The sequence below is a fragment of the Oryzias latipes genome, chromosome 7 (assembly GCF_053564925.1).
Source record: "Oryzias latipes strain Hd-rR chromosome 7, Olatipes_Hd-rR_3.1".
NCBI lineage: Eukaryota > Metazoa > Chordata > Actinopteri > Beloniformes > Adrianichthyidae > Oryzias > Oryzias latipes.
Window position 1 is genome coordinate 25,375,381 of NC_136243.1, and position 55,922 is coordinate 25,431,302.

The 55,922-nt window shown below is 38.7% G+C and overlaps 3 protein-coding genes across 3 annotated transcripts; 1 reads left to right on the top strand and 2 right to left on the bottom strand.

Annotated features, from left to right (window-relative positions):
- Positions 1-2,691: 2,691 nt before the first annotated feature.
- On the bottom strand, positions 2,692-7,188 carry rbm15 (RNA binding motif protein 15). Its single transcript, XM_023956555.2, has one exon. It carries the CDS (start codon positions 7,022-7,024, stop codon positions 4,487-4,489), a length of 2,538 nt encoding a protein of 845 aa, XP_023812323.1. The 5' UTR covers positions 7,025-7,188; the 3' UTR covers positions 2,692-4,486.
- A 3,357-nt stretch (positions 7,189-10,545) lies between these two features.
- On the bottom strand, positions 10,546-14,696 carry alx3 (ALX homeobox 3). Its single transcript, XM_004070679.4, has 4 exons — positions 14,234-14,696; positions 11,731-12,005; positions 11,502-11,624; positions 10,546-11,349 (listed from the first exon to the last, which is right to left on the bottom strand). The coding sequence occupies exons 1-4, from the start codon at positions 14,601-14,603 to the stop codon at positions 11,008-11,010; spliced, it is 1,110 nt and encodes a 369-aa protein (XP_004070727.1). The 5' UTR covers positions 14,604-14,696; the 3' UTR covers positions 10,546-11,007.
- Positions 14,697-33,926: 19,230 nt separating this feature from the next.
- On the top strand, positions 33,927-54,943 carry slc6a17 (solute carrier family 6 member 17). Its single transcript, XM_004070678.4, has 12 exons — positions 33,927-34,283; positions 37,982-38,368; positions 41,822-41,979; positions 44,432-44,558; positions 45,762-45,943; positions 46,616-46,726; positions 47,674-47,915; positions 48,002-48,194; positions 49,171-49,363; positions 49,441-49,600; positions 49,691-49,853; positions 50,695-54,943. Exons 2-12 carry the CDS (start codon positions 38,074-38,076, stop codon positions 51,055-51,057), a joined length of 2,187 nt encoding a protein of 728 aa, XP_004070726.1. The 5' UTR covers positions 33,927-34,283; positions 37,982-38,073; the 3' UTR covers positions 51,058-54,943.
- Positions 54,944-55,922: the final 979 nt, after the last annotated feature.

The following is a 55,922-nucleotide window of genomic DNA, read 5'->3' on the forward strand; positions in this document are numbered from 1 at the left end:
TTTTAAGTACTTTGAAGTATTTTCTTTTGTTTTTTCAGTTAATTGACTTTAGCTATGATCTACTAAAAGTGTCATTTTGTACAATCGATTGAATACTCTGTGATCGGTTTCATTTTTGTCCAAACTTAATACATAAACTACTAAGATGTGTTTGCTGGTAGAGGCAGGGTTACGTTTATTTCTTTGTTTTCCTCAAACTGCAGAAAATAAATCTTCACTGTGGAACCAGTCGATAGGTTTATGCGGGACTATAAACAGGCATTTCTGTGTCTGCGGTTTTGTCTAAACCAGGAATTCTAGCAAAGTATTACTTCAACCTTTTGTTCATCCACTCCTGTTGACCATTTCGGGGTTTTTTTCAGGTATGTTTTATGCCATTTGGTCAGTCGGCTACTTAAACCTGAACTGAAAAATGCATGAATCAATCATTTAAACAGCTAAGTCAAAGGAATAGAGCATATTCAGAAATGTTGGTGAAATGAGAAAAAAGTCCTTTAAAACTGTTTTGAATATGGAATGATAAGGATTTTAAAAGCAGCAAAAGTTAAACAAGAATCCTCAGGAAAACCCTGAACACTTCTGGGCAAAATGCAAAAAAGAGAAAAGTAGCTGTAATCTTAAAAGAGGACATTCTAATACTTCTCTTTTCTTAAATCTTAGATTGAAAAACGTCTGTGGTGTTTTTTCTGGCTAAAGAAAGCCAAACATAATAAATGCTGCTGTGTCATGGTGGTTCTTGAAGCACCAACTCCTGCAGCTGACCGCCCTTTTAAAGTCTCCGTCAAAGTTTTGAAAGCATTTCTTTTTAAATTCCTTTCAGGAAAAGTTAAAAAAAAAACCAAAAAAAAGGTCACCACTTTTAGATTGAAGCCGTTTCTTCTTTTATCCAAGGGGCTTTCTCAAAATGATGCAAGTCATTTAGAACTGAGAAAATACAAAACATCTTTAACTTTAACTTAGATGATCTGTTTTGAAAGACAAATTAGAGTTTTCCCAGAAAGCTTTTCTTTCCGTAGGACTGTTACCTCTATTGCTAGAGCAAACCGACTTCCAAATTTCCATCCATGTTTTTGGATACAGCTTTTTTTTTAGCATGACCCTTTACGTATATATATGTTTGCTCATGATATCAATAATCAACTTTTGGACGTCTGTCAAAAGTCTGCAGTCTTTCACACAATTGTGTCTTACTGATCCAGACCTAAGTGTTTTTTTAATTATTTTTTTAATTAGTATTTAAATTTTGAGCAATATACACTCAGTTATAACTCAGTCGAACCAAATTTCTGGTACTTACCTCACCATCTTATCCATCAGTGATGGATGTTACATCACTTTTTAAAATGATCAAATGCAAATCAGAACTGTTTTTTCAGCAGAGAGTATATGTTGTCTAAGTCTGACTTCTAAAAACAACACTGTAGGCAAAAGAGTGAAAGATGATGATCCTTTTTTGGCTTGTAAAATACTGTATATTATCAATACCCTCTAATGGAGAAAAGCTAAGGCTAAAAGGAAAAGTATTGAATGTTTTTGATTAGAAAAATATGGCATTGACACTTAATACTCACCAATGCTGCCTGAGCCATGGATACAGTCATGGCAGACAGCGCTGATGCATGGCACTCACCACGACGCCCGTGCTGCAAGCAGGCCTGCAGACACCCCCCCTGTCCAGACTGTCAAGCGGTGGAACTGTGAATCCTCAGCAAGCAAGAGAAGAAGGCCCCCATCGTCCTCAAGGTGGCGATGTTTCTCACGTAGGGGGCAGCCTCCTTGAGCACTGAACACTGACTCTCTTCTCTCACAGATAACAGCTAAAACGGATGGAGGCAGCACACAGAAAACTTTCTTTCCTGTGTGAAGAGGCCTTAAACTTATAACAGGAAACTGGCAAAATAAACAGATCTCCTAGAAGAAGTTGAGTCAAGGGAATGATCCACTGCTTGGGCTCCTTCCAGCGATGGCCGACAATGTAAACAAAAGAGGCCTGTTCACTTTTCATTTCCACGCTGCAGCAGGCCTCCGATGACGGCGGGACGCAGCGTCAGAACAGAAAACAAACTGCTTGGCTCAGCTCCTCAGAGGAGGCTCGGCGAGAGGAGAGCACAAAGACAGCAGTCAACAATATTCCTAGCTGAGATTTGAAGCAATCCTCTCCCCTTGATGCAAACATGACAAGTCAAATCAAATCATAACTGGGCAGAGTGTAATGACAAGCAGCCTCAGTTGGAGATCTCAGTTATGTCACAGACATTCTCCGCAGCAGTGTGTGGCAGTCAGCGATGAACTTTCTTTAGCCTCCTGCTCAGAGGCCGGAACAATGCACGAGAAATCTCTGGGCCACAGCTGGAACCTGGCATGTCGCGTTGTTTGCTCCAGCCCTTCCAAACTGCACGGCTGAACGAAATCGGCCGCCGTTTCGCGCTGGTTGAAGCAAAGGCGGGTGGTATCTCCTCCATCTTGATCGTGTGCCAAATGAAGGAGTTGTGGGAGACGTTCATGTACGCCGAGGAACTTTAGAGTACAGAACCGGCCTGTAAGCAAACAGTTATCCTCACACGAAACACAGGTCTCTCCTCACTGGAGCTAAACAACGTGCAAACTGTCTCCACTCGAGTGAAAACTCCTTTGAAACACAATAAGTTATTGCAGCGTGTTTCCTCAATTCACTTCCACCGAAGAAACAGGTTTCCCTTCAAATGAACAATTTATTGATAATCTGTCACATTTAGGGCCCAAACGCACTTGCAGGTATGTCAATAGCTTGGCATGGGCACAACGGATCATCCTTTTCCACGACACAGCGTACATTGCTCAATTTTCCATTTAAAACAGAAGTCATCACAGGTGCAGATGGGCTACACAACTTAAAAGCTGCCTCGTCAGCGAGGACTCACAAACACTAGGGCGCCGCTTCTTTCTGCAGAGTCTTGCAGCTCGTTTGACGGGAGTCCAACCCTTAAGCGGGTCTGCTGGTCACATGTACTACAAGTCTGCCACACATTGTTTTCAGTACATATGAAACCAAAGTCAGCAAATTATCATTTACACAATAACTACTGCATGACAAACATACTGGAGCTCATAGGGTCAGCAGACTTTGGGGAAATATTGGCAAGCATAAGTAGAAATACTTAAAGAGCTCTAAAATTTTACATTTACTGCTAATGTACATCTAAAACCATAAAACTGCACGGATCTACTTGCTGTAAAAAAAAAAAAAAAATAGCAGGTTTCTCCCGCTATAACAGCATGTTACGGATTTTGATTGTTGTGGGTCTACAGGAAGTAAATGTCTTGGACTGTCACAAATCACCAAACCTTCCAGCTTTTCTGCTCAACTGTACTTTAACTTATTCACTCTGCAAGCATCCATGTGTGGAGGAAAAAAGGGGGCACTAAATTAAAAAAAAAGCTTTAAAACGAATAAAATTCTAAAATTGCAATGTAAGTATTTGCATTCATTCGTTTTGCATATTATGGGCTGTTCCCTGGGCAGGAACACCGCTTAAACGTTAGTGTTCAGCTATCCACACACAGATATTAGCATCCCCAAGTTATGCTACATTTCGGCAAAAAAAAAACAAAAAATTTCAGGAACTTGATTCAATAAAACCTGACCCCTCCCCCAGCAAAAGTTCACAAAACTGCAGCTGAAATACATGGACTCTAACCAAATGGTGACCTTCAATTAACTACTGTGGAACCGAGGTCAAACACAGAGCACAACTCATTTTTTCTTTGAAACTTTTAACGGAAATGGTGTTATTTTAACTAAAGAACACGGCTAAGTTATCGGATGTAGTTCCATTGAAGAGTTGTGTGATGTGTTTTAACCTTATTGGAATATCTGTTCTCCCTTTACAACAAAAATATTTGTTACTGCCATTCTATAACAGTTAATAGAACCATTTATTTCCATTTCCTCAAGTATCTTGAGTTCACAATTTACTCAAAGCAGAAAGAGCTGACAATTCACTGCACTTTAGGTGAAGGTAAGGGGGGGTTTGCTGTTTTTTTCAGAATACCAACAATAACACCATCAGCACAGGCTGAGGTAATGCAACATAGTGGATCAGAAAAAAAATGATCTAAAAGCAAAAATTAAATAAAGTCATTTTTATATGTTGGGCTTCTTTTATCACCGAGTTATTGTGTAAATACTCTGAGGTTTTTCATTCTTGCAGAACATCTGAATTTTAACTAATAAATCCCCAAATCATCAATTTGTAATGAAGCATTTGTGACTGATCAAATTCAAATACTCACTTGATATTTTTAAGATGAACCTTTTAGTTTGGTTGCAGGGCACCATATGTCTTTTTAGTGAATTACATGGCACCTTACAAACACTCAAGAACCATACTAGTGTACCCCACAATGCAGAACACAGCATGCAATAATTACTGACAAACAGCAGACTTGTTTTTTCTTATATTCCACTTGAACATAGTGCATTGTGACTTTTTCTCTTTTTTTTTTTTTAAGATGCTCCACGAACCACAATCATGACCAGATAGTCTTCTTCGCTTTTTGCCAGAGCTTTTGCAGAGGAATCCAGGAATTGCTGAGAGAAATCACAGGGGGGGAAAGCATGAAGAACCCCTGTGTTGTCTTTATCTCTGCTCCCTCCCACAGGCAGACTGATGACCCCAGCTGCTTGTTTTTGGTTGAGGTAGGACACCAGGTTGCGAAGGGGCCGCTGGGTTGAGGCCATAGGATCAGATGAAGAGGAGTCCTCTGTGCTTCCAGGAACTGCCAACAGGATGGCGTAGCCGCCTGGACCGGCGACTTTGATGCGCCGAGACACCTCATCAAGCTTTGGCTGGTCCAGACGGAGACGCTGCGTGATCTTTAGCTCGCTCACCTGCCTTCCGGTTGAGCCGTCGATGAGCAGGTCGCTGGCGACGCCGTAGTCACCTTCTAGGAGATGCATGCTGGCTGGAAAGTTGCTGTTCTTCAGGAGCAGCATTCCGCGCCATGCCACAATGAGTTTGGTGCCATCAGGTTTGGATTGCTGGGCTCCTTTAGAGCTGCTTTCAGAGCGTTCTCTCTTGGCAGGCACTTTGCCACTGTCGCCCGCTTTGCGTTTCCGCTCACCAGCAGATGAGAGTCCTTTCTCAGAAAGACTCTGGCTTTTAACCCTTCGATCCGCCCCACCTCTTTCAAGGCTAATGACATGTTCTCTGGCTGGTGAGGCCGTTTCACTGTGCACAGGATGCTCAGAGTCACTGAAACGTCCTCCGTCTCTGCTGCTGCCCCCAGGACTGCCATCTGGAGAAGAACGTCTACGTCTCACTGTCCTCTCAGTGCTGTCAGGAGAGTGATCTAGGTGACGGCCATCCTCCAATAAGCGTCTCTTACGTCCTGGTTCTCGCCCTTGCAGCTCACGCTCCAAAGACCAAGGCTCTCGAGTTCTCCGGTCGCGTTCCAAATGTTCCAGAGGCTCAAAGGGGGATCCCCGGACCCGCTCACGAATGGCCGGGTTGGGCCACTCCGTTGCTGGAAAGAGTTCTCTGTCCCTGAAGTGAAGTGGAGGTGGAGTCCGATCTCTGACTCTCAGAGGTTCAGGCGTGGCGCGGTGGACAAACGAGTCAGCCACCATGTCAAACGGTGGAATAGGGAGAGGCTGCAAGAACTGCTGCTGGTACCGGTGCTCAGTGTCTGCGAAATCCACCCGAAGTCTTCTCTCTGGGCCTCCCAGCGGAAAGCCTCTCATGTGTGTCCATGCTGCTTGAGCAGCATCTAAACTTTCATACTGGATGTAGGCCCAAGTGTCACCTTTTCTGTAGTCAATGGTCCTTATAGTGCCAAAGCGATCAAATTCTCTGGCCAGGGCAGCTAAAGGAACCCACGGTCCAAGTCCACCGACCCACAAACGGGTCGTGGGTGTTGCTTTTCCGTAACCGATTTTTATAGGGTTGCGACCCACTATTTTTCCAGACATGCTAAGCTTAGCACGATGAGCCATGTCAAGGTTCTCAAACTTAAGAAATCCATATGTGCTGGTCTGTCCTCGTGATGGTCTCTTGATGTCCACCTCTGTTATGACTCCAAACCTGTCGAAAGCCCGCCTGAGGTCTGCTTCTGCAATGTTTATGTCCAAGTTGCCTAAAAACAAAGTCCTGTTTGCTCTTTGGTCGTCTTCCGGAGATATTAAATCCTCTTCACGAAAAGCTGCTCGCTCTGCAAGGAAAGCTGGACGTGCCCTGGCTTCAAACAGGGCGAACTCTCTGTCCCGGTCCAGTTCTCTGGGCAGAGGGGGCGGAGGGGGAGGAGGGAGCCGTCCCAAAGCCAGCTGCTGCAGCCGGTAGTCTCTGTAACCCAGGCCGGTGGGCGACAGGGGTCTCTGCAAGTGTCTGTGACTTTGTGCTGCGCTGTACAAGTCCCTCTCCACGGGGGAGCGGCTTCTCCTCCTGCTCGTGTAAACGGCCTCGATCTTCAGCGGCCGGTCGTAGAGCACGAGCCGGCCTCTGGCGTGTTTAGCAGCCCTGGCGTCCTCCGGCTTCCTGAAGTTAACGAAAGCAATCCGTTCGTCGTTGCTGCGACTAATTTTGACGCTCACGTCGCCAAACTTTTTGAATTCATGAAAAAGCCCATCTTCTATATCCTCCTCGCTCAGCTGATTCCCAAGGTCGCTGATTTTGAGTGTTTTGTACTCACTCTCGGTGCTGGGCGGCGGAACACGCTGCTCCGCGCGCGAAGAGGCTCGCGGGGAGGCTAGGTCTAGCGACAGGCTCAGGTTGTGGTTTTTACCCACGGAGCTGGAAGCAGCAGACTGACAGCTGTGATTATTTCCAGTCCGACTATGGCCCTCAAAATCTCTGTCCCTTTTCTCACCCAACAAGCTCCGTCTCGTTGAGCCGCTGTCGCTTTTGGACGAACTGTTTCCATTATTACTCCCACTGGAAACGGAGAGAGCCCCCATTTTCTTGCTGGTCGGGTGGCATCCTCCCCTCTCTCGAATGTCGTCCAAGGCCCGGGACCGTTTTTTAATCGGCGACCGCTCCTTTCCTTTCATTGCAGCCCACGAAGAGTAAACTCTTTGTGGTAACTGGCTTTTTCCTGCACTCCTTCCACAAAATAATGTAGAAAATATCCAATACGTTCAAAGAATTTATTTACCGACCCTGCGGCAAAACAACAACAGTCGCCATTTTGTTAAGATTTGTGAGAAGACCCGCCTCCATGCGCTGATTGGCCGGTGTTTGGGGGGCGGCGATTGGTTAAAACCTTTTAAAATCCCGTCAATCACGCACACAGCGATGGATTAAAAAATGGGTCATTTCAGAATAAACCTATTTTAAATAATCCACATGCAAAACTAAGTGAAAATAATTACTGAAAATAATTTAAAAAATGCCAAATAAGCTCAATGTACCCCCTAAAATGCATTTTTTCTTGTCCCGTCCCCCATTGTCCAAATTAAATCTTCAATAAAAGCAGTTAAAATTAAATTTTAGATTCAGTTTTTGGTATATCTTGTTTTGATTGGTGTTTTATGTAACCGTGGGATTTTTTTAAATAAAAGAAGTATTTCAAATATTATTTATGATCAATACAATGTGTTTCCCACCGAATCCACACAATTCCTTTTACCATAACAGGTAAGAGGGTTAGAATATAGCAAAGAGTGATATGCTGGACTTGACATCATCAAACAGTATTCAAAAAGAATGGGTAGAGCAAAAGTTACGTGGATCTTTTATTTTTAACACATAGTTATCCTAGATTGAATGTCTCACTCCGCCTCATGCAACCCTGTTTCCCTATAATCAGAGTAAGACAATTATTGTTATTGTTGTTGCTTTTTTATGAGTAAGTAAGCAATCAAATTAGCATGTAAAGTAGCAACTGAGAAAAACAAGATATCACCATTCATTCTGGGGTGGTCAGAAATGCAAAAAGGCATGCCATTGAAATCACATTAATTTTCTTATTGGTACTCAGTGACAGCTAAACAACTAGCGTCTACTCCTGAGAGAAAGTCAATATTAATACATGTTTGCAACCCTGTTACTTGCAAAAATTGATAACAAGGTTGCATCAAGTCTTGTCATCATCAATATAATGTCATAAATATTTCGCAGTTGATCTGTAAGCAAAGTTAATCAAGCCTTTGACAGATATTACCTTTTATTGACGATTATATAGCAGAGAATTAGAAAAGTCAAAGTTTGCTCTTCATGAATTTTGCAGCCCAAATGTCCTCCAGTTCTGGAATGACCCAAATATCAACATATTAACTGAATATTAAAAGATACAAACAAAAACACATGGACATGTTCCATATGATTTATTTTCTAAATCGGAAGCCTCTTTGCAAGTGTCCAGAAAGTAGTGAAACTGGAAGTATGATTTAAAATTTTTATTCATTTTTCATTTTGTTTTACTGTATGTATGTGTGTGTGTTCTGAATTTGAGGTGTAAAGTGTATCAGGCATCATTCGAATTTGCTTTTAACGGAAGACAGGTGTTCTTTAATGTACCACAAGATGGAAGTGGTCAAAAGGTCTGAAGGAAAAATAGGAAGTCAAATTTACCCCAAGCCTTGTTTGATCAAGCACACTTTTTTCAAGACAAGCTGGTAAATGTACTGGTCACCATGTCCGTTAGCCGAGGACTGTTGAGCGTGGAAACCACTATCCAGGATGAAAAATCCAAGATGCATGAATACATCAAGCTCAAGGCCCCAATTGACAGTGTGCTCTGTGAAAGTCTCAGGCAATGGGGAGCAGAGGATGCGGTGCTATAGGACAGATCCTCATGGGAGGACAAGCCCCTACATGGGATGTCCCATTGGACCATTAAGGAAGTGGCTTATGTCAAGAAGTCCTACCAATGGCTAGAAAGGCCTGGCCTACAGGACAGCACTGAAGCATTCATCCTGGCAGCGCAGGAAGTGCAACTTATTCAAGTTATAAACTGACCAAGCAGATGCCTCAATAAAAGCATGTGGTCAAACAACAAGAGTTAGATTGACTGATTCTCCAGAGCACACTTTCAAGTGGTAGAGGAGTGGACGTCCAACAAGCTCACTCCTGATTGGGGAGAGTGGTTGCCATAAAAATGCTATCTCAGGCCGACTCTGACTGATTACTGCTCATTAACGATTTCTGGTTCCAACACGGCGATGTTAAGAACTGCAGACTGAATTGACGAAGGTCTTTGGAACTGGAAGTATAAGCCACACTCTATGGGTGATGTCACACTCGCTTGGTCCAGTTCTCTTAAACAGTTAATGGCTAAATCATCTTTTGAAGGTTTTTTTTTTTTTGTTGTACAAGATGTGACGCTTAAACAGTTCCAATGTGAACAAAGGTCTGTAAACATCCATAAAAATTATTGCTGTACACGGTAAAGTAACCTATTTTAAATTGTTTTAATGATATGATGCTTTTAGTGAATTTGATAGATAACTGTGTTTACTACATACTGCTTCAAGCTGACCTGTTATTGATTATGTTAGTAAATGAAGACATATAAAAGCTTGTGGAAAAACAGTAACTTTCACAAGAGTTTGATTAAAACTAATAGCTGTTCAGCTCATAGGTATGCCATGATTTCATGTTGGTTAGTACTATCTCGCTGAGTTTGATCATTTTTTCATATCTGTACAAAGACCAAAAAAAAGACACAAAAACCAAACACAAACCCATTATGTGCCATTTCTCCAGCTTTACTAAAGATGACAATCTCTCGAGTCTGATATTCTTCCTGACAGCATTTCTTATCTTCACTTCTTAATCTGGGACTTAATCAGTAGAGGCTGCAGAAAAGGCTGCTGAGTCCCAGGGCCTTGCTGGAATTTGAAGCTGTGGGTGTGGAAAGTGTTTCTGATGGGTTTGGGCATTTTTCTATTGGAAACACATGTCTGAGAGAGCGAATGTCAGCGTATCCGTTCCGACTGTGGTTGTCATAGTGAAGCTAAGAAAGAGAATTGAGAATATTCCCATTAAACCCATATACAGTCCTTTGGGGCCTTTGTTCACCAGTGAACCTACGTTTTATAATTCCTAAAACTGCAGCAGATTGACATGTTTGCACGTCTGACATAGGATATGTCATGTAGGCCTTGTAACCAGATATAATTGTACATTGCTATTTGATCATTTTTTAACAATTACTTAAAATGTTTTTGGGCATTTGAAACAGAGACATTTTAAGAAACTAAATCTTCCACATGCACATCATGCCATTTCCTTTCAATCCACAAAACTTTTTTGGTCATTTTGAAAGTTGAACATGTTAATCTGGTTATGGTAAATAGTTGGACCAACTCGATGTGCACAGAATCCCAAATCTCTGTCAGATATAATTCACTGGTTAAATGGGTTGATTACCACAAGCTGTGAAATTTTTTAAATCAGTGAGATTTTGCACTTCAGTTGTGGTGAAGACTAAAAAGCTTTCTTTTCATCTGTTCATCTGACACTAAATGTGGTATTTCAGGCCTTTGTGAGAAACCAGGTATCAAATATACCTTAAAAAAAAGGATTCACAGGTATTTTCTTCCAATAAAGATGTTCAACACAAAGATGGTGCTCTCCAAAACTCGCTTTTATTAAAGAATCACAAAAGAAAATGTTATTTAATAAGTTTGTTTCATTTTCGAATCTTTTAAAATATGCATTTTATCAAACGTAGTCTCTTACTGAGACAGTAATGTGGATTGGGATCTGTATTACTGCTCAAATTATCATAGCACAACAAAGAATAGTGATGAATATAATTTTTTGTACATACTTAAATAGAAAAAAAAGTTTTCCAGTTTTGTAACATCAAACTGAAGTCAGTTTTCAGTACTTTGAGTTTGGAACAATGGACGCAAGGTTGTTCTTTCGGGTTGTAAGTTGTCAATTTTGAATAGGCTTTGAGCGAAGTTAAGTACAAAAAAGGAAACACAAGTCATTTTCTGAGATAAGTGTGTACATCTTGGACTGTGTGTGGGTCATGAGTGTTTGGCTCAGTCTGTGCACACAGCACAGCATGGTACTGTGGTAGTCATGTGGGCCATGACAGCAGGCTTCCTGGATCTTTGGCTTTCATCCGTAGTGCCACCAAACTTGTCGGTTTGTAGTCGGCATCTGGTCCCTCAATGGGAGGGGGCCCGAGGCCACCAGGGAAGCTGTGAAGGGAGTAGAGACTGTTGATGCTGGGATGGTGTGGTGGGTGGTGATGAGGTGTGTGGGTGGGGGAGGTGGGCATGCCCATAAAGCTCTGCAGGTTGCTGTGGTGGTGGGAATATGGACTCATGCAGGAGGAGGCCATGGAGTCCGCTCCAAGGACACACGTAGCTCCTGAAGCGCCACCTCCACCTGCAGCTGCTCCTGGCCACAGGTTGCTCTGCATCGGGAAGAGGACACAATGAAAAACAAGTACTTGGAATGTAAAGACATTTAACTATTATTAGCAAAGAGCTGCAACTGAAGTAACCTTTTTGCAAGATCAATTATCAACAAAATAAATCATAGATCCTTAGATCTGCAGTGACCAACCTGGTATGCATCATGGCGAGGGAGAAGAGAAATATCATATGCTGCAAAGTGGTTGCGGACTTCCTGTATCTTCCCATAGCGTTCCCGCTTTCTCCATTTGGCTCTGCGATTTTGGAACCAAACCTTTAAAATAAGTGGCAAAAACAGGAACGTTTAAGGACGACAAATTGTTCTTCTCATGGACGATCAAAACACAAAGAAAGAAATCCAAACAGCTTTCCCAAAGTACCTGAACCCGAGCCTCTGTGAGCTCTGTCCTCAGAGCCAGCTGCTCTCTGGCATACACATCAGGGTAGTGCGTCTTCTGAAACACTTTTTCCAGCTCCTCCAGCTGAAAGGTGCTGAAAGTGGTACGGTTGCGGCGCTTCTTGTTTTTCCCTGATAAGTCAATGGAGTCAGCAATGGAGTCTCCTTGTAAACTGCTGCCTGGTTCTTTTAGTTTGCCACAGCAATCTGTGCCGAGGCCAGGGAAGCCCATGCTCTTCAGTGCTCCCTTATCTCTGACTGAGGCCCACAGAGGAAGACAGAAAAATAAACACATTCATTAAAAAATGTTGATAACCTGTTTTTTCATTTAAACTTTAACTCTGTTTTTTAAGTGTAATTCATTTCACATTTTCAGTGACAGCTCTATGTTTGAACATATATTTTTTTCATAGATTTCTTTTAGATTTAACGACGTTCCGGAGCTCCACGGTACCAAAATTCAAATTTTTTTTTAAACGTATTAATGATTCTAACATACTTGAAAATTTACATTTTCTTGTTTTTTCAAAGTAAATATTCAAAAAGTTACACTTTTACAATCTGACAAACAAACAAGGTAATTAGTATTGCAAAGTATTAACAAACAAATGATAAAACACAAATAATCAAAACAAAACTATTAAATAACTGTGAGGCAGCAAAAAGATGGCTGTGAAGACACAACACCAGAGCTTCCTTTTTTTTACTGTGATCAATCAAATTAGCATGTTTTGGCAGTGGAAACAGCCGCCTCTTGGGCAACTTGTCAGTTATAGCCTTTTATAGTCTGGCACAGCAATATTTTTAACAGAACACAAACAGCATCTTTAGGGCCCAACCATTATGTAATACTTTTCTTTTGTGTCTCAAAGAGTTATAAAGATTACTTAAATTACACAGCCTCCATACAGAGACTGATCGCTGTATGAAAGTATGACTGTGCTTAATTAAAAGAAAAACTTCTCCTGACAAAGTGTGTTGTTATTCTACACCAACTCCAATAAACTGATGGAAAACTGCATCTGCTGTCACTCCATTTGATTACTGCAAAGACATTCTCTGAGATTAATGGTGGAACTTGCAGAGTTACTGAGTTAATCAGGTTCTATCAGTGATAAATCACATTCTGAAAACATGTTCAGTTGTTATTAGCGCCTTTAAATCTGTTCCGATTTGGTTACAAAAAAACAACAACACAATAAACCTAAATATTCTCGCTGGTATTTTTTTTAATGTTGGCATTTTGCTTAACCCGTTAAAAATAATATTAATATTAACAATGATAATATAGGAGTTTTTATGCTAGGTCAGTTTCCATTCATTTTTCATTTTTTATTATTTAAAAAAAGGCTAATGCAGAACAATTCTTCTGCTTCTGTTTAAAATAATAACTTTTTGGAAACTGAAAAAAATACATCCGTTATTTCAAAGATTTAGGCAACCATTGTTCTTAATTGTAAAAAGAAAGTGTTATCAATAAAAAAAATGAAATATATACAAAATGAATCAAACATAAAAATCAAACATAATAATTATTTGGGCAATTTTATTTATATTTTTTTGTAAACATTAAGTTCATACATTTTAAGTGAAGAAATCTTGTTATTTAATTTCAAAAACAAAGCTGAAAGATAAACGATGATGTGTTGTTATAAACTTGCAATTAAATGTCAAAATATTCTTGTTTTAAAATGATCGAGCACCCAGCTCTTCTGTGATGCGCTCTCAAAAACATAATTAAAATTACAAGACGGACTGCACTGCCATTACATATTTAGGGGGGGATTGAAAGTGCGTTTGGGTTTGTTCCATATATACGGACTAACATAAAGAGCACAACAAGCTTCCACAGTCCACATCAACGAATAGAAACGCCTAAATACGAGCAGAAGCCTGCTCACTTGAATGTTATCATTTTCCTCTTTATTTAGTAAAAAAAACTGAGAAAAAATGAAATATTTTCTTCATTTTTTTCATAATTGAAGCATAACAGGCAATAGAAGGACGGGGAGGGAAACATTTTGAAATGGTGGGTGAATTCTAATCATAAATAGTTCACGAGACTCAAACAAGTCTCAACTTTAAACACCATAAATAAAGGACTATGTGAAGGTAAACCTGTTAAATCTAATGGCTTTTTTGTTAATTATTTGCAATATTGGGGGGGGGGGGCGCCCCATAGTCTCAGCTATTTCAACGCAGGTGAAAACGCGACTTCACATCAGTAAAGGAAAAATTACAAAAGAACAAAACTGACAATTAATTTCTCACAAAAAACATTTCACAAAATATTATGCACCTTCTCTACCTAAAGTCTTAGTAGTTTTTTCTGCTTCTTTGTCTGTATTCAGTCTTTCTTTTTCTATACCACCCTTCATCGCAATCATTTACTAAAATGTATTTTTAAATATGTTAAATTCCTAAATGAAATAAAGTGGATGCAGACTTTTTTTCTTTAATGGATAAAATATCTGTTCTGTACTCACCGTCCGCGCTGTTCTCATAAAACGCTGCTTTGCGGCTGATCGTCGCTGCTTTTTGATCCTGGTTCAAACCGTCCAAAAATTTGCTGTGTTTGGGCGGAGAACAGGACGGGTTCGCCGTGGCAGAACCGTGCGTAAAGTTCACCGCAGACTCTCCAAACCTGCTCATGGCCGCCGCGTAAAGGTCCCCGCGCAGGCTGAAGCGGTGAGGCAGAAGAGGAGGAGGAAGGTGCGAGTGCAACGGTTTCTGAAGTTCATCGCAGGGCAGAAACGAACCAGAACCCCCTCCAGCGGCGGGATCCACTCCGGGAGAGTTTGTCTGTGTCGTCCTGCTGTTCTGCGGAGGGAACGGCGCACAGCTGTCTGCGTCCATCTCACCGCTTGAGCAGTCAGTCCACGCAGAAGCGACTGGCTGCTGTCACCGAGGGCGCGTAAGTGAGGCGTATTTTTTCTTTCTCCTGTGTTCATGTTAAGTGGGAGGGATTTAATATATCAGAAACAAAGACCCGTGAAACGATGTGTGTGTGTGTGGGGGGGGGGGGGGGGGGGACTTATTGCGTTGGTGCAGATTTAAATTCAATCAAGCGCGGGTTCTGTCACTCCAAATAACCATTTAATTCGTATTTTATTATTTTCCCGGAGTGAAGAAAATTAAGACTATATACTTGCAAAATATCACAAGAAAGTTAATTGATACAAACTAACTTGTTTTAAAATAGGCTGTTTTTTTAAAATATAGAATAATAATAAAAACAAAACTAAACTTAACTTTTGCGTATAATTTTAGACTAATGCACTCAGTCAGTCATTATCAAGCCGGAGCCACTTTTCTGTTTGTGGTGCTGGGAGATTTCTCTCCTCACTTTTGGTTATTACAACATTTTTACATAAAAGCTCAGCTGTTCGCTCGCTTTTCTTCTTCTTTTTCTTATTTTTTAAAAGCGGTTTCTTCCCATGGAAGGTAAGAGGAATGAGGTGAAAAATGCACCAGCTGCCGGGACAGAAGAACTTCTGCCAGAACAGGTCAGAAACAACTTTCTTTTTTTTTTGTTTGGCCAAATGTTCCGTTTTTATAATATTATTACTAGTTGTTTGGTGTTGTTTTATCGCGTACCGTTTGTCCTGACACTAAACGTCATGTGGGCTAAAATATACATAAATGTTGTGGTGTTATTTCTTTTGCCGTTTTAGTTGTTATTATTAAAGTTTCCCGTTTTATTAGTAATTATTGCCTTCACGATTTTGCCTAATATTTTAGTGTGAAATATACTGGATTAAATTGCGCAAGAATGAGTTTTTTACTATAAATAAAACCAAAGAACACAAAAGAAATTTAAACAAAATGACAAAATACAAATAATAAATCCTTATTTTTTTTCTCCAAATGAGACGTGCACGACACGCAAAAAATAAAAAAAATAATTAAAAAAAAGATTTAGCCTAAACGTCACGACTGTAAAAATGTAAGAAGTCTTCCTCGGACTGCGTCGGCTGCTATCTGAAAAAGAAAAAAAAGCTGTATAAAAAAGGTTTGTTTTTTGTATTTGTTTTTTTTGTTTTTTTTTTGGGGGGGGGGTCAGATTTTTGCCAAATATTTAGCAGATTTTGAAGATTTATGCTGCAATATATTTAAATATTGTTTTAGATGTGATGAAAAAAACACAAAACAGGATTTTCTCAAAAATTTATCAAAACGGGGGTTTCTTATTCATTTTAACTCAAGCTTTTAGGTAGAATTAAGTTTAATTTAAAGCACTTTGGGATTTAGCCCTTTATTTATTTATTTGGATAAAAGTAATTGAATGCAACGTTAAAAAGTCCATTATCATCCGTATTCTTAAAGCAAGACAAAAAGGAAGGCGTTCTCCGAGTCGCTGATGCGTCATTCCTTAAATTGGATGCATGTATTCCCGCTGAATGGGGAGAAAGCGCTCTGACACATGTATGCGCGCCTTATCTGGGATCTCTCCGAACGCAGCGCGCACTGACTGCGCTCAGATACGCTGTCGTTTGTTCTTGGGGCATCTTATCTTTTCTCCGGATACTCGATGCCGCGCACGGTCCGGGTGATAGACAAGTGTATAAACACCAGGTCCATTTAGCTGCAGAAGTTTTGCAAGCCCCATTTCATTCTGCTTTTGCCCACAGTGCTTCTGAAACATTCAGCTCCGAAACTTTACAACAAGATACTTTGCAAAGATATCATTTTTGCAAATGTTGTCATGTGAGGGTCATGACAATAAAATGAGGATTCTATCAAAAATTCATTTTTGAAGTTTTTCACGGATCACACTTTAGTATAAACATGTGACATATTAAGGGGCATGACATACAATGTTTAGTTCTCCTAAATCTCACTGACAATCAAAAATAGTATTCCTTTAAAGGTCATCCTGCATTACAGTTTAATAATTTAAACGTTAGAAAAGTCCAGAATTCTGTCAGAGTAAGGGTTCTAAGATGCATTTAAGCCAAACATGTTTCTTAAATCTCTCTGCAAGCTTGTCGCCTTTGGCCAGAGGCAGCAGGGCACGTTTGAATTTACAAACCCAGCTGAGTAAATGCACCCCAGATATGCGAGAAGAGGAAGAATGTGTGATCTCTGAGATGCAGGGTAACAGTGTTAAAGCATGAAATGTACACGTCAGGGGACTCTGGCAGATAAATCACAGTATGGGTCGTCATCTTTAAGATCTTCACATTCTGGCGGCTGGTGTAATAAGCATTAACAGTACCAGCTCAACTATTTACAGCCACAAACTCCTGTCCCGCAAGTGTGTCCTGGGCATGAACTTGCACAGGAAATCACTTCAGCCTGTAAGGAGTTCCACCCCCCCCCTTTCTCTACCACCAGCAGCAGCAGATCATAGAAAGTATGGATTAAGGTGACCTCGCACTCTCACTGTGACCATGCAACCCTTAGGCTAAAGAATTACTTCCACCTCAACCCCCTACATCCTCTTTGTCTGCATTACTGCACCCTGTGACACCTTACTTCCTTTCACGGACAGGTTCATCTCACACTTACTTTAGACAACAGATGCAACTTTAACATACAAAACCAGACTTTTAAAAACACTAATAGAGAGACGTTGCAGACCAGCCTCCATGAGGACCAACATAAAGGACCACAAAAAAAGTCATTCAGGCCCACTGCCTTGTTCTGGTTGTTGCAGCCTTAGGCCTTTTCCTTTCCTGCACGGGTGGCGACTGAACCTGAGGTTTGCATTAGAAAAGGAGAAGGATAGCTAATTGAATTACTCGCCAATGAATGCACAGAGATGATCCCATATGCAAGGGCCGGGGCTCCTCTCAGAGGCCTCCCTCACATCCTCCATTCTGTGTCCAGAAGTTCCAGCTCGAACTGTGATTGACAGCTGCCGACCTCAGGGTCGCCAGGCTGGAAGAGGTGCATTCTGGGACTCTGGAAGGGGTTGTTGGGGTTTTGAAGGGAGATGGGAAGTGGCGATTCTGTCCTCTGCGTGACCTTAAATAAGGCATCACAAAGTTGTCTGCAACCCAATGAGAGCTGGAGCTGGACACAGGAAGAACAGCTCTCTTTGTCAGATGTTTGCTAAAATGAATTTTTCTTCATGAAACCACATATCATTCATCTTTCTGCTGGAAAAAAAAGTCACAATAGGCAGCTCAAACTTTCCTCTATTGATCTGCAAACCCAGAAGACTCTGTGTTTGACAGTGTGAGAAAGCCAGAAGCAAAAAGATCCAGTACTTTGTTGCCGGCTGATCATAAAAAACTTGCTGCACCATTTATTTTGCGTCAAAGTTAAGTAGAACTGAATCGCCAAGGACAGCACACCTGTAAGATAGCGATGACAGGTAATTTTCTCCACCAATAATGAAAACTGTAAACACAGGTCGTCTTTTCATAAAGCCAATGCAGTATACCGAAGTCTGATGATAACTTAATTTCAAATGGAAACAAACCGAAAGACCAATAAAAGCACAAGTTTAAGTTCTGACATTGCTGCCTAGTTAAAGCATTAACCTCTTTTCCTATGGTTAAAAGGATGAAATAAGCTGCTAACTCAGCAGCACAGTAGCTTAGAAATAGAAACACAGCAGGGTTATTAAAGTTCAGTCTCCTTTAATAAAGAGCTCTCTGCTGTGAGGAGACTAATGAGGGACAGACTGGTGCAGCCCGGCTGTTCACAGTCGGTAAACAAAATAACCTTGTGAATAGCAGTTTTCACACATGTCTATGCTCTTGTCAAAATCAGGAAGTCATTATTATTCTTGTTGTTGTTGTTGTTGTTATTATTTTTTATTATTATTATTATTATTATTATTAATACTACTAATACATGGATAGTTATAGTAGCTGTAACAATGGATGTTGTTCTAGTATAAAATGCATTTATTTCTATAGGCTGTTTTAAACAGTAATCTAAAACAATCGTTCGGGGTAATCTCCAACATACCAAAATATTATAATACATTTACAATACAATTACATTTCTGTGGGAGATTTGCGGGTCTAACATTATCATCTAAAGAAATTTAGCTTTTTTTTTGTCCTTAATAATAATAACCATAACTAGTTAAAAAGTAGGCAAAGTTGAATAAACTGAATTTAGAATTGTTTGACTTCAGTAAGAAAATGTGTTTTCATTAATAAATTAATTAATTTATTTATGCATTTACAACAATATTTGCTCTGTCTGCTGAACCGGAGGAGCCTCAGCAACTGATCATAACAGAGCTAAAGGATAGAAACATCTTCCATGCACCACAGCCTCTTTCATGGAGCTTTTCTAAAAAAAATAAAAAAAAGGCACAGCTACGTAAAATGTGTTTTTCCTTTATCTCTGGACAGTTGGGAGGGTGTCCACATCAGATTAGTTTTCTTAAAATGTTACGTAATTTCAATGACTTTGAAATGTTACTTGGCCTCTGCAGCTGTTACAGTTTTTCTCAGTCGCTTTAGTACAATTCTCAGATCAGAATGAAATTCCCAAAACTATTTGTTCAATCTTCACATCATGATGTCACTTGTGCACATCATATTAGCAGTTTCTCACTTCTTTGAACAAGTTGCAATTACTTTGGTACATCCATGCAAATTATTATGTACAATTCTCTGCTCTTTGCTCCATTATCAATTGTTTATGTCATGTTGATCAAAATGTATTATATAGTTCACTGTGCAATAGTCTTACTCCTCAAAACACCTAGTCATTTGTTCATCGTATAAGTCATTAACTGCAAAATGGTTGACCAAGTTGTCACAATGTGACAAACATATTTCGCTGCATTGCAAGAGAGGATATTCGCTGTGATGTGGATGAGAATTTGTGGCCTAACATACAGGAACGACAATAGGTGTAGGAAGACCACACCAATTCCTACTGCACTGCCTGTACTGTTGGACAGAATATTGTCCCATCTTTTCTCCCTTTGTGTTACTGTTTGCAGTGGGTTTTTTCTATGTTGGTATGACATGGTCTGTCAACAAATTACAATATGAACAATAAAAGTGTAAATGTGAATCTTGTCCAGTCTCTTGTAATAAAAAAAAAAGGTGTGACTAACATTTTACAATAATTGTCATAATAATTGTCATCAAAACTTTAGCCATAGTTTCCATCAGAACCTCCCTCTAAAGTACACAGTTATATTGACAACATGACTAAGTCATTTGACTGTCTTGTTCGTAGACAATGACAAAAGGACTTGACATTCTGATGGCACTGACATGTTCAATGACATAAAGACTTTGTTTTGAGAGATGAACTAAAGATTTTGAGCAAGTTACAGGCTTTTGCAAGAAATCCATAGTGTTTTGCTTTTTGTACAAAGTGTTTTGAGAAATGCACACAAGGATTTGCAAACTTCAATTCTGATCTGAGAATTGTACTAAAGCGACTGAGAAAAACTGTACTGTAAGTAAAACTAGCTAACACTGTCCTGTGTTATTTGCCTGCTGAGTTTTAATTTTTAATTGATTGAACACACACACACACACGCACACACACAGAGCTAAAACAGAGAAGCGAAAGGTACTTAGTATTAGTTAATTCATCCTTCTTTTTCAGACAGACAGACAGACCGACCGACCGACCGACCGAGAGAGACACAGAGAAAGAGATAGATAGATAGATAGATAGATAGATAGATAGATAGATAGATAGATAGATAGATAGATAGATAGATAGATAGATAGATAGATAGATAGATAGATAGATAGATAGATAGATAGATAGATAGATAGATAGATAGATAGATAGATAGATAGATAGATAGATAGATAGATAGATAGATAGATAGATAGATAGATAGATAGATAGATAGATAGATAGATAGATAGATAGATAGATAGATAGATAGATAGATAGATAGATAGATAGATAGATCTGCACTTCTGTTATGAGCAGCTCTCTGCAGTCATCAAAAAGATGATGGTCTGCAAAACCACTAAGTATTGCATTAAATATTGGTAAAAACATCAGTGCTTCCTGTTGGGAGAAGCGTTTTCCTCTATATCTTTTGGATGCCAAAGTCTTGAGGTTCGGTTCACTCCTTTGTTCTTCTCCAATCAGACACAGCTGTACAAGCTGAACTGCACACAGAAAGCTGGGGTCAAGCTCCAAACGGATGCTCAGTCTCATCATGCTACCGGTGCCTTGAGGGCCTGGGTACAGAGCGCGAAAACAGCCACCCAGACTCTGGCCATAACACTACTTCAAGCTGGTTGAATGCCCTCACTCATCTTATATTCTAAACCTTTAAGTTATTTTGCAAAAGAACACAAATTTAACATTAATATGCAAATGTACATGTCCCCCAGAATCTATTGTTTATGCAGAAAGTATACACTCATCTTAAAACACCAAATAAAAAAATGCTAAAATCTTTCTTCTTGAAATTTACATGACTATCTGGCATTTCTGCAAGAGGTAAAAAAAATGAAAGCAGCAACATACATCTGAATACGAGTCACAACTGCTGAGGAAGAGCAGACAAGCGTGGCGAATTAGGCTGAGTGGAGTTCCACCAATAAAGAACATTTGAGATTTCTGCCTGTTTAGAAAGTGAAAAAGCAAATGACCTTGGGGCTAAAGTGGCTGGATAGAAAATAAACTGTTTGGAATTACTGTGCACATAGAGGAATAGAAAGCAGCTGCAAAAATCTCAACTTACTCACTTGATTTCTCAGTGATTTGGAAAAGCTTTCAGCAGGAACATCATACTAGCCTCCAACTTACAGCCCAAAAGCTGGAGCTGTAATGTCTTCAGCATGTTCTCAGTATTTTTAAAACAGATGAAGTGTGCTGCTGGTGTTTTAAGCTCAACTAAAATGAACTTTTCCTCTTACATTACATTAAATTTCAGTTAGGCAGTCCTGCAGCAGAAGGGGGGAAAAAAAACACTGCTGGACAACTACCACCATTAGAACAAATCAGCTAAATTTACGAGGATCAAGGCAGGAGTGGGCGCGCTCTCCCAGACGAGACACGCAAGAGTCTGAGTCTGCGTGAAGTTTTTAGAAAATCTAATTTATGCCCACTTCACTGCAGCAGAAGTTGCACTTCCGACCAGAGGATTTTGTTTCCAAACAACACGGTGAAGGGTAAATATGAGGTCTTTTTATTATTATTTTGCCTCTATTAAAAACAGTAGATTTTTATAGAGACCCATACTTTTAGAGGCTTGCTCCTTCAGATTTGTAATGCTGTCTCACCCTGCATGATCGCATGATTTTTAGTTTGATTACAGACATGATATTTTCACATTCAGTAGAACTGTAACTAAAGGTTCAGTAAGGAGGCTTTGTCTTAAGCTAAGTTTCATTCATTTTAAGAACTAAGTTATCATGAATTGGTCAATGTATTTATATTTATCATAAAACTCCTCCGGCTTTGCTGCTATAACTTGCATATCTAATAACATTTCTCTACCTAGTTTGGAGCAACTTTGTTTCTCATAAATTTCAAGTCCTGTCCGCTCCGTTAGGTCCTCAGGGGGCTCACATACGCTCACGAGCGCTTTCTCATATGTTGGAAAATAGCTCAGCATGTACAAAGTGTGTAGTGGGATTAATTTAGGGAAAATTATTTTTAAAGATTTAAATTATATAGAATAAAAATGGACCTACTGTGAAACAATATTTGTATCATGATCCACTGAATATGTATTTCTTACTTATTTTATTTTATTTATGAAATAAATGTAAGCCTCTGAATAAATAAAAGGTAACATTTGTGTGATTTTGGTAAATGTCACAATTTCCAAAATTAACTGGTTTTTAAATATATTTTTACAAATTGTTTACCACAGTTAATGAGTTAAATGTTAATGAGAACAGAGACAAAAATTTAGAAACTTTTCTATGTATTTATTTTCATTTTAACAAACAGGTAAAACTATAAATATAAATATTTTTGTCCAAAGAAGAAAGCAGCAAAAGTGAAACTCTAGTGAAACCTTTTTTTAAAAGAAGTCTGGATATTATTTTTATTATTTTACATCTCAGACAGACTGTTGACATTCACCGAATCAATTTCACATGCTTTGAGTAACAACACTGACCCTTATCAACCATCAGATCAACGGTTCACTCTTACTCACTCCACCCTCTTCATCATATTTAGGGTCACGGAGTCTGCTTGTGTCTGATTCAGAAGTCATAGGGGAAGAAGCAGGGGATTAACCTAGAAAAAAAAAATCCAGAATGTTCAGCTGAAAACTCCTTTGCACGAAAATCAGCAGCAAGTCTGAAGTTGAACTGTGAGATGCACACTGTCTAAAAAAACCGGCATAATATTGGGTGTTTAGAAGGCAGAACGCTCCAAACAGTCAGATGTCACCCAACCACTGCGCAGCCTCAAAATGACCTTGTATCTAAATAGAAAAATCTCTATTTTTTGGACACAATTGCCATGTACAGATTGACTTGGAAGTAATGTGTTTCCATGGATTATCATGGAAAACAAACCAGCTAGGCCACTTATAGGTCAGAGCTCATCCAGAAGAATGCTGGGATAGTGGATATGACCACTGTCCCCTTGGTTTTGAGACCTGACAATGAACTTTGAGAGGCCAGCCACCCCCCAGACAGCTTCCCCTCCAGCTCCAAGTCTCCATTATGCAGTCGCTGCCTTGGGACTAATCACCCTGGCTGCACTCTCTGTCTCTCCTTTTTTCCATCTCTGTCACTATTTGTCTCCCTCGCTCCACGTTTTTCTCTGATTTTCTTGCTCTCCAGGCCTTCTTTACTCAGCTCTTTCAAGAGCTCCCTGTGTCACCAGACTGATTAAAACAAACACTGAGTGTATTTTGTTATCTAATCCAATTGTGCCTTTTTTCTTTTCACCAGCCCTGGAGCATGCAAAGTATTAGGTGTCCTGGGAGGCACGAGGCTGCCCCCTCAGTGACTCATCTTAGATTTCAAACACAGAGGATCACACATGGTGTGCAAACACTAAATAAAGTTTTATTAAAATCCAGTCCGACACCCATCCAGACATGATTTTGCATTTATCTTGATTGATTCATGTAGTTTTTAAAAGAAGCAATAGTGGATTTTTAAAGATGTGCACATGTGATAGCAGCTCCCTGTATGTCTGAATATTAGTCATAGATAAAGTTAAGCTGACGTCTATTAAAATCTGACAAAATAGACAGTGACAGGGAGGGGTTATGGATAAAAGCCCTCTGTGTGCTGTTAAATTAGCAGGGGTACGCTGAAAATACAACCACAAGGGGGCACAATCAGTGTTTTTGTGTGCCGGTCCCAAGTCTTTGTAAATGTCAGTAAAGGCATCTGATATAAAAACCAAAGCTAAATCAAACGTGCAAATCACCAGAAGAATTTCCGTACAGAATTGGTCCTGAGTCAACAACGATCGCCACCGGTGCTGGTTGAACACCTGTACTCAGCAACCAGCACCAGTTGATTATGTAAGGAGGGAAAAGAGGAAGACGTGTTTGTGGGCCAAGAGAGAAAGGGAAAAGCAGGCATCACAAGGATGGAAAGAAAAGTGAACTAGAACTGTTCCCAACAGAAGAGTTGGTGGAAAATATTAGGTGAAAATTAGCTAAAATTTTAAAGAATGAACCCAAGAACTACCAGTTTCAGGTCAAACACCCCACCACTATACCACTGAGCTGGTAAAAGGGTGATAAAATCTGAAGATGGAAGTTGAAGGTGTGATTTTGCATGTTCTTTTTGTTTTTTTCTCTGCAGAAAACTGTGAATAAAATTGGGAGAAATTCTGGAGGGAGATGGGTGAGATAATCCAGGGTATCGAGTGGGGAGAAGAGGCTGTTTGAGGCCAAATATAACAGACATGTAAGGGAAACAGGTAACAAGGAAATAATGGGTGAGTTTGGTGTTCAGGACTGAAATGCAGGGGGATAAATGGTGGTGGACTTTGAAAAAAGAATGAAGATGGCAGTGGTGAATACATTTTTTAGAAAAGAGGGGAGCATAGGGTGACATGTGAGTGGAGGGAGGTGCACACAAGTTGATTACATCTTTTGCAGATGTTATAACCTCAAAAAGGTCAGTAACTGCGAAGTGGAAGCTGGGGAGAGCATAGCCAGGCAGCATGGGATTGTGGTGTGTAGGATGAATTTGGTGGTGAAGATGAAGAGGACAAGGACAGAGCAGTGGCCAAAGTGAAGGAAGCTGAAAAGGGAAGAGTGCTGTGTGACTTTTAGGAATGAGCTGAAACAGGCTTTAGAAGAACAAAAGGTTCTCCCAGATGACTGGACAACAAGTAAAGTGATCAGGGAGACTGAGAGGGAAAAAAACTTCATGTGAAATAAGAAGGATGGTCAGGGTGATCAAGGACAGGGATGAAAATGTGTCAACACCTTCCCCAATACGATGGAAAATGGAAGGAAAATTCTGAAGGAGAGGTGGCAGTAGAGCTGAATGTTTCAGGATCTGTGGGGGTGAATAGGCTCAGGAATGAAAAAATCAGAGGACCAGCTCATCTTAGATGTTTTGGACATAAATGCATGAAAGTAAGCTAAAATGGTTTGGACATGTCCAGTAGAGAAACAGTGATTATGGTAGCACGGTAGCTGATGTTGGAGCTAAAGACGTTCAGAGAAAGACCAAAGAGGGGGTTCATGGATTAAGTCAAGGAGTGAGGTGTGAGCGAGGAGGATACAAAGGATCTGGTTAGAAGGAGCCGGAGGGTTTGCTGCGGGAACCGCTGAACGGAGCAGCTGAAAAACAAAGAGCGTGCAGGTCTCAATTATGACCTAAAGGAAGAAGAATCTAAAGTGATATTTTTTATTTTCCAGTTTCTTTTGACTACAATAGATGTTCATTCAGCTTTGTGGTTTGTATTTTTAGGCCAGCATTTAAGAAATCAAACAGAAAATGTTTTAATAAAAAACACAACACACCATTCAATTTGAAAGTTTGTTAGTTGCAAGAAATTCTTAATGATAGGGATTTTTATATGGATTATGTCGACATCGTTGAGTTTTCTTTCTTTTAAAAAAAAAGTTTTATTCATACACATTAAGGAAAAGCTTTAAAAAAAGGAATTAGGAAGAAAAAAAAGGTTTATGCAAAATAACAGAGACTGTCTGGCTATTGTTGCAAAGTAGCAACTATCACTGCGTTTTGAGTTCCGACTTTTTAAGCAAAAACTAAATGGCCTTCAATTTTGAAAATTGAAAATATTTTTATTTTTTTCAAAATCTGTTTAAAGATGAACTAAAAACTTTTTAGCCACGGATAATCAAAAGTCCTGCATGAAGATGCTTCTTCTTCGCTAAAATTCATTTGTGTTTTTTTTTACCTTTGGGTGTCAAATTATAAGGAATTTGTCAATAACCCTAAACTATCCTAGACCCTATTATTTGTGATCTTCACTGGTGTCCATGGATTACATGAAATCCTCTTCACCTTTATCCACCTTTGTCATGGTAGGGAGAACATGTCAGTGTAAGGGTGGGGTCATAGGACAGCACAAGGGATAAACATTTACTGTAAAATGAATTTTATTTTATCAACAGAACAATTTACTCTTGTACATTATTTTCATATCCACCAGAGGGCAGAAAAACTGTATGTATATGCATACATACACACATGTATATATGTATGTATATATCTATATGTATGTATGTATATAAATGTATATGTATATTTCTTTAACCTCCGAAGCACCTTGTGACTTTGGTCTGTGAAAGGTGCTCTAGAAATAAAATGTACTTACTCACTCTCTTACTTGATGCTGCAGAATTGGTAAACTTGTTATTGTAACTAAAGAGTCGTCAATTTCAGTGCATCTAATTTAAACAGTAAAATAAAAAGTCTAAAAAGCTACCGGTAATTTAATTTTTAAAAACCAGCTTTGAATCCAGTTAAACGTCTTATAGTTTAGCACATAGTTACATTAAAACAAAACAAAATGCTGCTCAGCAGATATAAATCAAACTTGAAGTGAGCAGGCCTACACATTTTCTGAGCATAGTTTATTCTGTTGTGTGCAGGATTTTCCTGGTGGAATGGTGGCTGTAGTTGTTCTGGCAGGAATGGAGGATTTCTGACAACCTGCTGCTGACCTCAATACTGCTGTTCAATCGTATGGACCTCTCTCTCTCAGACGTTCTGCCTGTGAAAATCATCTTGAGATACAGATAAATGAAAAGAGAAAGAAATTGTGGTCTTCATAAAGCTCTATTTGTAAAAGAAAGGAACTTAACAAAAGGGTCATCTGGTACAAACGTGGTTTCTAAAATAAGGCAGAAACTGAAAGGAGCTGCAGAAGGAGGAGAAATGAGAACAAGGCGATGAGCAGTGATGATCGATGGTGGCCACACCGTGTCAGCAGAGATGAGGTTGTTTGTCTGCAGGAGAGGATGAAACAGCCCAGGAGACAGGGCGGGGGTGTGGATGGAGCTGGCAGCTGGCCACTTTTTGCAGGAGATTCACTGAGAATTTATCACTGTTATTGCTGCTCTTGTTGCAGATAAAGACATTGGTCTGAACAGAGAGGCGCAAATAGCATGTCCAGAGCTGATCCCCCACCCCATCACAATCCCCCCAAAAAACAAATACCTAATGGAAAAAGAAAACAGACTTGAAACCTAAAATAATAAATACATCATTTATTAGCCTGTCTTTGATAATGACTTTTGAAAATGTGTGATTTTGTCTGCATGTACTGCTTTTAGTTTATTTCTGGCTTTACTCCTCAAAAGCTCAAATGGTTTGAGATTTGGCGACATCCACATCACTTTTGTTGATTGTAAGTGGTCTCAAAGAAGATCCACATTTGTTATTACCATTCCCATATATGGTGCTTCTCATTTCAAATAAGTTTTTTTCTGACTTGAAAGCTGACAATCTGGTTTAAAAAAGAATAACCCTTAGCTATTTATTTTTTTATTTTTTATTTTCCGACTCAACAGCTCTAGAACTGGGGTCTGCAACCTTAAACACCAAAAGAGCCATTTGTATTTGAATTGGTGCATTCTGGAGGAAGCATAGAGTGAACAGGGCCTCTTGATGTCTGCAGGGATGTACAAACCTTTAAATAGTTTTTCCTATTTCTATGTGGACCTTTTTATTCACAAATTCATAAACTTAACTAAACTGAATTTAATCAATGCTAATCCTGTAACCCTTACTTTAAAAATGTATTATTAAAGCCACTTTAGATGGGTAAAAGAGCCACAGGTTACAGACCCCTGGTTTGGAGTTTTAAATGGGTTTGAGTTTATTTCTCGACTTTGTGATTACTTTTGAAAGAAAGTTTGTTTTACGATTTATCTAAGAATGTTTGCAACTCCTGGACCATAGTAATAAGTCTGAAACAAAACTTTTTAAAATTGATAAAATGTTGTATATATTACTATTGAAAAAACACCAAAAAGACCAGACCACCAAAGCCTTCATATGAGTTCTGTGGCTGGCTCAGCTGGCTTTGGATTCACACGATCTTGTGTGTCTCTTTCACGCTGTGCTCAGCAGATTGTGTAAATTAGACCTAATGCACTACAGAAGACACTGACAGAAACCATTCCAGAAATGAAAAGTGTACCCTATAATCTAGTGTATAATTATGTGTTGTTAAAAAAGACAACCACTCAAAATTGAACCACTAGAGCATCTGGAGTGGCTGCAACTCATTAATCAGTATGAAAAAGCAGAAAACACAGAGTTTAGCAAAACAGCTGTTCTAATCACCTCCAACACGCCTTTGTACTCCAGCAACCCAGTTTGCACAGGCCCCAGAGGGCCAGATCAGATATTTGACAAGAGCACAGCAGACAGAGTCACAAAAACCGAGGTGCAAACATTTGTTTCATGGTCCTTTATGTCATTACAGAGAAGATGGAGCGTCACTCTGTCCCGAAGCAGTGTCTTGCCCTCCTGGCTCTGCTCTCTGTGGATCTGTCATTGTGATGTGATGGTTAAACAGTCTTAATGTTTTCACGGGCCACTGAGCAGGTCTGGCTGTTTTAGTGTATCGTTTTCAGTGTGCTTTAAGCAGTCTCTCGGTCAGAATGGCTCACATCACCCTATGAAGGTTAAACTTCAGTCATGTTCGGGTAATGCCAGTCACAATGACAACATCGGTTAGCCTCTCGTCCTTAAAGGAATTCTAGAAATGTAACACACATTTGGTTAAAACTGTTTGTATGCAGACAGACTAGCTAAAGCCACATACCAGTCAAGCTCAACCAGCTCTGCCTGCAGACTACAACAAACACACAATGATCGGCAAGCTCACGGAAAAGCAAGGCCCTTTCTCCACGTCTTTTAGTGCTCAGCTTCAAACAGTGGGGGCCTGAGAGCAGCCATCTGGAGTACTGGAGGGCAGGACAGAAGACCAGTGTTCACACCAGATACAGACTATAAATAAGAAAAAGAGACCAATAACCCTTTTAGAGACATACAGTATATGCATAAATATCTATTTTTTCTTGAATTGAGTCATCTATGTAAACATGCTTTCCCTAAATGTCTCTATTGTTAAAGCTCTTGTAGTGGCCTGACCTTGGACAGCTGATGTTCTGTGTGCTGGGCGGCTGACTTCTTTTGATCACTGTCAACTTCTATAAATTTGAGCCTGCAAAAAGTGTGTGTGTGTGTGGGGGGGGGGGGTACTTACTGCAACACTCAGTGGGTTTTGAGAGAAGAAAGACTGTTGCAAGAAAGAAAGAGTCATAACCATTTCAATCAAGTTTATATTTTGGAAAAATCACGTTTATAACGTTATAGCTATATAGTTATATATTATAGTTATAGTCACGTTATAGTATAACATAAACAATTCAGAATTTAACAATGTGTAAATTTCCGTTTGTCTTACATCACAAGAAATATATCACTCTGCTGCTGTTTAAACACTGGAGGAGGGAGAATTTCAAAGCTGCATTGAAATGGTAAATGGCGTATACTTTTACAGCGCCTTTTTAGAAAGCCCAGAGTGTTTTAAAGTCACAGTCCCATTCACAGACACATTCACACACTGCTGAACACCGGCACCAACTTTTAACCATCAGGAGAAATGTGGGGTTGAGTTTCTTGCCCAAGGACACTTCGACACATGGACTGTCTAGGTGGGAACTGAACATGCTATCTTCCGATCAGAGGTCGACCGCTCCACCAATGCAACACAGCTGCCACAATTTGTAAATGTTTGCAGTTTTCCGCAGAGTGAAATTTAACTCTTGCTTACTGCAGTTTTCTTCCATACTATGCTTTACAGCTCTTTCCTACCGCAAACTCATGGCATCTTCTTCTTTTATTTTTACATAAAGCTGTTGACAAATAGAGCTGTGCAATCAATTGTCCAAAGATTCCTTTCTCCAAACAGATTTGCAGGCAAACAACAGAGATTTTAATGATTGGATTTTCCTTTTTTGCTTTTTACATCTAAGTCTTTAATCTTTACTGATTCAAACAGACTGCTCGTTGTGTGCTTTTATTTTAATCAATTAAACTAAAAGGGTCTATACCATGCAAGTCTTAAACCTTTTACTGTAGACTATATCCATATATATGATTACACATTATTCTTTGGCACACAAAAGAATGCATTTTTTTATTAAAAATTGGTTATTTTCCTGAGCTTTTTTCCAACCCGGAATTAAGATGACTCGATCTCTGCGCCTTTTGCTCTGTGTGGGTGCCGCCCATTTCATGATGTCACTCTAGAGCTGGCCTCAGCAGCGTGTCTGTGTTTCACCCACGAAAACAAACAACATCCAAACTTTTGCAAAGATGGATATTCATAATGTGCATTTAAAATAAAACCGTTTTTGCCGATTATTGTTAGCTCTGTGGAGAAAGTGTATGTGTGTGTGTGTTAATGTGGGGGCGGTGATGGCAGTAAAGACTCTTCCTGGAGGGGGCTGTTCTACATTTATCTACGTCACAATGTGTGGAACTGCTTGTTTTCATGGATTGGGAGGGGCTGGTGATCAGAGTGCAGGTTTTTAGAGGAATACTCAGAAATATGGGAACAGATCAAAATACCGCTTTGGGGTTTCTTTTTATGAGGCACGAACATTATAATACACTTAAAATTTTAAAAAAAATTTTTGCATGACATAGGCCCTTTAACAGTTGTTTGAAAAGTGCAGACGAGCTTTTAAAAAGTCATCCAGCATATTCATCAAAGGTTTCCCGTTTGTTGTTATTTCTGTGCTGCTTTCTTTAACAGAGGAGAGAAGATTTTTCCAAACAGTAAAATAACTTTTTACACTAACATCTGATGGGTCACAACAGAAAGATTTACCAAAACAAAAGGTAAAAAGTGTCTGCATTTCCCATCCTGCATCATTTGTCCATCTTTTTCAGTGATGCTCCCTCACACCCAGCGGGAAGCAAGCGAGGTGTCAGCAGATGGGACCGCACCACTAGCAGCAGGGAGAAGGGGGAGCACAGAGAGAAATCTGAACCGCAAGCACTGGCAAGCCTCAGCTGCACAGAAATGCCCCCGAGACACAGATCAGATTTTGCCCGTCGGTTTTCGTCAGTATGCTTAATTTGTGACCAGGCAACCTGGCTCTCCTGAGAACAAAGTTCAGCCTGGTTCTCTGCAGATGGCGTCTGCAAGACTTGACTGTGTTTATAGTCTCTGCAGCATATTTGTTGTTGGGAACATTCAACTACATTCAAATTACATTTAGAATTTAAACATCAGTACTTTGACAACTCTAAGTCAACTATAACAATGCATTGAGTATTGCCGATAGCAACCATGAGGCTTTCTATTCTATCAGGTATCAGTTATACCCACTGATTTTAATAAAGTAAAGTGTTAATGAGACTGCTATGACAACAAATGGTAAGAATATAGTCCATTGGAACTAAATTTGATTTGATTTGATTCATTGGCTTATTTCAAGCATTAAAGAACCACTCTGATTAAAATAATCTTTTTGGTGTTTATAAGATGTTCTTGTAGCATTTTTCTCATGATGGAGAACATATATATAGAGAGAGAAAATTAGGATTAAAATTGCATTACTTTATTCAAATTGTTGTGAATCAGGAGCAGACAAGAAATGCTTTAAAAAAAAAATCTGATAAGTCAAGTTGTAGACAACCAGATCCAATAAAGTCTTTTTGTTTTTCTCGCCATTTTTGCTGCACCGGTAATGTTACATTGGGGGTGTGAGGGGCTGTAAGCCAGCAGAAAAATGTGTAAACTAAGGAATGATGGTACTGGGAACGCTTTTACAATAGATCGAAATGTGATCAGAGTGGGACTATAAAAAATAATTGAATACTGCAATAAAAAATGACACCACAGATACATCACAGATATATCAAACCCATTTCCGATATCAATTAAGAAATTAATTAATAACGAAGAACAAGTAACAAAGATCTTAGAAAATGATTCCATCTTCTTGACAGTTTAACTACTGACTAACATTTAATAAATATTTTTGCCTATACGCATCACAGATTCATTAAATGTGTTGATTAAAAAAAACCTTCACACCAACAGAATTTGAAACAATTTTTCAGAATTTAGAAGTTTTTAAAGGGCCTATATCGTGCTTTTCTTAAACATGAAACCACCAAAGGCTTTTGTCTTCATTTTTCTTCCTTGCTGTTGGTGGGCCAATAGCTAATATCAGATTTTCCATTTTAATTGTAAGGTCAGAGATAAAGAGCAGTGTCTCAAATAATAATATATCCACAATGAGAAACTGGAGTTACACCTTGTGAACATTCACTGCAAAAAACAAACAAACAGCTAAATTAAAAAGGGGCAATCCTCGCACCTGTATTACAACACTTTGGCATGTTTAATATGTGGATAAATATAGCACATCGTGTTTGACAAGCCTGTATTGTGTATTAAAGAAGCTTTATGGTAAGTAATACTGCACCAGGATTGAAGCTTTGACAGGAGCGAAGGAACATTGTGTCCTCTGCTGCATAATTCAAAGGTGGAATAACACAAGTATTTATAGGCCACACATACGATGCAGCCAACCACATTTAGGAAAACTAAACATGTGATCAGTTTTGTAAAGATGTGAGTACCCTTCTTAGGGTCATTCACAGCTGTAGAGAGAAAAATACTTCTATAGGTGTTGAAGGCAGAGAGAGGCGGAGAACAAAATCTGAACAGGGTGAGTAACCATCATATGATCGCTGGTTGCTATGACAACTGATCCCAGCAGCTAGCCCTTGGAAAGTGAGTCATGTGAGAGAACTAAAGGAGACAGGAAGCATACTGTGCACGCACATTTGCAGTGCTGTGTTTTGTGAGGAGGGAGGTGTTTGTTGTGGAGGTGAGTGGCATGCAGAGTTAATCCCTGAGTTAAGGTGGATGGTGGTGTGAAGTTTATCCTCCTGAGGCTTCTAATTGGGGTACACATTAAAAAAAAAGTCAGTTATCGTGTAGGCAAACATGTCACATCCCCATAAGTGAAGACTGGGTCTCAGGAGGGGTTGGTTTTTCAATGGTGCATTATAAAGTTGAGAAAGAACAGATGAGTATAAAAAGACCTTCACTGTGACAGTCTCGCCTGCATCCCTGAGAACTATCACAGATTTTGAGACAGGAAAAAAAAGGCTATCTTGCAGCCAGGTGTCATTTTTGTAGCTTTTACATGCAAACTCTCCTAAAAGACTTCTCAAACAGCACATGTTTGCCTTGCATAACCCTCTGTGCTTTTAGTGTGGAGACGTACATGTTGTTACCTCACATCCACCTGCCAGTGTTACCCTCATCATGATTAACACCCTTGTCATCTGCTGGATAAACCATCAAAATGAAAAATAGATCATGCAGGGACATCATTTGTGTGTAAGAAAGCATAAAGTCTCCCAAGGAAAACACACAGACTGTCCTGAGCCAATGACATGATAAACTGTTTCAATCGAAAAGAAAAAAAAAAACAGGAATGGGAAATTACTTATTTACCCTCAAATAACCAAAGAGGAGTTTAAGGCCATGGTAGCAGGTCTGTTTGAGTGAAAAGGTTTACGTACAGCAATAAAATAGAAAACCATTTGAATTAAACTGAGTTAAATCACGAATAACACTACTAATGCGGCTCACAACTACCGACATCAACACGTCTACAATTATTTTTGTAAGAGTTTTTATTTGTTTTTTAATTTATTTTCTCGCACCTGGTTCAAGGCTCTCATTATTCAAGAAAGACTGCAGATGTCAGCGCCTGACGTGCGCACGAGCCGATGAGTCAAACTTGCGTCAGGCATCGTCGTGACTTTCCATTGCGATGTTTTTATCCCAGAGCAAAGCCACGTGGAACGTGTTACATGAGGAACACCTGAACATCTGTAAAGCGCTCAAGTGAGGAAAACCATTTTTTTTAATCGACAGTTACGCATCGGTGTGTTTTAGTGGTCAAACTTGAGGCAGCGGGCGCTGGGCTCCTGCGTCAGACTTTACGCACGGTGCGCTCCGTGTGACTGGAAGCTCTCCGTGATTTCGCATCTCCGTGCGCTCAGAGATGCTGCATGCGGAGCATCTTGAATGAAGATAACCTGCCGTGCGTTCACGTAGGATTCATGTTTTTACCAGGAGTCGCAATAAGAAGTTATTCACAGCGCAAACAAGGTAAGGACACACCTCTGATTTTACCAATGGACCGGTTTAAACAAATAACTATCTCCATTACTATCACTTGTTTTTGCATTTAGAACAAACATGTAGGCGCGTCTTTCTGCGCGTTAACTTGTCATTTTACGCGCAAACGTTGACAGAAAATGTCGGTCGTTAATCCTTCGTGTTTAACCGTGTGGTCGTCGCCCCGTGGAGACAAATTTGGCTCAAATAATAGAAATCTGAGGGCGGCCGCTCACCCGATGACACCCAGTGGTGATGTTTTTATCTGTGCTTTGCCATTATCTGACGGTTGCTATGACCTTGACAGAGCACTGGAGGTTGCATCCATAAAGGGAGTTAGCCTAGCCGTTCAGGTGTTAGTTTGTTCCTGTATTGATGCAGCAGCGCAGGATCAGATCAAACCAAGAAAGGCAGCAGTTCGTTTCTGACTCCATTTTAGATTTTAACACGTCCTACGTCTAAAATCTGTGAATGATGCTGTATGCTGTGGCTGCCAGACTGGCAGTGCAGTATAATCCAACATCGGAGCATCTCTTCCAGTTTTGCCACACTTTCTTCTGTCACGACAGTCTCCTATTATTTGTAGAAATCCCAAAGGAAATATCATGTCTGCCTTTTTTAGGTGGTGAGAATGGTTTCAGTTTGCAGAAAAAGCCAATTGCTTAGCAACTGCACATGATAAAAATGTAGAGAGGTTTGGTGTAAAATCCAGGTTGAGCTGTCATCAATGGATGTATTTGTGGAGAATTGATGGCAGAGCTCCAAAACAAAAACAAAAAAAAACAAGGTCAACCACATAAGAGTCTTCTACAAAGAGATACTTCAACGCCATGGATTTAGATTAACCTTCAGTTGTTGTATACTATAAGTGTGTGTTCTTTTCCTCATTATTACTGAGAACATTCATTTTGATAGAAAAAACAGAAGTTCAGCATCTCAGTTCAATTGTAGCCATAAACATCACACATTTACCTGATCTCCTTAAATAAATCACCCATTCCTGCCTTCTCTGACTCCCTACATTATTCCATTCTCACATCATCCCATCCCATTCAGGTAGATGTCTAAATTGTCCAAATTTGTGTCTCTTTTTTCCAAAAAAACAAAACAAAATAAATTAATAAATGAAGACGCCAAAAATGTGAGCTATTTAACTTTCTTTTTATTTACATTTCATTGAACACTAACCAATATTTTCATTTGATATTTTCATTTCGATGTCACACCACCATCCAGATTGTAGACAATTTTCAGAGTAATTAAAAAAAGCTAAAAACTGACCCGACAGTTGAAAGACTTGAAGAAGCATCACAATTTTAACTATTTTTTATGTGAAAGATGAAAAAAGTTCTGGCATGCCCAGAGGAGTGAAGGGGGTCAATTTGCTGCTAATATGGGTATTTCCTCCCATTTAAAAAGTAGGCCAAAAGCAGATTTAGATCATTATTTCTATATTGTGAAAACCCAGATTATCAAAATAATTCCACTTGTTCACAAATTTCTGCTTCGCACCTCAGGAGAGGAAGAGATCTGCTTTCATTTCATTTCAGTGGAGATGCTGTATATCATAATTTGATAGCATTGCTGCCCAACCTTTTATTGATTGAAAGATCTGTGATTGTTAATCTGATATTATTTTGTTGTATCTGTTGTAAAATGACTGATCTTTGGATTGTACACCTTTCACTCCTGTTTCTTAAACTGCTGGAGGGAAAAGTTGGATGCAATCTAAAACCTATGTAACCTAAAAGCCAGATAAAGAAATCTGCTAACTTTAGTCTATTTATTATATTATTTTTCCACCACTTCAGTTTCTCTTCAGTAATGTATCAAGGTTATTTTTGTCATTATTTTTTCAGCTGACCTTTATTTTAATTAGTTTTTGCAAGACTTACTTTTGAAACTGAATTATAGTTAGGCTTTTTTGCAGCTACAGATTCCTTTTCTTTTTAACTCTAAAAGACTGGAACAGACAGATTCTTACGACAGATGAGATACACTAAAACAGAGCAGTGATGCCATTACTTGTCATGATAATAATCTGTTGTAAAAACAATACATTTTATCTCTAAGCACCTTTCATCACACTCAAGCTCACTTACAAGTGAAATAAAATATTACCAAAACAAATGAGTTAAAACCTCATTTTTGATGATAGTAAAAAAAAAAAAAGTGGGGGGCACAGTTTGCAAGCTTATATGTTGAAGGCCATCCATCCAGAGAAGGTGTATTTTAAGCCGTGATTAAACTCTAGTAGGGAATAATTGGTGAAAAATGTATTGGTGTGGTGAGAGTTTCTGAGGTGAGGAGCAGATCAGCTGAATGTTCTCAATCACGTGGGGGAAAAACATATAAAGAGGAGTAGAGTACAAATAAAGATCATCTTAGAGCCCTTGAAGGCAAATAGAGCAGAATGAGATCCCATACATGTTGAGGGGGGCAGGTTTTGATGAGTTTTGCAAGGAAGAAAGATCTGAAAGTCCTTTTAAAATGGACTGGGAGACAGTGAAGCTCCTTTAGGTCAGGCGTGATGTGTTCACTGAGAAATTATCAGAGCAGTAGAGTTTGAAACAGCCAGACCTCATGAAGGGATTTTAGTAAGAGAACAAAAAGGGGGGAGGAACAGTGAGAGGAGTGAGACACTGTTAATATTGCTCAGATGGAAATACAGTATTGTGCACGATTTTTTTTCACATGACCTGTGAATTGGCATTCTTTCTGCTGATTGAAGATTACACAATCCCTCCAAAATTTTACAGTAAAATTGAATGAGCAGCTGTTTTCTATTTCCTATAGTAAATAAGTGGGAACATATTAAAACAGCAAACCCATTGTTTTGTGACCAAATAGATGGGAGTTGACATGGGTTGTAACTTCTTATCAGCATCTCTTTTTAAAATTGCTAATTGAGTGGATTATTAGTAAAATCCTATTCTATTAAATGAAAACCTCACAAACACAGAGTGAGGAACACTACCCCTTCAGGAAGACAGAAAAGTCAGTTGAGAGTAATAACTTCTTCAATGTGTATTTTCAAGCCAGAGCGTAATTGTGCTGTGCTCTTCGGGGAGCAGCAGTCACACGTGCTGTACGGCGCTGCTTGTGCACTTCACATGACTCAACTTTAGAATAATGGGCTCTGCTGTGAAACGGATTGTAATCCAATCTCCCAGTTTTATTCACTATAATAAACCAGAATTCCTACAGTGCTGTTCAAGCAAAGAAACTGCTGTACAACCATTTGTAAAAATCCAGAGATCTGCCCGTAGTATTTGTTGTGTCTCCTCATTTTTATATATTTTCTGTTTCATTTGGGCAAAATTTATAATTATTAATACATTTACCATAATAAATAATACAAATATACATTCATAGTTCATAACTTGGGGGGTTGGTACTCAAATTGGACAAATAAAAACACAAAACGTCTAACTATATAAGGCTGTAGAGCTTAATTATGAATTGGCCAAAGCAAGCAGTACAAAATGATTTACGTCTGTCCCTACTAAAATCAGAATTTTAAAAACTTTAAACTAAGTTAAACTTTTAAAAACTTTTAAAATACATCTTATATAAAATACATCTTGTAATAGGATGAAAAGCTCCACTTATTTAGTTTAAACTTTTCATAATTTTTAGTAGTTTACTAGATGCCAGTGTTGTTAATTTATCACAATCTCTCTTTACAGATTGAAGAAAAGCACAATTCCCTCTTGGCAACGCTTTCTCAGCTTCTGCTCAACCAATTCTCCCCCAAAAGAGCTGGCCTTTCTCAGCCACTATGCCAAAGAATACCAAGGTGACTCAGCTGCAGCACAGCAATGAACCAGTCACCGAGTCTGTGGCCGACCTGCTGTCCCTGGAGCAGCCCATGGACTATAAGAGCAGTCAGATGAGTATGGGTCTTAGTCCTGGATCTATTGCCCCAGGAAAATCCTTGCTGCCTGATCCAGATGCTGAAGACGGGCGGCCGGCATGGAACAATAAGTTGGAGTACATCTTAGCCCAGGTGGGCTTCTCTGTGGGTCTGGGTAACGTCTGGAGGTTTCCGTACCTGTGCCAGAAAAACGGTGGAGGTAAGAAAATCAGTCTTTGTGTGTGAAAGTACACTGACCAAAAATTTAAATGCAACACTTGTTATTGCTCCCTTTTTTTATGGTATAAACTCAAAGACATTTTCCACATACACAAAATAACCAGCTCTCTGAAATATTGTTCACAAATCTGTCTAAATCTGTGATAGTGAGCACTTCTCCTTTGCCAAGACAATCCATCCCACCTCACAGGTGTGCCATATCAAGATGCTGATTAGACAGCATGATTATTGCACAGGTGTGCCTTAGACTGGCCACAAGAAAAGGCCACTCTGAAATCTTCACTTGTATCACACAGCACAATGCCACAGATGTCGCAAGTTTTGAGGGAGCATGCAATTGGCATGCTGATAGCAGGAATGTCCACCAAAGCTGTTGCTAGGGAATTGAATGTCCATTTCTTCACCATAAGCCATCTCCAAAGGCGTTTCCGAGAATTTGGTAGCACATCCAACCGGCCTCACAACCGCATAAAAGCTAATAAACCGCATGAAAAATGGGAGCAATAACAAAAGTGTTGCGTTTATATTTTTGGTTAGTGTAGATCTTGGTTCAGTTCAAAGCATCCTTTTCAACAAAAAGAAATACATCAGTCTTTTTTGGTCATATTTTATCCCTTTTTTCTTTATTGTTCTTGATTTTGAAACATCCGGTTATGTACTGTACAGACGGATTTCCAGTTTGCCCTAAAGCGACTGGATTGATGTAGAAATCTCAAATAATCCTGATTTTCAGATAGTTCTGGTGTTGATTTTATACCTTTTAATTTGATTGTTAATGCTTTATTTTTTAATAATGTTGGAAAACTTTTCATACTTTCTTTAAACAGATAATTATTGTACAGTAAAAAAAAGATCTAATGCTTGTGATATGATGTAGTAACCATCATCTGAAAGTGATTGTGAGCAAGATAGAGGAGAAGATTTTGGTTTTTAGGCAGTGCAGCATTTCTTAAAAATATATTTCCATTATGAGAAAAGAAAAGAAAGTGGTGGATAACACTTTGGTGTTAACCTGGAGAACAGACTGGATTACAGGCGCAACAGATGGTACTTCTTGAGGATATTCATGGCCTATGATGTTTGCAGCAACGTGTCTATTTTTTTTTTTGCTTGTCTGTTGTGGAGAGTGAATCCATATCTGCAGTCACCTGTTGAGTTGCAGCATCAGAGGCTGAACAAACTGATAAAAAAAGACCAAATCTGTTTGGGTCATGCTCTGGATTTGATTATTGAAAAAAAAACATTTTTCATTACTCAAGTCTTCTTCAGATTCCCTGCAATAATGACAGGCACTGCAGATCTTTACTGCTTACAGCTTTAACCATCTGCAATGACACTGAAGAATGCTAGAAAATGAGATACGACACTTTATTATTTCTCCTTAGAAAGTATTAAAGTGTTTTAATAGAGAAAAAACGGCAATACTATTTTTAAAGGTGGCTGTCGGTAACAGAAAAACATTTTATCATTAATAACAATAATATTACAGAAATATGTCATTGTAAAAAATCAAACTGCTTTTTTTGGAAAAAATAAGACTTTTAAGGTAAATATTCTGTTTTGCATTCAAAGTATAAAATGTGAATTTCATTGTAGATTTTTTTTTATTGTTTGAGATCTTAAGGACTGATTTAATAGGCATCATATGTAGTTAATTTAAACCATTTTGCATGTGTCTCATGCTAAATTCTACAGGCACAAACATTTGTCTTCTACACAGAAGTCTTGAGATACAGTATTGACTTTATGAGCCTTTAAATATATTTAATTCATCACTACATTGTTTTTGTTCAGAAAACTGGATGTCTGGTGTTGAATAAAGAGAAAAGCACAGACTGCATGAGCTCAATGTGTGAAAGTTGGCAGCTTTTAAATCGACTAGAACAAGCAAGTTAACTGTATAATTGCCATTTACCGTAAATACGATCATCTCAGCTATGAATCACAACAATGAGGGGGTCAGTGAAGAATGTCAGCATACATTAGGCTATGCCACCTATCAGAGCATCGCATCAGGAATGCTGTGTTAGCTCCACCTGCTGTTATTGTTGCTCGGTTAGCTTTGAAAGAATTTCCCTTTATAATTGTCAATAAAAAGAGGAACTCAACTCTATTCATTTTGTTTAATCGTGTCTTTTATAATTCACTTTATTCACGCTATAGTTATATATGTTTTTACAGACTGGCTTGTGTTTTTACAGGACTAACTTGTTGGAGAGATTGGGGCTTCCAGGAGAGCATTAAAGCAAACTGGAGTACAAGATGCTGTTTAAAAAAGCAGACCATTATTTCTGGAGCACATGTGTCTTACTGAAAAAAGCTGCTGGCGTGAAAAATAACCACCAAATTAGTCAAAAGACAAAACAAGACAGGCGAGAACATCTCACAGTGAATGTCAGTTGCTGTGCTGCAACAATGTAACGGCAGCAAAAAGAAGTCCATTACAACATTGTTTTTAGATTTTAGCAACTACCAGTGATGCAAAGGTTACAGAGCTTTATGCTGACAAATGTCGTAATTTTTTGTTGAGATAAATAAACCTAAAACGCTTGTTGGAATTCCAGATGAAATGTTCTTAATTCCTTTTTATTATTTAGTTTTTATGTATAATATACTTGATTTCAGTTAAGGACTTTCCTTGCTTGCCAGAATCCCTTCTAACAACATACAATCTATTGTAAATTCATACAAGAAATAAAGATAAAAAATACCTTATAGTGAATAGATTCTTCAAATGGAATAACAGAAAAGTGAAAGTTCTTTTTATATCAAACCTGTTAGTACTTTACATTTGGCAAATTTTCTAAAAATCTGTGAAACAGCCACTTTTAACATGGAAAATAAGCGTAAATAGGAAAATGTATCCTTGACTTTATCTAAAGCTTTTTACAGATTCATAAACAGAGTTTGGTTTTAAGTTTTAAATTAGGAAACTCTCAAAAGATTTCAAGTTAATTAAATTTTCTATGCTGGATGTTTCTTCCATTTTCATTTGATATCATTTTTGTTTAGTTTGTAATTATTTGTATTAACGTTGTTGTAAAACTTGGATCAGTCTTCAAACCTTTTATCTTATATAGACAGCTTTTTAATATTCACAGAGAAAAGGCCTAAAAAGATAACAGAGCATCACCATTCCCATGCTGCTTTCAGCCTCTGAAGATGTTATACGTCTGCGACTGCCTTCTGTTCTCTGTGTCTTCTGTGCTGAGAACTTGAAGTAATTTCTGACCAAATTATTAATGAAAAGGGCAAATGGTAAAAGTAAGCAGAAAAGAAGACGGAACAAAAAGAAAATAATGTAGTAAGACCAAATGATCTTTTAAAAAGTGCAATAGTAAAACTTTGTGCTCCAGTTTCCTAATTTTTGCACATCCTATAAAGTGGATAAAAGATTATTCAAATAAAACTGTAAATGTTTCCATCTCTGCAGGTGCATACCTTGTCCCATACTTCATCCTTCTACTTCTCATTGGAATCCCTTTGTTTTTCCTGGAACTGGCGGTGGGTCAAAGGATCAGGCGTGGCAGCATTGGAGTGTGGAACTATGTGTACCCACAGCTTGGAGGCATTGGTGTTTCTAGTTTGATGGTAAGTGTCACTTCCTGGCGGGGCATCAGCACATCCTTCACTTAGTTAACACACTTTGGAGAACATCTATAAAATCATACTGCGGACATCTGACACCAGCAGTTTGAAAGCTTTTTTTCTCCTTCTGTTGTTCACAAATATTCAATCCCTTGATTTTCTGAACCTGCTCATTCCTTTCTTGGGATCACAGGGATGCTGGAGCCTATCCCAGCTACTGTTTGGGAAAGTGGGTTACACCCTGGACATGTTGTCAGTCTGTCCCAGGGCACAAATTAAATTCAAAAACACTTAATCTATATGAGAAATAAAATCAAACATATAATTTGGGGGCTTTTAGATTATATAGTGTGATTTAACATTTAAAAGCAGCACACAATGATCACCTTCTCATGTTCACCATGCTGGTTGCAGGTTTGAGTGCTTCGATACTTCACAACTGTCTTAGCTCTCTTTGTGGAAACGATGCATAGGTATTTAGGTTTCAATTTTCTCAATGACAGCTTCACACAGCTGTTGGAAATGTTTCAGCCAGATATTCATTTTATCACAGAGGATTTATGGTACTGTAGGTTGGTTTGCGGTGCCATTGGAGTCCATTAAATTTCAAGCTATAATCAGAAGGCCATGATAAGGCCAAATGACCTTTGTGGCATTTTATTTAGGGAGATATTAGAAAATGGGTCCTTTGTCTGCATGTATTGTGGCAGTGTTTGCCTGGCCTGGACCACAATGTCCTCAGTCCTTAGAGTCTTCAGAGCATGTTGCCCTGCTTGCTTCTCTCAGCAGAGCTTGTGGAAGAGGGTCAGACGTGGTCAATTACTATATTGAGTTAGACAGAGTAAAACCATGCGCAATCTGTATTAAGGGGCTTAAAGTGTGCCCTAAAAGGTTCCACCCATCCCATCACACTACTACTACTAACTACAACTGTTGATACAAGGTTTATATTTATGTCTTTATGTTTTTTTTATTATACTCTAATTTAACCCCATCATCAGAATGTCTAATTTGAAATTCAAACATTGTTTTACGTGGTTAAGATGAATCTAAATCTAATTTTTTTTAAAGAAAACCAGAGGAATAATTTTCTAAGCGAAGTGAGTCTATTGGACTGTTGCCTCACTTTGGTCCTCTAGTAGTACCCAGTCTGGCTTTTTTCTGCTGTTGCCCATTTCCTTCAAAGTGTTTGATTCAATGTTATGTTCATCCCTTGGTTGAATTAAGGTGTTGAGTTTAAATGTCATCAACTTTCCTGACCTGTTCAACATAAATAAAGACTCACTCCTATGAAAACTGCTTTTTGTGTGTTTTTAACATGTCTTTGTAGCATTTTTCTCATGATGGAGGACATGTATAAAATAATTTAAAATAAAATTGGTTTTCTGATTATTTGTTTATTCAAATCATGGTTAATAGGAAAAGACAAAAAAATTTAATTTTGAAAATCCCGTAGTTGTGAAGTAGACATTTCAATCGGCAGGCCACAAGCTCCCTGCTCCGCTTCATTCTGATGCATCCAGTTGCATCTAGATCTATGTACGTCTTTGTTTTCCTCTTTTGAGCTGTGATCAAAACTGCATGTCTGGATAGTTCCAATATTGCTGGCCATTTTTGTTGCACTGGTAATGTGAGCTTGGGTTTGTAAGGGGCTGTAAGCAAGCGGGAGAGAATGTAAAGAAAAGGTTGATGGAAATACACGCAGGCTTATTCCAGGCCAACAGTCTCTAATTAGAAGTGATGAGGAATTCTAGTCAGAGAAAATTATTTCAAGATGTCAAAAAATCAATCCTTTAGAGTCTTTACCAGTAATCGTTCATAAGAATAAGTCATCATGCCCCCAATCCACCTGTTTTAACCCTTGTGCTATCTTAGATGACCCCACCCTTAGATTGACGTGTTCTCCCTACCATGACAAAAGTGGATAAAGGTGAAGTGGATTTCATGTAATTCATGGACACCAGTGAAGATCACAAATCATTGAAGAAAAAAGGTTCAGAGCACTGTCTAGTGGGTCTAGATGACCCAACTCCCAATGTTAACGTGCCTAGGATAGCACAAGGGTTAAACACTGTCAGTCAGCAGCTGCATCACTCAGTAAATGATCTACTCCACCAATCTGTCCATTTTTTAGTCAATCCAGCATTAATTTCATCACTCTAATGTAAAGTAGGTTCTGAAAAGTCCTGGCTGGGGGAAGCGAGGCGTGTGGCAGCTGGGATATGGCAGAGGGCAATTCAGCAGCTATAAATATCTCCTCTTTGAGAGCCACAGACTTGGCTCCAGAGAGCAAACAGCTCAATAATTCATATGCACTTCATCTTAACCTGTGAGCTCTGTGTCTGTGCCTTGACTTAAGATGAGGTGTTCACCACAACACACATCGCAGTGTTTGTCTGAAGCATGGGGCTTGAGTGATTACTAAACTTTGCTGTTCTCTCTCATCTCTCCTCAGGTTTGTGGTTTTGTCGGCCTCTATTACAATGTGATTATTGGCTGGAGCATCTTCTATTTCTTCCAGTCGTTTCAGTATCCGTTGCCTTGGGCTGAATGTCCCATTCAGAGAAATGGAAGTCAAGTCAGTGAGTCTACATCCATTACATTTGAAAAAACCAAACTACGGTAAACTACAAACATGTGTCAGAAAACATACATTTCAAATAAGTGTATGCATAAATGCTACTAATCAGTTTAGTTTAGTTTAGTTTAGTTTAGTTTAGTTTAGTTTAGTTTAGTTTAGTTTAGTTTAGTTTAGTTTAGTTTAGTTTAGTTTAGTTTAGTTTAGTTTAGTTTAGTTTAGTTTAGTTTAGTTGACAGAAACCATGTACAGTAAGGATCATTAGTCAAAGAATAGATGATCTGTACCAAACTATAGCTCTCAGAGCTGTAGTCCCCAAGATGTACAATTACAAGAAGCATAAAACAATGCAATGCAATAGCATAAAAGGTACAATTACGGTATTTCTTAATAAAAAAAACAATTGGAAAGCGAAAAAAGACACAATTCTAAAACACAACTCATAATGTACTATTTAAGATAATTTACAGTTCAAACAATACAGTTCTACTATTTTAAATATTACTTTTAATAGTGTTGACATGTCTATCTTGTTAAAAAATAGTTGTATATAATAATTTTGAAATTATGATAATTAATAAGTGAGATCCCAACTCTAAAGCTACGTTCATTTCGGGCGTGTGACACAAAATCACATTCTTGAATGCACATTTAGCATGAGGTGTTCATGCTAACTAGCAGGGAGGGGGCTTTTTCTTTTTCTTTCTCTACTGTTTACTAGTGCATGTCCACCACCACCAGTTGAACTTGGCTTGGTCTGAAAATCAAAGCGGTGCAAATCTCATGAATCTTGCTCCAGGCTTTTTCTTTCACAGCTCTATTCTGATATATGACTTGGTGTCATAGAATCTGGACACAAACCGCAATTATTAATTTCTTCTCCGTGTTCAATTTTCCAACAGTTGGCACTTCCGTGAATTAAAGAGGACGCCAACCATACATCCCTATGGAAACCCATAACGTGGTTATATGTGCATCTACATAGACTTTTCATTTAATCTGGTCGCTTGAACGCATGTTGCCAAAGGCGGTGTGAATGTAGCTTAATAATAACCAAATATTACCTTCAATTTTTTTGTTATTGTAGCTTTAGCTAACAGTTATTTGCATTTTAAATCTAAAGAACTGTTTAGAAAACTATTTTGTATTTTCTAATCCTTTCAATTCCAGACTGTTTATATTTAATTTTTCTTTAATCCTGTCATAGTTGTGGAGCCAGAGTGTGAGAAGAGCTCAGCCACCACTTATTTCTGGTATCGGCAGGCTCTTAACATCACCAGCACCATCAATGACACTGGTGGTCTGAACTGGAAGATGACTTTGTCCCTGCTGGTGGCTTGGATCTTGGTCTGCCTGGCAGTCATTAAGGGTATCCAGTCCTCTGGGAAGGTATGCGGTGTTAAGATTAGAGATTGTACTGTGAAGCTTTACTTTGCAAAGGAGAATTAAAATTTAAAAAATGCAATAAATCCTTTCAACAAAAGCATTACGTTTTATTTTTAATCAGGGATTCATCCAGAGTGACGGATTTATTGACTTGCTTTTCAGGCAAGGCAAAGATGTTAATCCTCTCATCATCTCAAGTCTATTTTTAGATCTCATCTATATTATTAAAAGAGATATTATGCAACATTGATGAGCTTACACTGAACCCAGGGAAAATGGTTCAAAATTCGCCTAAAAATTTCTCACTTTGGCAAATACTGCAGTAGCACCATTTGATCCTGATCCAGTAGATGAGTCACTTTAAACCACAGTGGAACATATCGCTTCAGCGGGAAAATACCCCACAAAGACCTAAATGCCAAGATTTAACTTAATTTTCCAACCACAAAACTTCTATTTTCATATTCTGAATTGTGGTGCCTTTTTCTCTGTAAATGATTTTTGCCTTCAAGGCTGTACCGATTCAGTGACCAGCAAACACAAAACAGAGTTGGGAGCTTTTTACCATGTGTGTCACTATATTTGAGAGCACTTCTCACTGAAGCATGTGTGAGGTCTCAGACAGGGTGTCCATGGTAACACTGTACTCTACTTGACTCTTCATCTCTGTCTTAGGTGATGTACTTCAGCTCCCTCTTCCCATATGTTGTGCTCTTCTGTTTCCTGGTGCGGGGTTTGATGATGAAGGGAGCCGTCGACGGCATCGCTCACATGTTCACCCCTAAAGTGAGAGAAATCAATGGTAGTTTTCACATTGATCAAAAAGGAAAAAGTTAACGTTTGTTTTCATGTCTTATTTTCAACATCCACATTTTTCCATATTTTCAGCAAGTGTCTCCATCTAGTGGTAAATGTATGCACTTACAAAATGATGGCTTCAAAAATTATATTTTTGTTACCTAAGAGATGTAAAGGGAGTCTTGGATTAATTCTGCCACTTTTAGTTTGTGCACGATACAAACTTTAGACTTGCAGCATTAAGGATATAATTCACAGATAAATAAATCTTTAAAAAGCCAGTTAGTCTTCCAGATCCTGACCAATATTATTTTAAAGACCAAAAAATAATATTTACTTGAATTTTAAAACACCAGTTTTGGTCAGTTTGAAACAACAAGATATGCTGTTCTGTGAAGTTTTCTTATTTAAAAACATTACTAACAATAAGGTATTCATTTATTATTTTTGTGATTGTAAAACTATTCTGCATAACTAATTATGACTTTAACGTTTTTGGCTTGGAATTCTCAAACTAGTAGATCCAGTATATAAATTTAATGGTAAAGTTTTAAGAAAATCTTTGAAAAAAACAAATTAAAAGTGAAAGAATGAAAACTTCTAAACTTGCCTTTTTCTTTTGAAAACCCACCTTTTTGCTTGACAGAAAAATATCAGAACAGTGTTTCATGTTTTTATAATTAAAGCAGAGCTCCTCTAACTATATGTAAAAAAAAAAAGAAAGTTTGTTCAATAACATAAATCCAGCTGCATCCTTCCATGTTGACATTTTTTGGACACTTTTTAAAGTTAAGCTGCAAAAAAAAAAGAGCTAGGTTACTTATTTCTGTCAAACTACCAAGAGTCTTTTCATTGGATAAAACCAAAAAATATTATGTTCATGTTTAAAAAAAAACTGAATGAGAATTTACTGAATACAATTTTTTCACCTTCAGCTTGAAAAGATGTTGGAACCCCAGGTGTGGAGAGAAGCAGCTACTCAGGTTTTCTTTGCACTTGGCCTGGGCTTTGGAGGCGTTATTGCTTTCTCCAGCTACAACAAACGAGACAACAATTGCCATTTTGACGCGGCGCTGGTTTCTATCATCAATTTCCTAACCTCCATCTTGGCCACATTGGTGGTGTTTGCCGTGTTGGGGTTTAAAGCTAATGTCATGAACGAGAAGTGTGTTGTTGAGTAAGTATGTCCTCCTGGGAACAAGAACAAGTGCTGATATCTTTCTCTCTTGACTTCATGATGACATGCATTTCTGTTCTCCACAGGAATGCTGAGAAGATCCTGAGTTACTTAAACACAGGCGTGCTGAGCAAAGAACTCGTTCCTCCTCACATCAACTTCTCTCACCTGTCTGCTCAGGACTACTCAGAAATGTACGGTGTCATCAAAACTGTAAAGGAAGACAGCTTTGGTCAACTTGGTCTGGACCCCTGCATCTTGGAAGATGAACTTAACAAGGTGAACTTAACAACTCAAAATACTGGGATGGAATTTGCATGTTGACTTGTTTGTGCATCTAGAAAAATCATAGATACGTTTTGCGAACAAAAGGAAAAAAAAAGTAATGGTTAAAAGACCTTCTTTAACATTCATATTTAGTCCCAGGTGGGACTGACTGAAGGGGAACCGAAATATAAAAAGCACAATATTAAAGAGGACCATTCATGTAGAAAAAAAGAAAATGTGACTTAAACTTAGTTAGAAACTGGTTAGAGACATTAAAATTGCTAAGAGATTCAAGATATAGCTATGATTTTCTCCGAGTCTCATTCTATTGGAGTAAAATGTTTAATTAGCCTACTGAAAACCAGTTTATTATATATGTCCTCTGTAGTCTCCATTTTGTCTCCACAACAAATCTAAGTAATCTATTTTTCTTCAATTTGAAGAACAAAATCTAAGTTATTCAAATTGTTCAAATGACAAAATCCAGAAACAAATGTCCCCTGCAGAGGACATAATGGACTGAACTGCAAAAACAAGTCTCTTAGAAATAATTAAAATATTCTTAAAATTTAAAAATTGTTTTTTAACTATATAGGCAAAATATCAGCAAATGGGGTAAGAAAATGGTCTTATCCAGAGTTATTACTATAAGAAAATAATTCTAAGACATGTTTTCTTAAACTAAGATTGTTTTTCCATTTAAAAAAAAACTCTGGATAAGATCAATTTTCTTTCAAGACAAAAAATAAGACACTGCAAAATTTCAACAAAATACGGTAACTGCAATACACTCAACTTTCTTTATAAAAAAAAAAATGAATGTCTGGAACTGTCAATATAAGCCATTCTGTTAACTCTCAAGACAATGTGTTCGCAATTACTCCCCAGTGGTTGCACCCCACTGAGATCAGCATCATTCATTCATTAAGAAGTTCATTAACAAACTAACCCTCTTTGATATATTTTTACTTTTTTTTTCAATCTCCAGGCAGTTCAGGGTACTGGTTTGGCCTTCATCGCTTTCACAGAGGCAATGACTCACTTTCCTGCTAGTCCATTTTGGTCAGTCATGTTCTTCTTTATGCTCATCAACTTGGGCCTGGGAAGCATGATTGGAACCATGACCGGCATCACCACACCAATCCTGGACGCCTTCAAGATCCGCAAGGAGATCCTGTGCGGTAAGCTTTGCCCGTAGCACCATGGGTCACGAACCTGAGTACCAATGCTGAGTGGTGTCTCCATTTCTCCCATCTAGTGGTTTGCTGTATCATAGCTTTTCTGCTGGGCCTACTGTTTGTCCAACGCTCAGGCAACTATTTTGTCACCATGTTTGATGACTACTCTGCTGGTCTACCTCTCACTGTGGTGGTGATCTTGGAGAACATCTCCGTGGCCTGGATCTATGGCACGAAGAGGTGATTTTCCTTTTCTTTGATAGTTTGTAGAAGCATTTGTAGAACCTTCTTACCATCTCTAACATTGACTGACTGATATGTTTTCTACAGGTTCATGCAGGACCTGGAGGATATGCTTGGTTTCAGGCCATACGCCTTCTACTACTATATGTGGAGATATGTGTCTCCTGCCATCTTGGTGGTGCTCATCATTTCCACAGTCATTGAGATGGCCGTCAGTCCTGCAGGATACAATGCTTGGGTGGAATCTGAGGTCAGTGCTGCCCAGTCATGTTGGGTTGGGAGATGCAGAAAAGCTGCTACTAGAGTTAAAAGTGTATAAAAGTGCGCAGTATAGGGGTGTAACAATTAATCCACTTCATTGATTTTTATTTCTACATTCCAACCAAATTGATCTGTCTGAGGCAAGTTGTTAATTGAATCGACCTATACCATTATAGAATATTTTAAACATGAAATAAATCGATTATAATCAATATTGGAAAATACCATTTGGATTGAGACACTGAAAAGGTTTACGTTAAACATAAAAACGACAAGTGCATCACAGTGGACAACGCACGTGATGGAAGCAATAATGATCAATCCATCATTACAGTCCAATGTTTGGAAACACTTTGAATTTTGCAAAGACATGGGACCATAAAGTGTGGTAGAATGTTCTAATAATGTTTTCTTTTGATGTGGAAAAACAACAGAGGGTCAAACTTTATTAAACTAAATTGTGAATTGATTTACCATTAATTCCTGTTTACTCATTTGTTTGTACACATATTTAATTTACCTTTGATTATCTTGCAAGAAATACAAGAATTCTGAAAAACTTCAACTGCACTGTTCAGTACCAAGGTGTTTATGTCTGAGTCACACTGGTTTAATTTATGCCTGAAGATCAATTTTAGGTCAGTGAATCAGATTAAAATGTATTGTTACACCCCTAGTGTGACACCATTTTCCATCTTTTTACAGTTTTTCTTACTTGTTTAATCCATTGTCCTAAATTTATGTTAAGATGCTAATTATTCCATAATGGTTCTCACTGCTTCTGCTGTGATTGGCATTTTTATCCATTCTTTTCTTTTCTTCATTCCCAGGGCTCTGAGCAGTTCCATAGCTACCCCCCCTGGGCTTTGGCAATGGCCTACGCTCTCATTGTGGTTGCCATGCTGCCTTTACCCATAATCTACATTGTCCGCCAGTTTAACCTAGTCTCTGATGGCTCCAATAAGCTGTCTGTCTCCTACCGTAAAGGTATGATGAAGGACATCTCCAACTTGGAGGAGCAGGATGAACAGCGCTTCATTCTCAGCAAGAACCCAAGCGAAGCTCCCTCCCCCATGCCCCCTCACCGGGCTTATCTGGGGCCCGGTGGCACCCAGGAGATGACCAATACCAATTATGGCACCAGCACCAAGACAGGCTACCAGAACATTGGCTCACCAGAGTCTGAGCTATGATTTTCCAAGCTCACAGATCCAGTAATCCTGGAGACAAACAAGCAAAGGAGATCATGAGGGAAAGAAAATTAACTTGCATCAATAATTCAACCCTTACCCCAAAGTAAAATCCATGAATAGCTTGTTAATGTTTTTTTCCATCTTGGCTTCTTTAGAACCCTTACTGTTGCTTGTCAGTAAATTCCCCCTGTGAGGATGAAAAATTGGGATGAAAACAATAGTTTTCATTGAGCAAGAAAGGAAGAAGGATGGAAGCAAAACAAAAATGAAAGAGACAATTGTTAGAAGTGGAGTTGAATGGAAGAAGACAGGATTATTGAAAAGCCATCCTTTTCTTTTTTATAGAAACCTTTCTCATCTGGAAAACAAAATACTTATCAATCCATCCATAACAGTGTGTAGAAATTGGGTTTTGATAGTATTACAAGCACATTGTATCTTCACATTTATTGTGCCTATCATGCATCAGCAATAATAAGCACTGTCAGGGTCCTGACACGACTTGGATCTCCTTCTATTGCTAATTTCCCACAAATGTATGATAATGTAAATAGGTGTTTTGTGCAATGTTTCCACACATCCCATGAGTTGCGCACACACACATCGCAATAGGCAAAAACAAGAGGCAGCTTGGTCACTCATCATTCCACGAAACACAAGCACAGCCATCGTTAAAGCATCTCTGAGCCTTAACATAGAGCAGCACTTTTGTGTTTCATAGTCATTGTCTTCAATAAGCAAAGCTCTGGTCTGCTGTTCAGGGTGCTGGAGGCCAAGATAAAGCTGTGTCTTTTTATCCAAGTCCTTTAATAATTACCCTAAATAACAGATACACAAGCGGAAACTGCAGACAGGCTTTTCTTTGATTAGAAAAGAGCTTCATGCTTGTTTGTGATAGGTAGGCAGGTGGAGAAAAAAAGTGAGAGCTATGTCTTTGTGTGCACACAGATTTAGACACAAGTGTGATGTCTGCAGCTGATCAAGAACTCCTCGAAATCCTACTAGTTTAAAAATAGAGCTGTGGTACCCAGGGGAAGCTGTTGCAATACACCATGCAAACATACTCAAGCTGTCTGATGTGAAGGATGAGCAGAGGAACAGTCACCATGCTTCTAGAGGTTTCCCCTGCATGGTAACTTATGCCCAACAATAATGTAACCCTGCATTGATGCAAAAGCTCAGTCCTATTCTGCAGGAGGATAGTTTACAAAATTCTAAAGCTGTGTCCATTTCATTGAATATTTTTCAAAAACACTACATAATACACCTCAGTGTTTTTTGTGATCCAAAAAGAGGAGGTAAAAAAACATTTTTACCCACTCTTTAATATGTAATAATGTCTTACAAGGTCAGTGTGGGGAGGTTAATGTATAAACGTACCATGTAAATGTTTCAAACAGTGGTGATACATGGTTTGGACCACTAGATGTCTCTGCTGGCCAGCAGAGAAGCCTGAGACATTCTCTTTGTACTTGTGCCCCCTCCCTGAGAAGCACCAATGCTTAAGACTGAACAAATGTAGTTGAACAATCAGTCACATTCTCATGTGCCTGAGCCGCCTCCTTGTTGTCTGTTGGCCTTATGCTCCTGTCAGTGTATTAGTTTTCTTCATTAAGTGAATATTGGACCAATGTTTCTACTTATTCTCATGAGCACTTTAATTAGATAGACCCTGGAGTTTTTAAGCAGAAATTCAGAAAAAGGATTTTAGAGAATATTTATATATAAAAATCAAATGTCCTTTTTTTGGTTTGATCTCAAATTTGTGAAGCATCTCTGGAAAAATATGTCGTGTGGACCAGGGCCTTTTCTTGAACTGTTAACCTTCTTTTAGTTAAAAGAAAGTTGGCTTCTGTTTCCGGCATTAAGCCTTCTGAAGTGGATTTCTGGATTATATGCACATTTTGATCATTGTTATTCACTTTTTATCAGGGAATTTTGAGGCACAAGCAGAGGACAGAGGGCTTTAATTTCCGTTGAAATAATTGATTCTTCCAGTAGCTGTTCTATTGTATCAGACAGATTGCAACTCTGAGAAGGTTAAAACCTGAGAGCCGTGTTGTACTTCCTATGAATGTGGTTAAAACTTATGGGAGAAATTCTGCTAACACTGGCAAGTTCATACAGGACAATGCATGATGTGGATTGGGGACCACTCCTGCAGTTTAAGCTCCAAGTTAAACCTGCAAGAATACGTCTATAAGAAGCTTCTTTAGTTACGTCTAAAAAATGTGTCCAAATAATGTAGTAGTAGTATAGGTAGTTCATCCGTAAACTATACAGTAAGGTAAAGACTGCCTTTAAGGAAAAATATCTCAGTTCCTTTGCCTGTATGACCCAGTTCAAAGTGATAATTAATTGAACAGATTTTTGTTTATAGTTTTCAGTTTATAGATTTAGGTTCACATATGGGCTGTAACTCCCACCCTATGGTCCAGCAATACCTTTCTCCGCATGTTAGCTGACAGTCATCCCCAATGGATGTTTTGACAGAATGTGATCTATAAGTGAAACTCCTGCCACAAAAATATACACTTATATCCTACAAGCCAGCCATATGTCGATTTCAAAGGTTTTTAGAGGAACAATGAAGATTTAAAAAATAGAATTGACAACACTTAAAACAGAACCTTACATAAAACCACAAAATAAACCTTAGTGTTTCTTCTTTTCAAGATAACTGTTTACTGTTTACAGTTCATAACTCATCGTTATATGTTGATGTTCATACATCTGTGAGATAGACATGCACATGGAAAGGCAGACAGATCTTATGTGATAATATTCAAGGCACAAAAAGCTTAGCTGAAGGCATTGATCTTCCTTCCAAAAAGCTGAAGCTATAGCACGTTTTACGGAAGCACAGGCCTGCCAGCTTCATAGAGGAATAAACTGTACACTGAAATGCACTGCCATCTTCAAATAAAGTAGACTTTAGCCACAAATGTCAGGAGAGCACAATCACAACGTGTTTACAGTGTTTTTGGACATGCTAACCTCCTTTATCATACTGCATTCAGCTGTTAGATACCAAGGCACAGTCAATCTCAGTGCTCACATTTAAATACGTTTCTGAACAAAGTGTAAAAGCTCAAAAGCAGAGAAATGTCTTCTCAGACTGTGAAAAGTGAATATTCATGGTATCGAAAATGAAAGACTCCAACTCCAGGGTCTTTTTGTTGTATCCATGTGTCCAGTGTGTTGCGAGCAATTTCCTCAAGTGATTTCAGTTTGGTAACTGAGACAAACTTGATAAAAGTGGTTTAAAAGTACATTTATGGAATAGTCTTTATGTGACAAACTATAGTTATATTTATAGTATTTAAATTATGTATTTAAACTGTAAATATTGATGTACATTCAGATAAATTCACACTGAGTATCTATAGTAAAAGTCACAGGGTGTATACTTGAGCTGTAAATAATAATTGTATATTTTTAGATATTTTTGATTTTTGTACTGTCTGCAATGTTACTTTGGTGTCTGTTGGTTTCTAGTGTTTGTGTGTGGTTGTCCTCAATAAAAACAGCTGTGTGCCTGTATGTGGATGTGTGTGGGTGTGTGTGTGCAGGTGTGCATGTGTGTGTTGTAGATTTTCGGTGTTTTACCATGTGTTTTTCTCCTTTCAGTGTTGTGTGCTGCTGATATAAACCAGAACAGGAAGTCAAATTTTGTTGCAGTAAACTGGGACCACTGATATGTAACGCAATTTTTTTCTCTGTTTCTCACTGAATGTGTAATGTCTGATAGGTACCAAACTAGAAACACAATCAGAATCAAACTGGATGAAACATTAACTGTAATGTGTGGGTGAACAAGGTGATGAACTGTACAAAATGAGAAAAAGTTAAAGATCAATTAAAATACTCACTTTTATTCAAGAAAGTGTATTGCGCCTCATTTGTTCTGATACTTTAAGATGCTCTGTCTGTTTCAAATCACCTGTTAAATGACTGAAGAAGATCATTAAGTTATAAATCACTATTTTTTACTTTGAGCTTATGTTCAACCATTGTGCAGCAGTCAGGAATTGTACCACTGGACTGGCAGACAGGGGTAGTGCTCCCCCTTTTCAAGAAGGGCGACCCAAGAGTGCTTTGCAACTACCAGGGAGTCACACTCCTCAGCCTCCCTGGGAAAGTGTTTGCCAGGGTACTGGAGATGAGTGTTTGTCCTGTAGTCGAACAACAGGATGGTTCTCGTCCTGGTTGTGGAATAGTGGACCAGCTCTACACTCTCTGTAGGGTGCAGGGGGGGTTATGGGAGTTTGCTCATTCAGTCCATATGCGTTTCGTGGAATGGGAAAAGGCGTATGACCGCGTCCTCCATGGTGCCCTGCGGAGAGTGCTTTGGGAATATGGGGTCTGGGGAGTCTTACTGAGTGAGGTCTGTCCGGTCTCTGCATGACCAGAGCAGGAGCTCAAATATACATTTGAAAAGAACTTATTTGGGAAGCTCCCTGCTCCAAGCTATCAACAATGGGAAGGGGGGACGGGGTTGCTCTGCACCAACAGTCTCGCCCACAACTCAGAGTCAAATTTCTAATGAACTACTGCCACTCTGCAAAACTGTCCTAGTAAACTACAGAAGTTTTTAAAATCTTTGCTAAAAACTGCAAAATTATAACAAATACAATGGGAACGCTTTTGAAATAGATCAAAGGTGATCGGAGTGGGACTTTAACAGACTAAGAACAGCTAAATCAGCAGCTAAGCTTTTTCAAAGAAGCTAAAATCAGCACTAACACGTGTAAAACGGGGCTAAAGGCACAACAGTAAGATTTTGTTAATTTCAGCTCAAATGTACCTATAAGGCCTTACATGGAATGGCCCCGTCCTATATTAAGGACCTCATAGTCCCTTAC

What these genes read in the sequence shown, in the direction of transcription:
- rbm15 (XM_023956555.2), bottom strand. Translation starts at nt 7,024, where the DNA reads ATGAAAGGAAAGGAGCGGTCGCCGATTAAAAAACGGTCCCGGGCCTTG.
- alx3 (XM_004070679.4), bottom strand. Translation starts at nt 14,603, where the DNA reads ATGGACGCAGACAGCTGTGCGCCGTTCCCTCCGCAGAACAGCAGGACG. An exon ending in TCACAGAGGCTCGGGTTCAG is followed by an intron (nt 11,625 to 11,730) that starts GTACTTTGGGAA and finishes CTTATTTTAAAG; the next exon opens with GTTTGGTTCCAAAATCGCAG. An exon ending in CTCGCCATGATGCATACCAG is followed by an intron (nt 11,350 to 11,501) that starts GTTGGTCACTGC and finishes TTCCCGATGCAG; the next exon opens with AGCAACCTGTGGCCAGGAGC.
- slc6a17 (XM_004070678.4), top strand. Translation starts at nt 38,074, where the DNA reads ATGCCAAAGAATACCAAGGTGACTCAGCTGCAGCACAGCAATGAACCA. An exon ending in GTATCCAGTCCTCTGGGAAG is followed by an intron (nt 45,944 to 46,615) that starts GTATGCGGTGTT and finishes TCTCTGTCTTAG; the next exon opens with GTGATGTACTTCAGCTCCCT. An exon ending in AACGAGAAGTGTGTTGTTGA is followed by an intron (nt 47,916 to 48,001) that starts GTAAGTATGTCC and finishes TGTTCTCCACAG; the next exon opens with GAATGCTGAGAAGATCCTGA.